Source organism: Dipodomys merriami, unplaced genomic scaffold (assembly GCF_024711535.1).
Source record: "Dipodomys merriami isolate MVZ:Mamm:240054 unplaced genomic scaffold, mDipMer1.0.p SCAF_153, whole genome shotgun sequence".
Classification (NCBI taxonomy): domain Eukaryota; kingdom Metazoa; phylum Chordata; class Mammalia; order Rodentia; family Heteromyidae; genus Dipodomys; species Dipodomys merriami.
The window spans coordinates 2,760,748-2,814,236 of NW_027202860.1; the positions used below are offsets into that span (position 1 = coordinate 2,760,748).

Genomic DNA, 53,489 nt, shown 5'->3' on the forward strand with positions numbered 1-53,489 from the left:
GGGGCCGGCTGGCGGCGTCCCGGGGGCCGGGCGCCGAGCAGGCCGGGAGCGGCCGAGGCAGCGGAGGTAGCGTAGCGGCGGCAGCGGAGGCCACACCCCGCGGCCCGGCGCTCCCCTCGGGGTGAATCACCGCCCGCCCGCACTCTGCCGCAGCGCCCCGGGCCCGGCCGCGCCCCAGCGCAGCGCCGCGCACCGGGTCTCCGCCGCCTCGCGTCTCCGCCCGCGCCCGGCCCGCACCATGGCCGGCATCGCAGCCAAGCTGGTGAAGGACCGCGAGGCGGCCGAGGGACTGGGGTCGCACGAGCGAGCCATCAAGTACCTCAACCAGGACTACGAGGCGCTGCGGAACGAGTGCCTGGAGGCCGGGGCGCTCTTCCAGGACCCCTCCTTCCCCGCCCTCCCGTCCTCCCTCGGCTTCAAGGAGTTGGGACCTTACTCGAGCAAAACTCGGGGCATCGAGTGGAAGCGCCCTACGGTAGGCGGCGGGGCGGCGGGTGCGGGGCGGGTGGGGTGCAGGCCCGAGGCGCGGGGCCGGGGTCGCCAGCCAGGACCATGCAGGCCCCAGGGCCCCCTCCAAGCTGGGTGACTCCCCCCACCCCCCCCCCCCGCATCCGCGCAACGCAGGTTCCCGGGGTGCAGCCTGCGGCCGGCCCGGAGGTCCCCTCCTCCACCCACTGCGCTTCACAAGGGACCCCAGGGGTTCACTGGGGCCCCACGCCCCTCCCATGTGCGGGCCAGGGCGGCTGCCTTCGGGCTTAGCCAAAACGTAGGCCGATTCGGGAGTCTGGGGTGGAAGTTTGGAAGAACTTTAGTCGGGGTGAGGGTGGGAGGTGACCAGATTCTTCTGGAAGGGGAGGGGGAGGCCACATCTCACTAGTGTGGGAGTCTAACTTGAATCCCTCTTTGCCAGGGACGGGAAGGTAAAGGGCTCCAGGGGCCCAGTGCTGTCTGAGAAAGGCTGGGCTGCAGCAGCCATCCTAGTTAGGTTTTCCCACTCGAGTTTCTTGTTCATCTTTGCAAAGGGCAACCAGCAAAAACCTCCCCTGATGTGTAGGCTGCTCTTCCAGCTGGTTCCCTCACTCCGCAGGCCCACCTAGGAACCCCAGCACTCCTCCGAAGCCTCAGGCTCCCCCCGCCCCCCATCCTCCCTGCCCTGGGACACCTTCTTTACCCGTCCACTAAGTCTTCAGGGAAGTGGAAACGTCCATAACTCACGCACTCTCTCCCCTCTGAGAAACTTCACCCTGCTTGTCCACAACACCCAGAGAAGTCTCCTGGGTAATCTCACTTCTAGATTTTTTGTTTAGGAGAGTAAGTCTTCTTGCCCGCTTTGGGTAGCCCTGAGCCTCCCAAAATGCAGCTGGTCAGAGCTGGACAAACACTGTATACTGGGAGGCTAAACACCTGGGTTTTCATCCTTGCGAATCTTCTATGTGTCCTTAGACCAATCACGTACCCCCTCTGTGGCTCATCTCTTCATTTAAGCTGTGGGGTCTGTTTTCTGACTTTTCTAGCTCGCCGGGCCCAGTTCTTTCCTGTTCAGGGCCTTTTCACCTGCCAGCCATGCACACTCAAATTCTTTGGGGCTTTGTCAGAAGGCTCCTCCCCTCCCCAAAAGAGCCTTTCCTGCCCATTCTCAGCAGCTGCCCCACCCCACCCCCACCCGGTGCTCTATCACTGCAGAGTTCACAGCATTCTTACCATGTAGAAACACAACTGCCTGTGTTTATTTGTCCTTCTGCGGAACTCCGGGGATCTTGGGTACATTATCTACCTATAGCTTAGCCCTGACAGGGACTCTCCAGAGCAGACATCGGTTCATTCATCAGTATTGAGTGCTTATTCTACATCAGGCCCTGTCCTACAGTGACTAGAAAGAATGAACTAATGAATTAAAATTGTAAGGAGCTTTGAATGAAATTCTGGTTGTGAAAAATGATATACAAGCAAGAGAAGGTGTATATTTGCATGACTCTCTGGAGTGTACCTAGTGAATTCACACACTCCTTCCCTTACACTTTCATTCAGTCAGTAAGCATTTATTGAACAACTACTATATTGTAGGTACACTATTATATTTGTCTTTTGTCTTTAGAGACCTTAGGGGAATAGGAGAGACAGAGTGTCCCCCATCTTACAGGTATAAATACCTGTGGGACTTGTGGGAGGAGAACTGGAGATCTAGAGCCAGTTGAGGGTCACTGCCTAAGGGCAGGAGGGCTGTGGCTTACACACCCAAAAAAAGAAGTGTGGTCATTACTCTACCCACTCAGTAGTTGAAGAAATTGAGGCTTGGGAAGGCCATTTGTCCAGAATGAAACAGGTATGCAGGGTGGAGTCAGAGCTAGGCATTAGCCTTTGTATGGTTAGATCCCTTACTTACTTTACCTGCTCAGAGTACTGAGCACCTGCTCAGTACTCTGGGAACAGACAAGGAGAATCAGCAGGTTTCCACTGGAGGTGGACATGAGCTGGTCAGAGTGACTGTAGCAGACCACTGCAGTAGAAAGTGGAGGGAGAAGCTAGATTGCTGCAGACTCCAGAACAAGAGAACAAGAAATGAAGAATGCGGGCTGGGAAGATGGCTCAGTGGTAGAGTGCTTGCCTTGCATGCCTGAGGCCCCTGTCCCAAAGACCTGCAGCCCTTGAATACACTTAACACTGTTAGAAAACTGAGCCATGACAGTAGTAAAGCAAAGAAAGAGCAGACAAACAATTCCAACAAACCAGATCAACCCCAATGGAGAGCTGAAATAGGATGCCATGGTGACTGGAGGAGAGCCAGGAGATGGGAGACAGGGGGATACAAGGCATGGCCTGATGGTGCCTGAGCTAGTTCAGACCTAAATAGGGTCAGGTCAGGGAGCAGGATCACAGGGGGCTTGAGAATTCATGACCCAAGACTGGCAGGTCCAGTAACCTTGTCCAAGTCCCCACCCCTGCCTCTAGGAATTCAGGCATGCCCATCACCTGGGAGGTGGGACTTCCCTGCCTCTGCCATGAAGACAAGATGGTACCAGTTAGACCCAATACGGTATCACTCACCATGTAGCCAAGATGATGTGGTTTAGATCCAGTATCATTATTTCATTGTCAACTTCATCTTCAGTAATAATAGTCAATGATTATGGGGTGTTTTGCAAGACACATTGGAAAGTTATCTCAGTTCACTTTCAGAACAATCTTCTGTGATAGGTATATTTGTTATCATCAAATCCATTTACAGATAAGGAAACTGAAAGATTCAAGAGCTTAAGTAACTTGTCCTGTATAATAAGCAGAGGGATGAGATTAACCCATACACTATCAGAATCCAAGGCACAAGTCCTTTTCTGCTGTTACGTTCATTATTATTTAGCTTTCTTCCCTTGCCCCTTCCTTCCCTGAGCCTTTGCACAGGATTCACTTTTCTGAATCCTCTCTAGACTCCAAAGTGTGAAGTTTGGCTTCTCTAGAGAGGCTGCCAATGACATGGGGCAGTTTCTAGAACATAATGGAAAAGCCCTTCTGGCATATGAGCCTGGTCCCTCAGGGTGCTCAGTATGATTCTCTGTGATAAAGAAGCTTCCAATACCAGCAGTTCTGTCTGCTGGATAAGAGCTTGGCTGGCAGGCTTCGTGCAAAGTTGGGTTTATTTTTCCTGGGCAGAGGAGCTTTCTCATTGTCCCTGCATTCCCCAGACACACTGAAGGGAGGTGTGAAAGGAAATGTGCCCTGCATGTAGGCGAGGTGTCAAGATGGGTCTCTGAGTCTGAGCCAGGATGACTTGAGGCTGAGCTAGGGTCACCTGGGAAAGATTTACACTTGACAGAGAGGGGTGCCAAGGGGTATGCAGTGAGGCTCACTCTAGCAGATGTGGCACTTCTACAAACCAACGCCACCTGAGCCAAGAGAAGCCCAGATTTGGGCCCTGACTTCTGTTGTGGTTTGGGGTGGAGCTTTTCACAACCAGACAGTGCCCTAGGAGAGGGCTGCTGGAGGGCAGGATTATTCAGACTAGCTGCAAGAAGGCTGCTGTGTAAGTTACCCCTGAGATTTTGATGCTAATCCATTAGAGGCAGCTCAGGTGTGGAGTGTTTGCTCTTGAGACCCACGAGTTCAAATCCCAGGGCTCCCTACGGCTGAGGCACTGTGCATCTTTGAGCACACCACTTTTCTTCTCTGAGATCTTCCTTTACCTGTGAGATGGGAATTTTACCCAGCTTGAGTTCCCAAGATGGCTACATGAGATAAAGCTCCAAGTGCCATGTCAGGTATAAAGCAGGTAACAGAATATGGGGATATTCCAAGTAGCATCCCTGTGAAAGAATTCTCAGGGGCAGATCCAGTCCCTGCCTTCAAACGTATGTGTTAGGATGATGAGAATACCCACAAGCGCCACCAGACTGTACCAAATTAAGTAACCAGTTGCAGTGCAAAGACCCTGGGGATAATACTTGAAGGAATGAAGGGGGATGGAATATGAAGGAGGACTTCATGGAAGAGGTGACTAGGACCTTCCAAATATCGCCCATTGTGGAAAACATGATGGAAAAAGGAGGAATTCCATGCAGACCAAAAAACTTGCATGCAGAAGAGTGAAAGAGGAGGGGTGTCATCATAGAGGGTAGAGGGGCTGTAGAGTGTAGAGGGTCTCAAGGCCTGATGGACCAAGGTCCTGGGAAACAGCATAGTGATGTAGGCTGTGGACTGTTGGAATGTGTGAGGTTCGAAGATATCTTGTCTCATCAGGGTAGGTCGCCGACCCTCAACCTCCTAACAGGATGTATTCAGCAAGGTCAGCAGGACCCCACTGTACAGGCTCTGACTCTGACTACAAAAGTTTCCCCAGAGGAAGGGGAAGGGGAGGAAGGGAAAAGCATTTGCAAAGCCCTCTGAGGCTTGCACTGCCTGGTAAGCTGACGGCACTCTGTGGGTCTTGTTCCCAGGAGATCTGCGCCGATCCCCAGTTTATTGTTGGAGGAGCTACCCGCACAGACATCTGCCAAGGAGCCCTGGGTAAGTGGTGGAACTGGGGCAAATCGTAGTGGGACATCCACACGCTTGTGGCCAGCAGGGGTGGGGGACACTGGGGTGGCTTCTTTCCAAGCTGTATGGTGATTTCTGTATGTATGGGGGCCTTTCTGGGGGCTTCAATATCTCAGCCCCATGCTCAGACATACAAATGGGGTCTTCTGCACTCCCTACTCTGGAAGAGACACTGAGGTTACAAAATTCTACCACTAAAGAAACCAAGGGGTTTCTGGACTTTGCCCCTTGGTCTCTGTACCTTTTTGAGGACCAGTATAACTAGTGATGGCAGGAAACTGGCTCTAGGCTGAGGGTGGACTAGAAACTCCCCTAAGCCAATGACAGTACTAAGCCTTCAGTCCTGTGAGATCAGGACATGATGGTGACTCAGTGTGAAGGAAGAGGAAACTCAGAAGCTAGTTGCTGGAGGAAGTAGAGGGGTTTGGTAGAATAGCTTGCTCTTCATGGTAGCACAGGAGACAATGCAGTGGTAAATATGCTGGAATGTTGGAGACTGTTCTGTCTGAACACGTTGTGATAGGCTTCTGGACATGTGTTTGTTCAAGACTGGACTCCTGAGATCCTCTAGCATTTCTGCCAGCTCTGGAGGCACTATAAAATCTCAGGAATGGGGTCTGGATCTATGATGTAAGATCCTCAGAGAATCTACCCTTAATTTTTTTTTCTTATCCATGATAAATGTGAGCCTGTAACTAATCAGAGCAGATGATTTACTCTGATAAGCCAAAAATCTGTTCCTTGTCATCAGCCTCAACCAGTCCCACTCAATGCAAGGTCTGAGTGAATCCTTAAGACACCTTAAGGTGTGGCCTCTGAGAAATGTCAGGTATGACCCAGGCCTGGAGGAATAAATGCAGGTTAATCTAATATTGACTCTGTGTGCAGATTCCTGAGATGCCGTAAGAGAGAGGACCAAGGGGCCTTGGGTCCATAAGTGCTACTCTATAGAAATCCATTGGTTAGAAAAAAATGAAATGATCAGGGCTGGAAGTCGATAGACTGACCATCCCCCGCTGGAAGTTGTCATACTGACCATCCCCGGGGCTTTGGAAAATCCAGAGACAAACACAGCAATAAATACCACTCCTAAGCTAAACATCTACTTCAAAAGTTTAACAGCATTGTAAGAACTAAACTTCAGGTAACAAGTACATGATTTTTAGTTCTATTTAAATTCTACCAGGTCATATGGGAGGGAACAGGCAAAGCTGAAAACCCTCAAAATATCTTCTGTATGCATAGAACTGAATAAACCAAGCTAAATGTAAACCTTTCAAAGCTGTCTCAGTAACTGACATAACTTCTCAGATTTTTTTTTGGGGGGGGGAAGGGTTATATTAGCCTTTCTTGTTTCTTGGCCTTTTATTTTAGAAGATCCTGGTTAGATTATAGGCAGTGAAATGTGGTTTACTGAACTCTCACCCTGATTATGGCATCTGGGTGCAGGGCAGCGAAGGGGTGGAGACATCACCAAGTCCCAACAGGCTCAAAAACAACGGAACAGGGGCTGTGGCAGCAATATGAGGCCCAACAATGACAGCATTTGGGGGGCTGGGGCCAAGTCATCATTGGAAACCTCAATCTCTCACAACTGTCAAGGGAAGGTATGTCAAGACCCTTATCAAGATGGCACTCAGCTATTACTTCTTGCTCCTGACTAGCTGATTCTTATTACTTGAGCAAGAAGCTTACAGTGTGCTGAAGGTATGATTCCAGAGGCCTGCCTTGCAAGCTTGAAGCTTGTATTCAGCACCACCGGTACAGCTTTGACTTCGTTGTGTTATCTCATGCATTCAACCCAAGTATGAAGTAAATATTTTCATCCCGACCATGCAGATAAGAGACTCAAGCACAAAGCAGGGAGATTATATGCAAAGCTGAACCCTAGTAACTGCTGGAGGAACAAGCCCTGATCTGATTTTAAAGCCTGTGTTCATACCCTGGTCCCATGTTGCCTCTGAATCACCGGGATGCTGAGCTGAGCAAAGATGTTTTGTTTTCTCTATGTGGGCTTTCTACTGTGCAAAGCACTCAGTTGGTGTACTGAGCTTAGCTGGATGACACTCTTAAAAGCTGGTATATCTCCCAGAGCTCTATTGCCTTTACTATGCTGCCCAGAAGTGGTTCCCCACTAACCCCTACCCTCTTTCCCAGAAGGCTCAGTTTCTAGGCCTCCCACATGATTCCAGCCATGTTTGCAGAGCTTTCTTGACAATGAGCCACCTGCAGTACACAACACAATTATGCCAGGAATGGAGTCAGCAAAGAAAAACAAGCCCTTCTGGAAAAAAGGCTGGAAATGCAGGCTAAGCCTCAGCCAGGCTGGACCTGCAGCCAGATGTGGCTCTGTAATTGTTAGTAGTGACTGACTGTACCCCCAGGGATGAATCTGAAGTGGCCAACTCTGTCACAGCTGTTGAAGCAGCACAGCCCGTGTTCTCTGGGCCCTTTAGAGGTGGCCCACCCCAACTCACCCTCAAGAACATCCACTGGGTACCCCTCCTGGCAATCTCCCTCCATCCTCATCAGAGAGACTAGGGGACCAGGTTAAAGGGGAAAACACTCAAAAGAGTGGAGTTTCAATATTTGTACTTGGCACTGCTGATGAGCTAGTAGAATTTTGGACAGGTTACTTGACCTTACTGAGGCCCAGTTTACTCTTCTGTAAAATTGCAATACATAAAGCCCTTAACTTACCTTGGTTTGATGTACAACTTTTCAACTTTACAATAGTATGCAAGGCAAGCAAAAATAAATAAATAAACACCATACTTTGAATTTTGATCTTTTCCCTTGCTAAGACTATGCAGTCTGATAGCCTCACAAATGTTGGGCAGCTACAGTGAGACACAGCTCCCAATCAAGTCCATCACCATGACGAGAAACAACTGAAACACCATTCTACAGGGTACTGTGCTGAACACCATAAAGAACATGAGATAATGCAACACTCTTATACAATAGGCTGTGTGTTCTGGGCTGTTACCCAACTGTATGCAAATATAAGTGTAGGCTTTACGTGTATGTTTATGGCAGGGTAGACTAAGCTGGGGTCTCTGGTAGGCTGGGTGCATCTTTGACTTTGGGTATGTTCAACTTACAATGTCTTCATTATGATGTGACCCCATAGAAAGTCAAGAAGCATTTATGATGGTAACAATTCCCTTCCTAGGGCTGGAGAAAAGTGAGATTATATAGTAGTAGTCAGGATGCTGTGGAATCCTGAATGAGTTGAAGTCCATTTGTATGAAAGTCCTGTCACCAAGTTACAGAAGAAAGAGAATGAGGAGGAAAAGAAAGTAAGTTGGGTAGGAAACCAGATCCTTGTCCTTTGAGAAGCTCTAAGGGTAAGGGTGTTAAAATGGGGAGGGGTGCCCTGAGCCTGTGCCCGACTAGCACACAGGAAGTACAACTCAGAAGATGGAATTTGCAGGTCTTTAAAGATAATACATGTAGTTTAAAAAGAAAATGATGATGAGAAGAAAATAGGCCTTAGCAGGTTTGGTAGAGAAAGTGAGTCTATTCATTTTTCTCTTCAAAAAAAAAAAAAAGAGATTGCTTTACTCCAGCCTCAGCCTCACCCCCAGCAGAGGCCCTTCCCAGAGTCAGAGTAGTTGCCAGAGTCAGTATTGCCTCTGCTTCCAGTGGAGTCTGTTACCAATGCTCTGCTCAGCCTTCCTCCCTTGGGGCTGCTGTCAGCACTCACAGAACTTCCCTGCTACTCTCCATCAGCTCGAGAAGCAGGCCAGGGGTGAACTGCTAACCAGAGGGCCCTGTGCTGGCCTGCTGACCCCAGGCTATCCCATCCACTCTTGGCTCTCAGACAGCAGGGTTCCAGCTTCAAGCAGCGCCTAAGGGAAAAGCTGCCCCTGGCTATAGAGTTAAGGTGGTGGGAACTTCCTCCAGAGCTCCTCTGCTCCCACAGGTACCTGGCGAATGGCAGGGGTACTACAAGGTCCCTACTTGCTACCTGCCAACTTGAGGGACAGGATGGGACTTTTCACTTATCTGTGCACTCCCTCAGCTTTACCACCAGTTTCCTGTGGCCATGAGCCATGCCACACCCTGTATGGCTCAGTGGTCTCATCTCTGAGATGAGAGGGTAGGGTCAGATTTTCCTACAGCCCACACTTCCGACATTCTCTCTGACTCAAAAATCTGTTCCCTTCCTCTACAACTCCTTAAAATTCCTTCAACCTTCAACTCTACTCATACTTCTGAGTAATGCCTTTGTGCCATTGCTTAGCATCAGTGCCCAGCAATATCAGCCACAGGTCTTTAGCAAGGGGTTAGAAATGAAGAATTGCTGCGTGCTGATGACTCATGCCTATAATCTTAACTAAGGATCAGAGTATTAAAGTCAGCCCTGGCTGGAAAGTCCAAGAGACTCATCTCTACGATTAACTACCAAAAAAGCTGGAAGTAGAGCTGTGGCTCAAGTGGTAGAGTGCTAGCTTTGAGCACAAAAACTCAGGGACAGTGCCCAGGCCCTGAGTTCAAACTCCAGGAAAAAAAAAACAATAGAAAGAGAGGGAGGGAGGGAGGGAAGGAAGGAAAGAGAAAGAGAGAAAGAAAGAAAAAGAAGGAAAGAAGGAAAGGAAGGAAAGAAGGAAGGAAGAAAGAAAGAAAGAAAGAAAGAAAGAAAGAAAGAAAGAAAGAAAGAAAGAAAGAAAGAAAAAGACAGAAAGAAAGAAAGAAAGTTTAATATTAGCACAAATTTTGATACCACATGGGGATGGGGATGGGGATGGGGAAGGGGGTAATGGAATGGGCAGGAAAGGAATTTTCTAGTCAGCAGACTCCAGAGTGAGAGTCAGGAATCGGTTCCAGCAAACTGGTCTCCCTCTCCATCCCCTTTTAGGGCCTTCCCTTCTGCATGTCTGGAGGGGGGCTGGAAGCCATGGGCAGGGGCAAGTTTGGATTTTTTGTCACTGGGTGCTCAAGACCTCCCTAGTAATAAGGAGGGGTCATGAATAAAACAGGGTTCTTTACCCTCTCCACTCTGTTCCTGATGGAAATGATAAGGGACTGTGCATGTGTGGGGAACCTCCGTTTGGCTTTGGGTATCCTTTTCTTGGCTGCTAGCCAGGCTGTGAAATGAGTAATGCAGAGAAAGCCCTGGGTGACTCATCAGTCACAGTGACAGGCCTAACACAGGGCTGGGTGTGTAGTTCCTGTGGAAAGCCACACCCAGCCCTCCAGTGGGGCCCTAGGAGCCTCCGACTTCCTCTCATCCTTCTAAGGCTGAGACCCACAGCTTTCTGAATGTGGGCCCTTCCTCCCCATAGAGCTGTGTCTCTTCCAGGTGTCAGGTCTGCTGGAGCCTTTAAATGCATTGTTTCAAGGTGGGCACCTGTGGCTCATGCTTATAATCCTACCTGTCCAGAAGGCTGAGATCTGAGGATTGCTGTTCATAGTCAGCTGAGGTAAGAAAGTTCCATGAGCACTTATCTCCAGTTAACTAGCAAAAATCTGGAAGTAGAGATAGCACTCAATTGGTAGAGAACCAGCCTTGAGTGAAAAAACCTAAGCACTCAGCACTCAGACCTTGAGTTCAAGGTATAGTACTAGCACAAAAAGAAGGACGAAGAGGAAGAAATAGAGCTGGGAAGAGCCTTCAGTGGCTTGGTCTCTTAGCATTTATCTATCTGTCCAGGGAAATCAAAAACAGAGCACACAGGACTTAGACATGGGACAGACAAGACTGGAACTAGAGCAGGACTTCTCCACTGTGGCCTTCTTCATACTTGGGACCTATAACCCTTCATTGTGGGGGTTGACATGTGCATTGTAGGAAGTTTGACAACATCCTTGGCCTCTGTCCACTAGATGCAAGTTGCACTCTCTTATTCCAGTGTAGTGATGATAACTGTCTCTGGGCATTGACAAATGTCCCCAGTGGACAGAGGATAGGAATGTCCTCAGATGCAACTACTGGTAGAGTGGAAATGAAGGGACAGCTAGGGATCTGTTATGTACCTTGGAGGTCCCTGAGCACCAGGGCACAGAATGCCATATTGGGAGCCTGGAGTGCTGGGGTTGCCAGGGAAGATGAACACATCCTGGGAGATGGGAAGAGTAGTAGCAGTCAGGTGTAAGTGCAGAAGACAAAAATCTGCCTACCAGCCAGCACGGCTACAACCTAGCCCAGACACGTTGTTATGAGTATATATCTGCAGGAAAGAATCTAGACAGCATGCAGAGAAGAACAGCATTGCTGGGATATTTGAGCTCACAGGGGAGAAGCACCAAGCTTCCACTCATCATGGAAGGAGCCTTAGCAAAAGAGGAGATAGGCAAGGATACTCCCTGCTTTTTGGTAGACCCTTGCTTTTTCTGCAAGTCTGTGGTCTCCAGCTTCCTGGCCCAGGCTTCTTTCCAAACCACACATCAAGAAAGTATGGAGCACATCCCAGGTCCAGGGTGCCCTGTGGCCTGCAGAACGGCTGGGTGTCCTGGGTAGTCTGACATTGGCATGTCTTTGGGATGTTGGATCCACTTTTTTTTCCCAGTACCTTCAGATGGGGGAGACTGGGTGAGCAAGTGCAATTTACCTTCCCTAGCAGGCACTGAGTTTCAGACTCTGAGGTACTGAGTTCAGGAAGGTCCCTGCATCGCTACAACCTGTACCTACTTATCATGAGATGGCTCACCCCAGAATGAATAGTTTGAAATGACAGCCATTTGATGGTTCTCTCTTATGGTTCTGAAGGATGACTACATGGAGCTAGTTGACTCTCAGGGTCCCTCAGGTCAGACAAGGCTGGGGTGGAGCCCCTTACCCACCTGTCTGGTGTGGGGACTGGAGATTGTAGTAGTTGGGACTTCAGAGCTCCCTCTCTCTCTCTCTCTCTCTCTCTCTCTCTCTCTCTCTCTCTCTCTCTCTCTCTCTCTTTTCTCCCTCCCTCTTCCCCCCCCCCCCCAGTCCTGGAGCTTGAACTCAGGACCTGGGTACTATCCCTAAACCTCTTTGTGCTCAAGGCTAACATTCTACCACTTGAGCCACAATACTACTTCCGGCTTTTTCTAAGTAGTTGGTTGGAGATAAGAGTCTCACGGACTTTTCTGCCGAGCTGGCTTTGAACCACAATCTTCAGATCTCAGCCTCTTGCGTAGCTGGGGTTGCAGGAATGAGCCACTGTCACCCAGCATCTTTTTCTGTTAAATTAACACAGAGTTTGAAATAAAGCTGAACACTTTACACCCTGGCACATGTCTCGAGAGAGTCTGGGAAGTAACATCTTCACAAAGAATCACTTCTGCTTTCTCCCATTCATAGTTTATCCAGATTCAAGGGGAGAGGACCTTCCTACATGTTGTTGAAGAGAAGGGTCTAAAAGAATATGTGAGGCCAGTACACTGTTGCTGCCATTTTAGAAGATACTACAGTTCTCCTCTTTGAATGGTGGCTTTCTTCCTTTACCAGGGGAGACCCAAGGCTGCTGAGACACTAGCCATTCATGGTTTTGAGAGATGTTTTGGGGGTCTTCTCCATATGTAGAGTAGTGGGGGACTCTGTGGTGGGGCTGACTGCCAGATCCTGGACTCCATTCATCCATTTCTGAGCTACCCAAGAGCCCTGAATACAGAGGCCTCTGTGCTTCCAGTCAGGGAGCCTTATCAAGTGTCTGCCTTAGGAAGAGCCCTGGGCTGGGGCCGAGGCCCATGAAATATGAAAACACAGTCCTTTCTCTACACAGAACTCTTGCCTCAGCCTCTCCTCCCCACATCCAACCAGACCATTCTGTGGTAAATTCTCCATTTATCACCCCAGCCTCCTTTTCCTCCTATTACCCCAATCCAATGACCTGTAGGACAAGCTTTAATTTTCAGTTGGATTCCTACTCTGGTGTGTGCCCATCTCTAATTCTCTTTGGACATTGCTTCCTCAGAGAGCCAATGGAAGTTGTGCAAGTAAACTACTAAATGAATTAAGTATGCTGTGATCATGCTCTGATCGAGGCCAGCTGGGATGTAGTGGTCCTTGCCATAAAGGAAGCAAACATTATGAACTTAAGAGGGGTCCCCCAAAGGATGAGTTCCCAAGGACGATTGAGGCTAGCCAGATGGAGAGAAGGTATAAAGTGTCTCCACTGAGGGAGCAGAATAGACACTTGGCTAGCAGTGAGTGCATGTGTACGCTTTACTGTGCCTGGAGGGTCTGGTGTCAAAGAAAAAAACAGAAGGAACTTGAGCTTGTTTCCTCAGGGGCCAGACACCAGTGGCACATGTAAGTCATCCTAGCTATTTAGGAGGCTGAGAGCTGAAAATTGTGCTATGAAGCCAGCCAGGGCAGGAAAGTCTATGAGATTCTTATATGCAATTAGCTAGAAAAAAAGCTGGAAGTGGAACTGTGGCTCAAGTAGTAGAGCTCCAGCCTTGAATGAAAAAGCAAAGGGACAGTGCCCTGGCCCTGAGTTCAACACCACCTGTCTGTCCTGGATTGTGCCCCATCCCCACACCCTGAGTGTTTCCACCTTGACCATCTTTCTCCCCTGAAAGTGCTCCCTCCCACTCATCTCACCCAGTCCCACCTCCTTTTCTAAGCCAACCCCTCACCTCTGTGCCAGTCTTCCTTGATCAGACGAATGCTCACTGCCATCCACCCTGTTTCCTTGTCTGTCTCCACTGCCCATCAGTGCTGGCTGTTTTTAGGCCTTGTGTGAACCTGCCACAGAAGAATGAATGAACAGCCCAGAAGCTTGAGGCTGGATTAGAGGAGGAAGGGATACCTGACTGCATTAGGAGAACAGAGGTTGCAGGGATTGGACCTGGGATGAGAGAAATAACAGAGAGGTGCAGAAGCAGAAGGTCTCCTGCGAGTGGCCTAGCTGACACCGGCCTTGGTGTCCCAAGATGAAGAAGCTCCCTAGCCTGCTAGAAGTGTATGGTTGGTGGTGTCTTCTGTGCCCAAGCACTGAGTTACTGGGGCTGTAACTCACTCCTCTCCACATCTGGGTGGGGCTGAAGCAGTTGGTGGCCAGTCACTCTCCCAGCCCTTACAGAACTTCCATCCTTCTGGGACTGTCAACAGGCCATGGCCTGTTGTCACACTAGAGAGTGTGACAAGCCAGGGCTGGGACCTTTGTCAGAAGTTCAGCACATCTTGCATTCCCTGGGGGGAGCAACGGGGGGGGGGGTGCTGCCCAAGTCTGCTTCGCTTTCCTGTTTATGAAGGAAAGATGGTGATTATTGAAAGACGAGAAAAACACACAACAAATATTATGTCTCCCCTTGGAAAGCCCTCCAGCAGCTGAAAACATGAGTAACCCAGCCACAGGCCGCTCCCTGCAGAGGTCCAGGTGGCTGTGGCCTGTGCCCAGAGCTGACCCTCAGGATTGCAGAAATGGGAAGCGTGGCTCTGGAAATTCACTGACATGGCCCTGAATGAATTTGCCTTTAGAAGAGGGCCTTAGAGCTTAAAGAAGTTATTCATAAGAACTGTCTGAGGGCTCCAGCTCCTCAGGGGGAGGATCTAGACATAGTCTGTGCTGCCAGGGTCCTGTGGGCATAGAAGACAGGCTGTGTATACCCGGTGCCCATGGCCGGGCCCTGGGAGAGCCCGCCCAGCTGCAGACAGCCAGACCAGTCTTTCCATCCAGGTAGCCTGAGAGAGTGGTAAGGGTGAGTCCACCATGCCTAGCAGCTAAAACTCCTGCTTCTGCCAAATAAATTGTGAAGGCTGAAGAAGTTTAGATTTGGAGGGCCCCTGGAGCCCATGTGCAACACTCTAAGTGATCTCAGGGGGCACTCCAGGGTGAGCCAGAGGGGGTATTTCTAAACAATTGTTGGACAAATGGATAAGTGAAGACTTATGCTGGTCTATCTCGGACAAGAAATCCACCCTGTGTAGTAAATCCAGACAACCCACAGCCAGGGCCTACAGGGGGGTGATGACCAAACTCAAGATTCCAGAGGAGGGAGGGAAAAAGAGGAGGGGTGGTTGCTAAAGGCCCCTCTTACCTAGTGGCCCCTCTTACCTAGTGATCCAGGAGGAGACAAAGCAGAGAAGGGATTACCAAGGGCCCAACAGTTCTCAGGCCAAGGTTTCAGCACCTCGAGGGATATGAAGGGGGATCTCAAGCTTCTGGGTTGGAGATTTGGTTGGGTGGAGGGAGGGGTGAGATCCTTCTCCCCCTCCCCCAGTGATCACTTGGCTTTAAGCAGATACATTTGTAGCCTGAATCTTATCAGAGCTCAGTTTTTACCTTTATTTCTTCATTTGGACATTTTCCCAACACATCATTGTTAGAGGCTAAGGAAATGCTAGAAATGTTAGAGGATAATGAAATGCACACTCAGCAGATCCAAAGGTGGCCAAAGTTTACACATTAAAAGAACTCTAATCAGTTAGGTTCATAGGATCAGGGCCAAATCTAGGAGTTCAAAAGACAATCGGGTATTCCCAACAGCTCTGGTCAGGCTTCCTAGGTGCAAGTCCAAGGTCTTTCCACTTGAGGAAAGGCTTGAGGGTCACCTGAAGGTCCAAGCTTGGCAATGGATGACTATGGAGCTAATTATCCTGTGCCTAGCAAAGGCACAGCTCACAAAGGTACAGGGAGCTGGCACATCAGCCCACTTTCTTGGGTTATTCTTCACCCAGACTGTCCAAGGTTTTCAGCCTATGGAGTCAGCCTGCCCATCTGGTTTTATGGCCTCTTGCTAGCACAGTGCAACAGAGAGGTGCCTGGGACAATGTAGATAGGGCAGGGACTCCGGGGAGGAAGGTACACAGGAAGGGAGATCCCAAGGGGCTGGGCCAAGGAACAGAGCCAGCCACAGTGGAGTGAGAGGGCAGCCAAGAGCCTCTTAGTGCCTCAGGAACCTCAAGAGGGTGGAGTTGGGGCAGATACCTCCTGACACCCTCAGGCGAACAGGTGTGTGGGAAAGCGCCAGATAGAATGCAAAGCAAGAGCTAGAACCAGCAAGGTCAGATCTTTGAGAGACCAGACATGAACTCAGCCTTAGCGGGCTCTTTCCAGATATCCTGGAGGTAGACCCCCAGTGGAGAAAGGCAGAAACTCTCAGCACCAACCAACCCAAGCAAAATATCAAAGGGCAAGTCTAGTTTTGAGACCCTTGACCACTTCCCCTGGATGTTTCCTTCCAAGTCAGCCTACGGACTTCTAGAAACTTGCCTTTCCCATCTCCAGTCCTCCTCCTGTCCCCAACTTGTTTTCAGACATTTTTGCATGAGAGCTTTGAAAGCCAAAGCTTGCTTTGCCGGGGATGTTTGCAGCCTATAACTGGAATCTCTACATAGGAGAGACAGGATTAGGAAGCAGGACTGGACAAAGCCGATGTCTGTGGTGGAAGCAGGCAGGAGGGCCCTGAAGTCTCATCTAGCGGCAGTCTCTGTACTAGGAGGCATGGGATTGGTGAAGCAGCAAGTGGGCCTCTTCCAGAGAGCTAACGAGATTGGAAGTTATTCCCCCTCCTTAGGCTGCACAGATGGAGTATCTTCTAGAAAAGAAGCTGTCTGTATAGAGTCCATTATCTAGACCTTCACTGGGTGGTCAGAAACCTCTGGGCTAAGAGTGGACATATCCAGCATATCAGCTAAAGGACATGTTACTGGCACTTAGGTCCCACCTCCAGGGACCCACAGTGTGTGTCCAGCAGGTGATAAATGCCTGCCATGACTCTACTTTGACCTTTGTCCGTGCACATGTCCAGAGCACTGGACAGATAGAGGCCAGTGTCCAGCTCCCAGGACAGAAAGACAGACAACAGATGGTGAGTCACAGCTATACAATAGCCAAGCTAGAATTTGCTATTTACCTGCACCTTGCCTCGTTCCCAGGGAACATAGGCTTAATTAAACCACACAAGGAAAACAACGCAGCCTGTAAAGGAAAGCAGCCAGTCCTAAAGAAAAGGAAAATTTCCAAATCGAGAGAGACTGAAGATCGAGGTCGTATAAGAAGCACTGAGTCTGTGGCAGTAGTTACCGCTACCTCCACCCCCACTGCTTCTCCAGGAAGCATTTTAGCTTCTTAGAGAACTTGCCAAGCTGAGTTTATAGCACAGCTGTAAATGTACCCCTCAGTAAGTAATATGGCTTGTCCCATGGGCTTCATGGGACATTGGCCACAAAAGTCATCAGTAAGAGAGTTCAGGGTCAAAGAAGTCTGAGATATCTGCATTTTATGCCCCCTCTTCTTCCCCCTGGGAAAATAAACATGTGAATTCCTTGAACAAAATCCTTGTGCCTAACCTGGTCAGTTTCACCTTTCCCAAACTTATCTAACTGTAAAACTTTCCCCTCCCCTAAGGAATATGTGTTCAGTTCTTGAGAAATTTTAGAGAACACACTGGGTCATCCCAATTCATTTGGTTGTTCCTTCAATGTAGATCAATTATTATGGTCTACATTTTCAAATGCCTGATTGAAGCTGGACATTAGCTGATTACTTCAGTCTACCGAGGGCTGGGATTACAGGTGTGTCCTACCATGCCTGGTCCCTTATTTATTTATTTATTTTTAATCTGGACTTCATATTTCATTTTTCTTATAAACTTGGTAATCTATTGGTATTTCTACCATGATCACATGTTTTACAGACTAAGAGGAAAAGGCATTTTTATGATAATGAGTCTTTGTAGGCAGGAAAATAGGTGAATTTTAAAGTAGGGTAGATGATTGTCTAAACCCTTGCAGGTAGACAGCCTGGGAGCTGTTAATAAAGGTCAACCACTGACCAGGGTTAGCCAACCAGTCAGAAGAGTCTAGAACACTGTTGGAAAGGAGCAGATTGTGCCTATAAGCTTCAGGAACCAAAGAAGGAAGCATAACTGAGCTCCTCCCACAAGAAGGTGTAGATCTGTGAGCTGGGGACAGGTGTCAGGATCCTAGAACCAAGAATACATCCTATACAACGCCATCTTGAGTTGCTATGCCCTGATGTCTAGGCGTAGAGAAGGAGGCGGAAAGACATGTCCTAGTCTGTCCTCCTTTGCTCTGGTCTCTAGGACTGCCATTGGCTAAACTCTACTAGCAGTCAGGACCCTTAGAACCCAGTGAGGTCCACTAAGAGAGCTTTTCAGCAGAAAGCTGGGTGGAGGGTATAGAGCAGCCGTAAAAGGGCAAACAGAAGGTATCAACTGAGCAATCAATTCCAACTGGCCAATATCCAGAACTCCGGCCTCTGAGGCCATTGTTTCAGAGATAAATGCAGTAATCAGAGGTTTTCCATGGTTTTATGAGAGGATCATGTAAGAAATATAGATACATATGTCTCTTTCTACAATGTCAGAATTTAGTAACAGTGAATTCACCTGTACAATTAATATTCATCAATAAAATTTTTAACAAATTCAAAATTACTTCAATGATGTTGGCTTAATTCTCCAAATACTACTGATTTTACTTGATAGCCAAAGCCACTGTTCCATACAATAGAGAATACCTTTGGAGCACAAATGGTCAACCAAACATAGCATAACCATTGGTGCTCACAGTTTCTTTTATTCCAATCCTAATAACTAATACTAAACTCTTAGCTCACACAAATACACTTCACATGATATATACATTACAGAATGGCTAAGAAAGAATAATGTAAAGGAATGTTAAGGATCAGCAAAAGCAGAGAACTGCTACAGATAAAAAAAAATAAGAAAAGCAAACAGTTACTGCTGATGGTTAGATAAGATATTAACATCAGGAGCCAGTCACACAGATGTTGTGACCCTGAGGTATCAAGGAGCAGAGCTGATTCAAAGTGCAGAGCTAGTTCCAAGCTTACTGGGTCTAAATGAGCCACATTTTAGTGGGCCACAATTCAAGTAAATCATGTCAAGAAGGAAGAATGTACTGGGCTGGAGCCCTGTGGTATGATGGGTGGGTGCCACTGAAGCCCAGTCAGGAGGTTACATTATGTTCAAATAAACTCCTGGGCCTAGTTTTTCTGTTACAGTTTTTTTAATAGACCAATGGGTCCATATGTTCCTGATTTAATTTGATAAAGTCAAAGATGATAATCGTTTATTTCCAAAAGGAAATTATTTATCATGGTTTATACTGGACAGAGGATAATTGGTACTTACAAGAACAAGAGGTAGAGTTACTCTGCCTTCAGCATTTGCACTCAAAATGAAACAAAAGGCTATGGAGAGTGTGTGTGTGTGTGTGTGTGTGTGTGTGTGTGTGTGTGTGTGTGCATACGCGCGCGTGTGTGCTGGTTTTGGGGCTTGAACTCAGGGCTTAGGCACTGTCCCTGAGCTGCTTTTCTCAACCCTAGTGCTCTACCACTTGAGCCACAGCTTCATTTCTGGCTTTTTGATGGTTAGTTGGAGAGAAGAGTCCCACGGACTTTCCTGCCCCTGCTGGCTTTGAACTTCAATACTCAGATCTCAGCCTCCTGAGTAGCTAGGATTATAGGTATGAGTCATAATCTGCGAAACTGCTGTTCTATAAAAGCAGACCACTCAAGGCAAGGCACTGCCTCAGTGCCTCGGATAACTTTGAAGCAGAGTACAGCCTGATCTTCACACAGGTAACCAAATATAACCAAACACAAACAAACATTGTACCTGTATGACCACTGGAAAACTCACCGGGAGAGGAAGGCAGGACTTTGGGTTGTGCTTAGAGCCACTCCCCTGTCCTTCCTGCCAGTTTCTTCCCATATAATTGGAGAATAAAGCCAATATAGATGTACAGAAGGGAGATAGCATTTGCTAAAGTCCAGAGTGCCTTGCCGATTCATAACATTAAAAATATACAGATCTTTCTTTTTCAAGCCCCAGTCATATGACAACATTCCACCAAGTCTCAGTCACCAAAAACGCCCTCTAGTGTTTTCTTGCTAAAGCCAGTCAGCACCACAAACTGTCATTTTGGAGTTGTTCTGGTTGACAGGCCCCTCCCAAACTAGTGGCTGGTTTTAGTCAGACCTGATTGCCACTGCCCCAAACAGGCTCCACTAGGACTTCAACTATGGCAACTGCCCTGTGGTATTGTCCAGAAGATAAATGATTCTATACATTTATTCTAGGAAAGGTAGATTCTGACCTTGGTGGGGAAATCAAGGAGTTGGCGGGGAAGGGTGGGACTGAAAAAGGCTACTACCGAGAGGTTGTCCAACAGATGTTGTGGGAAGAAACTCACTTGTAGAGATAGACATCTACTTGAAGCAAGGACTGTGCACATTCCCAGACATAATTGGATAAAGGACAGAAGTTCTACCATAGCATCATTGCAATCAGGTAAATTGATAATCAGCCTGTTTACAAAGCCAACCATGTAGGTTATACATTAAAAGCTACTAATGTACAAGCAGAAGTAATGGTCACTAGCAAGCTAGGGTCTTGGGGGCAAGCCACTTGACTTCTTAAACCTCTGTGCTCACCTATGAAATAGGATGATAGCCTGAACTGTTTCATGATATTGAAAAGAGCTAAAATTTTGAGTGTATGAAACATTTAGCATGGGGCCTGGACTGCAACAAGCCTTTGTAAATGTGAACTGTTTTAACTACCATGTCCGTGTTACCAGAAAACTTATAAAGAAATCAAGTTTGAAATAGGGTTTCAAATACTCCCATCTTAGTGGAAATCAAGATGTGTGTGTGTGTGTGTGTGTGTGTGTGTGTGTGTGTGTGTGTGTGTGTGTGTGTGTGTGTGTGTGTGTGTGTGTGTGTGTGTGTGTGTGTGTGTGTGTGTGTGTGTGCGCGCCTGTAGTTGTAGTGAGGCTTGAACTCAGGGCCTCCTGCTCTTGCTTAGTTTTTTCACTCAAGGCTTATGCTCTACCACTTAAACTATACCTTACTTCCAGCTTTCTGCTGGTTAATCGGAGATAAGGTCTCTTGGATTTGTCTGCCCAGGCTGCCTTTGAATCTTGATCTCAAATCTTAGTCTCCTAAGTAGCTAGGATTACAGGTGTGAGCTACTAGTGCCTATCTAAATGCTTTTCTTATAGCCTTTCTGAGTGCCTCATTCAGTTCCAGAATTTGGAAAATGGATAGGAATCTTTTTAAGTCTTTAACTATAAAATGCACATAACTTGAGCCAGACATGAGGGTGTACATCTGTAATCCTAGCACTAGGGAGTTTGAGGTCACCCTGGGCTATATAGTGAGATTCTATCATCTCAATAAAACAAAGCAAAAATGCATATAACTTGTTTTCTCTTGTCTTTACTATGGTCTTAGTGTCATTGTCTTCACTGTGCAGTGACACACCTGCCTGTTGTCTTGGTGACTTGCATTGCATTGAGTTGTTGCTGTGTTTTAATACTTCTTATGCTAACAGGTACTTGGTTATTAAAGGTGCCTGTAATCCAAGGCCTGTAATCCAAGCTATTCAAGAGGCTAAGATCTGAGTACCTTGGATTGAAGCCAGCTGGGGCAGAAAAGTCCCCATGAGATGTTTATCTCCACTTAACCACTCAAAAAGTAGTGCTGTGCCTCAAGTGGTAGAGTGCTAGCCTTGAACACAAAGAGGCTCAAAGGACAGAGCCCAGGCCCTGAGTTCAAGACCCACAACTGACAGAAAAAAAAGGATAAAATATAGGACATAAGGGAGTTACTAGTGAGTTCTTCTTTCATTTCAATTTTGAATTTCCCTACCAGGTGTCTCATTAATCATTATCAAGTTATAATGCTTAAATGAAACTAAGGACTTAGATTCAGAAGATTTGTTGTCAGATCTATAAATTATTTTCTCTATAGATTTCTTGGGCTTCAATTTCTTCATCCTGAAAAGGTGATAATAACAATGATCATCTCTTACAGACTTAGTGAAGGTCAAGTGAAATGTTCTTTGTCATATAAATGTCAGCAGCTTATTAGTTTTGTTTTGTTTTGTTTTTTGGTCAGTCATGGGGCTTGAACTCTGGGCCTGGGTGCTGTCCTTGCGCTCTTCAGCTCAGGGCAAGCGCTCTACTGCTTGAGACACAGCACCACTTCCGGTTTTCTAGTGGTTTATTGGAGATAAGAGTCTCACGGAGTTTCCTGCCCAGGCTGGCTTTGAACGGTGATCCTCAGATCTCAGCCTCCTGAATAGCTAGGATTACAGGCATGAGCCACCAGCACCCGGCTCGGCTTATTAGTTTTTTAAGTCCTGCTGGTAGAAAGAAGGTAAGGTAGAAGCCGAGAGATCCAGGCCCTGCCCCTTCCAAGGTATGTGACCTCAATGTGGTAACTTAGTCTAGAGGAGAGCATTTGAGAATTGTTTGTCCTTTCAGAGGAAGCAAATTAGCAAGGCATGAAGAAAGCGGGCCAGATGAGACCTGCCTTCTCTGCAAGGTAGGCAGGAGATGCACTTCAGAGACAAAGGGAGGAAAGCAGGAAGCCATGAAGCAGGACCACTGACTTCTGGGATATAGAAAGGACACCCAGGACTGGTGGTGAGCTGTAACTGGAGATAGATGCCTAGATCTAAGCTGAACATTGACGTACAAAAAGAAAAAATATAGAGCCACAACTAAAGCCAATGCTCATGCATTCAGTCAGAGTCACTGTCCCCTGAATAGCAGCATGATTGGCAGTGACCTCCAGGATTACCACAGCAATGGACAGGTCCCACAGATCATGTGCTTGTGTGCTGCTGTATACATGGCTGATATAAAAGCATGGATTTGGGGAACCAAGGGACCAAACAGGATCGGATAGATGTGGGCAGGATGCTCCAGGATTTGATGAGAGTTGGTATAGGAATGGAGGGAGAAACGGCCTCAAGACTCCTGTCACCAGAATCCCTATATTGAAATCACTGTAACCCAAAGGCTATGGGGTGGACAGACCCAAATCTAAGCAGTTTGTAGGATTCCAAGAAAATTTCAAAGAAAATATGTATCAGTGAAAATGAAGACTCACAGGCATTGCCAGATTCCCCAAAGAACTCACGTCATAAAAAATAAAGACCCAATGTGGATGAGGAATGCATTGCACAATAGGCTCGTGTGATCCCAGGAACAACTGATGCAGGGTGAACTGGGTCTCAGGATGGACGGCAGGATACAGTTGGAGGTGGAGGGGGCTGCTGCTCAGGAAAGGCAGGAAGGTTGTCTTTTTGATTATGAGGTCCATTAGAGGCATCATGTGGAAGTTAGATTTCTATATCCTTCAGACAGATTTCCATTCCTACCAATCAGAGACTGCAGCTTCCTCCCAAAACCAAAGCTAAACATGGCCACTGCTGAATTTCCCCTGTAATACTATGTCTTCAACATGTCAGAGGGCTTCTAGTTTGGTTTATCTAATGGTGTAACTAACCCAAGACATTACTTCTGTGATCTATGGCCAGTAAAATCCTACCTGTTAAGCTCCACCAGTAGCTGTTGGAGTGTTAGCAATGTCTACAAGTTCTCTAAACCTTGGTACGTTCAGCTTTCACATGGAGATAGTAATGGCACTGTGCTCACAGCGCTGTGGTGGGCAATACATGAAATAATGATCTAGAAGCCCCTTAGATAGATCAGTAGTGGGAACACAGGAAGTGCCCAGTCAGTTATGGCTTATATCTCTGTGTAGCCCTGCATAATGGGTAAAGAAACAAAGTTATCAGTTCATGTAACTGAGAAGTCCAAGGCAGATCTGGAGCTTCAGGTACAGCTTGATTCAGGGTCACAAGTGGTATTTCCAGGACTTGGTTTCTCTCTCTCCATCTCTCAGCAACCCTTCTCAGACAGACACCTCCAAAGAAGCAAGATCAGTTTAGCTCAACAGATTATGCATCTTTTATAGACTCCGTGCAGAAGAGGGCACCCACCCAATCTCCAAGAAGTCCCAGTTAAACTCATAGCACCTTATCAGCATAGATTACCCCATAAGTTACTGGAACAGGGGCAGAGTCAGACTGAGACTGCAGGGCCAGCCTCAGTGTTAGTAGGAGGGCAGTTTCAGGAGCAAAAGAATTGCACTTCCTGTGATTACCTACTGACTAATTAGGGAGAACTCAACTCCACCCACCACAGCTTCAAATAGCATATCCATACATCGAAGGGCTGTGTGCAGTCGCATCTGTATATAAACAGGATCATCTATTTTAGGAACTAGAGGACTCGGTGACCCTCAATATTTATTTCATCTTTTTTCCTTTCTCTTTCTTCTATTTTTTTCCTTTCTTCTTTCTCTTCCTGTGCCATTACGAGGACTTGAACTCAGGACCTGGGCACTGTCCCTGAGCTTGTTTTGCTCAAGACTAACACTCCACCACTTGAGCCACAGCTCCCTTTCCTCTTCTAGCATCCTTCACACTGACTTGTGGTTATTCCCTCTATAGTGCCCATACTCCTGCGGTCTCCTTTCCACTGCCCTCCTTCCCTTGTTTCTGAATCCTTCTCCCAGGCTGTGTCTGATTTTCCATCCTTCCCATCTTTCACTACATTGTTTTCTCCCCCCACACCACTTAAATTCCTCCTTAAGGAGCCTGTTTTCACAGAAGCTGCTTCTGCCAATTGGGTTTATTCCCTCCACAGACATGTGTGAGCCACAGAGCAGGGCTCTGAGGACACAGTTCAGTATGGATCTTTCAGAGAATGAACTTCCCCTCTCTACTCAGCCACCAGTTCAACATAATAACCTTCCTTCAGCATTTCCCTTCAAATATCTCCCACACCCCTCCAACCTAACCATCGGATGAGGACAGATGGAATAGAGGTGGAGAGGTAGCATGTCTGCCTCCAGGTACCCAGACCTGATCAGAGCTGTTGTACTGTGTTCTCAGGTGACTGCTGGCTGCTGGCAGCCATTGCCTCCCTCACTTTGAATGAAGAAATCCTGGCCCGAGTTGTCCCCTTAGACCAGAGTTTCCAGGAGAACTATGCTGGGATCTTCCGCTTCCAGGTAATGTAAGGGTTTTCTCAGACTTTTCAATGGGTCCCAGGGACTCGGCCCCGCACACTTGAGTAGGTCCCTTGGCCCTTGTTCTTCTGCTAAGGAAGCTCCCAAGCTTGCCAGGATGACCATGGAAGGCCTCTAGAGACTTGCAAGGAGGGAGGTAGAGCTGGGTGTTCAAGAAGTCATTCCCAGGTTTTTAAAAAGTTGATTCTTTGAGACTTGAGATCCAATGTTAAAAATGACCCCCATTTTGTGCTGGCAAATGAGAAATACTGTTTATTTATTTATCTATTTATTTTAATGCCAGTACTGAGACTTGAACTCAGGGCCTTGTGCTCTTGCTTATCTTTTTCTGCACAAGGTTTATATCCTACCACTTGAATCATACCTCTACTTCTGGCATTTTGGGGGCGGGGGAGGTGGAGGGGGTTAACTGGAAATAAGTGTCTTATGGACTTGTCTGCCCCGGCTGGCTTCAAACTACAAGTCTCAGATCTCAGCCTCCTGAGTAGCTAGGATTACAGGCATGAGTCACCTGTGCCTGGTGAAATACTGTTTTTTTAAAGAGACACAGACAAGAACCTCATGTGCATCGTGAGGACTTCCCTTATAAGAGACAAAGGAAAGTATCTCCTCCCAGGATAGGCTCATGGCCCCACAGCAAGGGGTCCAGCAGGAGGGAGCTAGGTGCCACTGAGGCTCAGGACGCTAGTGCATTCTCCTTGCATGCCCCTCCCTCCTTTTCCTGCAGTTCTGGCAGTATGGTGAGTGGGTGGAGGTGGTGGTGGATGACCGGCTGCCCACCAAAGACGGGGAGCTGCTCTTCGTGCATTCAGCCGAGGGGAGTGAATTCTGGAGTGCCCTGCTGGAGAAAGCCTATGCCAAGTAAGTGACCTCGCCCTCCCCCAAGGGCCATGGCTTGTCCCTGCTACCCTGGGCTCAAAACAACAGGAGCTATTCAAGGACTATTTTGAGCAGAAGCCTTGTTCTATAAAAGGACTACTTGGGCCCAAATTGGGCTCTGTCTCTGAGGAGCTGATGCAGGCCACAAGCCTGGCCATGTGATGTGCTGATCAATGATAGCCCACTGGCATTCTGAACCAGGTGCACAGGGAAGGGTTATGAGGTTGATTTTCTGTTGACCTTAAGAAGGAACTAGGCTTCCTTGGCAGGACTTATTATATTGCTAATCAATTAAAAGCAGCAGAATTTATGCCAATGGGCCAATGACCCATGTCAGAGATAAGAAAGTTGTGAAAGTGTTTGCCCAGGATATATGGCATGGCTGGTGGCAAATGTTTTTGTTTTTTGTTTTTTTCCCATACTTCCTCCCCACTGCTTCCCACAGTTTGCCCAGGCCCAACATGTCAGCCTGCTCCAGAAGGGCCTCAGCTGGCTGTGATGCATGGACTGCCTTCATGAAGACCCAGCTCTAAGGCAACTAGTGGATTTTTGCACCTTAAAGCCCCATGAGGGGCTGGGAAGGTGGCTCAGTAGTAGAGTGCTTGCCTTGCATGCATGAGGCCCTGGGTTCGATTCCTCAGCACCACATAAGCAAAAAGAAAAAAGCCAGAAGTGGCTCTGTGGCTCAAGTGGCAGAGAGCTAGCCTTGAGCTGAAGAGCTGAGGGACAGCACCCAGGCCCAGAGTTCAGGTCCCACGACCGGACCAAAAAAAAAAAAAAAAAAGCCCCATGATCACATCCCCAGTGGAGAGAGCCTGTGTGCAAAGCTCAAGTTGTGGAGTTAGAGAAGCCTCAAACCCCAGCATTGATAGCATGGAGTCAAATGCCCATGAGAACACATGGCTTGTTTCTCAGAAAAGCTGCTTTTATTATTGAATTGTTATCTTTGTTTTAAAGCTGTGACTGCCAAACTGCCTGTTAGCAAGTCTGCTTCTGTCAGGATGCAGAAAGAATCAATAGTGGAAGGTGGATCAACTCATCAATAAGGTCCTTCTAACTGAAAGGTTCTGTAGGCACTTCCCAAAGTTCCCAGAAAATAGTAACTGTAGAGATACAGGACTTTGCCTCTCCTGGGTATCCCAAGGAGAGACAAAACCAAAGAGAATGAGAGCAGAGCTGTCATGAGGTCAAGCAAACTAGAGTGGCTGTGGGGTGCTACGTGCAGGGCTGATGTCTCCCAGGCATTAGCAGCATCAGCGGTAGTAGCAGCACCTCTTCCTCTCTTGTAGGATCAATGGGTGCTATGAAGCCCTCTCAGGGGGCGCCACCACCGAGGGTTTCGAGGACTTCACAGGTGGTATTGCTGAGTGGTACGAGCTGAAGAACCCTCCTCCCAACCTATTCAAGATCATCCAGAAGGCACTGCAGAAAGGCTCTCTCCTTGGCTGCTCTATCGATGTAAGTCCACATTGCCCTCAGGAAATTCCTGTCTGCTCTAGCTGTCCTCAACAATGGATCTGCCCCAGGAAACAATGGCCCTGCCCCAGGAAACCTACTGCCCAGAAATAGCATTAACACACTCATTTAACACATTTCTCATTTGTTAGGAACTAGGGATTGCTAGGCAACAGCCACGCTGTCTGGGGTATAACTGATGGGGTGATGGGCCTCCAGCCTTTCCTTACCTCCCAGGCTCATTTCCTGTTCTGAATCACCCCTCTGTTCCTAGACCCAAGGTTCCCTGAGAAAGCCTGCCCTCTGCTGGACTCCCCATCTCCAGGGCTCCACCATGAGCTCAGCAGCCTTCCTCTTGGGTCCCAGGGTTGATGGATTTAGAGGAGGATTTCAGAGGAAATTGGAAGGAATTCCTTCCCTTAATGGCTATTCCAGGCAAAACTCACCAGGGGATGGGAGGTAGAAGGTGGGTTGTGTCCAGTCCCATACAAAAGTTACACTTAACAGACAGGAAAAGAGTGGCTTTGCGGAGTTTCTAATGCAGCCAATTCTGAACTCAGATGTTGCAAAAAAAAAAATCACCATTGCAAAAAATCACCATTGCATAAAACCATGCAGCTGTGCTGGGACAGACAAGGGTGCTTGGAGAAATCAGTCCATCTGGGTTATTGATGATGCCTGGCTGTCTGTCCTGCATCCTGAGGCCACCTGAGGACCCTCCCTCTAGGGTGCAACCCTGCACACTTACCCCAAGGAAGGTGAATACACTGTATGTTCCCTCTGTGTGTATCTTATGTCACCTTACCTGAGAATTAGCACTTAAAAGCAGGTAACAGAAAGCACAGCGCTGCAGCCCCCTCCTCCAGCTTGGCCTCTGTGTTGTTGCCTGCGGTCCCCTTGCAGTAGGACATGTGATGGGGTAAGCAACTGCTGACTTGCTGTATTTGCAGATCACCAGTGCTGCAGACTCGGAGGCTGTCACGTACCAGAAGCTGGTGAAGGGGCATGCATACTCGGTCACCGGAGCTGAGGAGGTAATGGGGGAGAGGGAGTTCTACTCCCCTAACTGGAATAACTCAAAATCCTTGTTCTCAACAGCCAAGCAGTCCTGGGGCTCAAGCCGGAGCCTAGGCTGAATCGATACTGCCCTTTGCTAGCCGCACAAGTGCCTTCAGGCATTCTTTAGTCTGGCTCAACTTTAAAAAAAACAAAAACCAAAAAAACAAAACAAAACAAAAACAGCACTTAGCAGCTGTACAGTGGGGCTTGTGGTGTTTTTTTGTTTGTTTGTTTGTGTCCTTTGTTTTTGTTTTGCCAGTCCTGGGGCTTGTGAACTCAGGGCCTGGGTGCTGTTGCTGAGCCTCTTTTACTCAAGGTTAGCACTCTTACCATTTGAGCCACAGTACCACTTCTGGCTTTTTCTATGTATCTGTGGTACTGAAGAATCGAACCCCGGGCTTCATGCATGCTGGGCAAGCACTCTACCACTGAGCCATATTCTCAGCCCAGCTGTACAGTGTTTTTCAGTTTTTAAAATCCCTCTACATTTGACCTCACAAAAACATTCATGGCTCTGCCTCTTGCTAGCAGTGTCACTTGAGAAATTTGCTTGGATTCTGTTCATTTGCTCATACTTAAAATGAAAATAACAATAGGTTCATAGTGAGGTGGTTGTTTTATGTGATGAGGGCCTACCGCACATCACATTGTAAGTAGTAGCTGGTGTTGCAATTGGGACAATTGTTAGTACAAACAGTATCAAGCAGCCCAGGTTCAGTGTTAATTGTCATCCTAGACCTGACCTCTTTCATTTAACTTTGGCTTTATTTTTCCTTATATTCTTTGTTATTATTATAATGGTAATATTTGGAAGGGTTACACAAAGAGTACATTTCTTTTTGGACAATGTCACCCCTTCCCTTGCTTTCTCCCAGTTTTTCCCTTCTACCCCTCTCCCCCCTCAAGTTGTATACTTCATTGTCAACATAGTGTCTAGTGAGTACTATTGCTGCATTTGTTCTCCCTTTGTTCCTCCATTTCTGTGCCTCCTGTTCTTTTTCTTTTGATTCCAGCCTGGGCAACACAAAGAGATTCTGTCTCAAAATGAAACAAAACTTTTGCATACTGCATCTGCTTGTTCTCATCCATGTTCTTTTAGCAAGTGGTAAGGCTTCCCTGAGAGCCTTCTAGTTAGTTAAATTGACATTTAGGGACAAACACACCAATCACAGACACCAGCACAAAGGTGGTTGAATCTCAAGCTAATCTCAGTCCTCTTAAGAGCCAAGTCCTAGGAGCTTAAATTCCCACTTTTCCAAGCAGGGCAGCAGTGAAGGGTCTAGACCCCTAGAGGTATCACAAACCCTTTACATCTATCATGTTTGTCTCTCATTTGTGGACTCAACACCTGGGTGGGAGTCCCTCCAGGCCTGGCAGGCCCTCAGCTTCTCAGCTCCTCCCTCCTCTTTATCATCTGATCCTTCAGGTTGAAAGTGGAGGGAGCCTGCAGAAACTGATCCGCATCCGAAATCCCTGGGGAGAAGTCGAGTGGACCGGGAAGTGGAATGACAAGTAAGGAGTGTGGAGGCTGGGGCTGGAGGAGGGAATAGTCCACAAAGAGGCCCTGATGAACCAAGCTTGGAAAATGCTCCCACACTGTAAAGCACCACACACTGTGCTTAGAAACAAGGCCCTGGCCCACACTGAGTGGCCCGTGGGGTGTGAGCTCAAAACACTACTCCGGCACTCTGGAAGATTGCTCCAGACTCAAGGATCTTGTGCCACACATTCCTTCCCTACCTGGTGATCCACCCTGCTATTCAAATCCACCCTGCTATTATTGGGCCTTCAGGGGGTGTGGGGGGGAATGTATTCCTCATCTCCTAACACCTCTATTTCAAGGACATGAACTTGGCACCAAAGCAGAGACATCTGTCTGTTGCTCTCCGGGGCTTCCTGGTAGCTGTTAGGCATTCTGCTGTTTGGGGTAAATGCTCAGTTGGGCCTCTCCCCCAGTGCCCATCCCCATACCTCCAGTTTTTGCACCTGTTTCTGGCCTGTCCCAAGTGGCCTCAGCCTTGGCAGAAGGATGCGTGTTGAGACTTCCTTCCAGGTGCGGTAATAGGGGCTTCATGTCAGGTGTTCAGTCGTTCCTAAAAGAGCTGCCAGACTGCTCTCAGTTTGAGCAAGTGGACCTCTTTCATTCTCACTCGTGGGCTGTGCTCATTTTTCCAGACACTCCCTTGCTGCCATCATCCAGGAGGAAGCATCCGCTCACCCTGCTGGCTTGTTTGCCCCTCCCTGGTGTTTTTCCTCTTTCAAATGCTTTGTGAGCAGTTTGTTGTGGCTCTGAGCCAACTGTGAGGCGATCCCTCCTTTGGGGAGGGGAGTCTGGGTCCTCAGAAGTAAGAATGGGTCCTGCTCCTAGACTTTGAGGAATCACCTGGACAAGTCACCCGCATACACTCACTCCTGAAGCCTCTCACATTGCTCTGCTTTGCAGCTGCCCAAACTGGAACACTGTTGACCCGGAGGTGAGGGAAAGGCTGACCCGGCGACATGAAGATGGAGAGTTCTGGTAAGAGGAGTGGAGCCCCCGGGAAATGATTTGTCTTCCCTGATGTCACTTACTGGAAAACTACTAACAAGAATGTGGGCCAGAAGGGCACAAGAGCATAAGTTCCTGGCTTTGTTGTTTTATTTTGTGTGTATGGGTCCTGAGGATTGAGCTAAGCACTATCCCTTAGCTTTCTTGGCTCAAGGCTAACACTCTTCCACTTGAACCACACCTCTACTTGAGCTTTTTGGTGGTTAAGTGGAGATGAGACTCTCATGGACTTCCCTGCCTTGTCTGGCTTTGAACAACAATCCTTAATTTCAGCCTCCTGAGTAACTCTTCAATGATTCCATTGCAACAGTTGAGTTAACCAGCTGAGAGAAAAATTCCTTCAGTAATGTCCAGACCCCAAGAGAAAACAGCGACGAATCCAAGCCTCCTAAGAAACCAGTTCCTTAGTGTGTGCACATGCGTCCCTCTGAGGATCATCCGCAGTTAGACACGGCTTGTAGCTTACCCAGATACTATTTGATATCCAAGATGCCCATTTTTGAAAACTCTGGGCTTCAGAGGCCCATTAATTTGATCAGAGTTACCCAGTTGGACAGTGGCATTGCCAGGACTAGAATCAGGAATTCAAATTCTAGACCTGTTATCCACCATTGGGCCACATTCTGCTGCTCTGCCTGGCCTTGACTGACCTCGTTGGAAGGTCAAGGCTCACTTTTACCTAGCGATTCCCTGTCTCTGCTTTTGCCAGGATGTCTTTTGGTGACTTCCTTCGACACTATTCCCGCCTGGAAATCTGCAACCTGACTCCTGACACCCTCACCAGTGACAGCTACAAGAAATGGAAGCTCACCAAGATGGATGGGAACTGGAGGCGAGGCTCCACTGCAGGGGGCTGCAGGAACTACCCCAGTAAGTGCTGTGGCCGCCAGAGGCCACGCCACCCTCACCTTACCCTGATGAACATGCCATACCCAGCTTGGCATCCCTGAAGAGGCGGTGGCTACTCACTGGGGCTCTTGCTGTCTTCCTTCTTCCAAACCTGTGTCTCAACACCTTTCTCCCTTAAAAATTGTCTTATTCTGATGACACCTGCCCATTATGGAACATATACTGGGCACGAGGAGCTGTCCTAAAATGCATATGTTATTTCCTCTCATCTTCACCAGAAAACATCTTGATTATCGTCTCCATCTTTAAGACAAAGGAAGAGAGGCAGGCCCAAGGTCACACAGCTTGCTGGGATTTGAACCCAAGTAGTCTGATGGGACCTGAGTGGCAGGCCACAGTCATATTTTGAGTCTCTGTTGCAGATAAGGAAACTGAGGCTCTAAGTATATTCCTGGCCCACAGAGCAAGAAAACAGACTGAGACTAGCTGAGTGGTCTCTGCAGCTCAAGTATTCAGACTCCCAGTGGAAGTTCTAGAGGCCACCCACAAATTACCCTTCTGGCACATTAGATCAGCGGTCAGCGTATTCCTTCTCATGAACTGTTCATAAATGCTTTTGGCCCGATGGGCCATCCAGTCTCTATAGTGTCTACTTAGCTCATGCAGAAATGAATGGCCATGGCTGTATGCCAATAAAACTTAATTTACAAAAGCAGCTGGCAGCCTGTGTGGCCATGCCAGCCAATCCCCACAGAAAATGGTATCTTTAATTCCACCATTAAGAGGATATCCCATTAGATATAGGAAGGCATTAGCATAATTACTTTCAAGCATGAGTAACTCTTAGATCCTTCCTGAAAATAGGTTTTGGAAGTGAAAGGTTAGACCCACCATGAATGTGGGTAAGGCCTGAGAGGATAAGAGGCACAGAATCCAAAATTGTACACATGGTGTCCCTGGCCTTTAAGTCTACTGGAGGGTTGAATACTAAGGAAAAGACCCCAGAGCCCTCTCAATCAGGCCATCTGGCCCATCTCTGTCCTGTGTGAAGATACCAGTAGATGGCGTCAAGACAAGTCAGCAAGAGAGTATTACAAAGGAAGTTCCTCAGTTATTGTCCTTTTGGGACTCAGACCACTCAAGGAGCCCATCGCCCTTCCCCTTCACATTCCAAGGGCTGGTGTGCTCTTAGGGGAGACCTCAGAAAGCACTCGAAGGAACACTTTCATCATAGCAAGTGCAGGCTACCTTGTCTCAAAAGCCCACCTCCATCAGTGTCCACCCTGCCTGCTCACCCTGGTTCTTTTGCTCCTTCCACCATCTCCTGCCATCTTCTCTCCTCTTCATCCCTGTCTTAGAGGCCTCCAGCCTCCAGACCAAGGCCCACCCCAGAGCTCTTCCCATGCATGGCTACTTAAGGCTGGGTCCCTCTGTCCCTCTCTACCACAGACACCTTCTGGATGAACCCTCAGTATGTGATCAAGCTGGAAGAGGAGGATGAGGACCAGGAGGATGGGGAGAGCGGCTGCACTTTCCTGGTGGGCCTCATCCAGAAGCACCGGCGGCGGCAGAGAAAGATGGGCGAGGACATGCACACCATTGGCTTTGGCATCTATGAGGTATGTACGGGCAGACCAGAGGTGGAGCTCCACCTCCCTTCCCTTCTCCTTTGGCCCAGCGTGGAGACAGATTCCAGAAGCAGAACTAGGGATGAAGTGGACAGGGAAGTTAGCCAGGCCAAAGCAAAGCCACTGTCTTGACCTGGCTTATTGCTGCTGTCACAGGGAAGTCCTTGCCACTGGTCTATATCTCCAGAACCTTCCCATGCCTTCCTCATTACCTCATGGCCAGCTTCTTGAGAGTTCCACATTTTCACATGGCCTCTGTGTCCTTTTTCATGTCCCCCATGCCTAGCATTCTAAAGAACAGAAGAGATGTGATCTAGAACACAATATTCTGGCCCACGCCAAGAAATACAGTGAGGGCTGGACTGAGCCACCAGCAGGTCAGAGCCCAGCAAAGTCATTGGCCTGGACTGTGGCAAGCTCCAGACAGGAGAACAAAGAGTTATTATGTTCCTCTCAAGGATCTGTTGGCTGGAGCCCTGCTCCCCCAGACACCCTGGCTTCTTACAGGTTCCTGCTTCTCATTCCATGCCAAGTTAAGGCAGAGTTCAGCTGAGTGGACACTAGAGGGCAGCCTTGTTATTGCTGCCTCCCCCTTTAGGCTGAGGGCCGGACTGGGGCCAGGAGACTTGTTCTAATGTATGAGGACCCTGTCCCTATCCTTCTCTATCCACATTACAGTGTTCTGTGGCCTTGGTTGGCAGTGAGAGGCCTGAGGTGCAAGGAAGATCTTATGCGAAGCTGACAGGGTGCATTTTGGTTGGATGGGTGGAACCCAGTGATGAACTGAAGCCAGGGCCTTGCTGCTCCATGCTCCTCAAGAACCTCGTTCAATGAAGTCACACAGGCAGCCTGGAAATGGCTACCCGTTGGGGAGACAGGATTATTTACACCATGGGAACTTGCATACACTGCCAGGCAGGTAGTTTATGATGCCTAGCACACTCTGATGCACCCAGACAAGGTGTCAGGGGAGAAAACTCCTTGGGTTTGCTCTCATTGGCCATGTGGTTGCCACCAGTGGATCATAGAACTTAGTCCAGTCCACTCACCTGAGCAATGGAGATGGATAAACACCATAAGTTGTTAAAAAAAATGAACATAGTCCATGACTCCTCACAGTCTCTGAAATAGGAGCCAAGGACTTTGGGACAAAATACAAACTGAACTGTGTTGCTTCATGCACTTGAAATTCCAGTCATGGACTTTCAGAGTTAGGAGGGACTTTGGTGAGAAACTGAGCTAAAAAGCAGAAATGGCTTGCTGAAAGAAATACAGACTGGATGTGAGTAAGCGAGCCCTCGCCCTGCTTGTTGCTTCCCTCAACTGAGCAGGCCCTGCTTTGCCCACCTGGGAGGTGGGATGTGCCTTTGCCATAGCTGGCTAGTAACTGTAGGCAAGTCCTTATCTAGCCCCACTTCTCCATTTCAAGATGGTGGTGGTACCATCTATGACATCACTGGGGTTTGCTTTCCAATATGGTAGACGTACCATATTAAGTTCCTTAGGCACCATTTATTATGGTGATTTAGTCATAGTGCTAAAACTGCAGAGAAAAGAGGCAGCAGATGAGTTGGTGGTGGTGCTGTTGTTTTCATACCCTGTCTGCTTCCCAAAATCTGAATTGGGTTTCCTTTATTTTGCAGGTTCCAGAGGAGGTACGTTGGACCAGTCCTTGTCCGTGGGGGCTTGGGTCACCAACACTTGTGAAGCTTAAACTGCCAGAGCTTGGAAAGGACTGATGGTTATGAGGGATACATCTTGCCCCATCTTGGATCCTTTTGAGCTCACTCTGGTCCTGGATCCTATTGGCCTAAGCTCCTGGGAAATCCCTGTGGGGTCAGGTGCCTCTCTCAGACCAGAAGAGCCTGTGCAGGGTTGGGTTCTGAGCTGGAAACCCATAGTCCTTAAACTGCATGAGGCCTGGCCCAGAGTCTGGTGTGACTCTGAGAACAAGCAGGAAGGGGGAGATCTCAAACCTTTGGACTGGACCAGAAGACAAGGTGTGAGCCTAGACAAGGAGACCAAAGCTCTGCTCCCAGACTGTGACCTTCAACAAGTGACATCCTTTCTGTACTTCAGTTTCTTTTCTAGCCAAGTGGTTAGCCATCCACCTCACTGGTGTGTTGTGAACATGAATTAAATTGTGCCAAAGCATCGAGAAGGCCACAGGAAGTACTACCTGATAGGATGACAGCAGCTGAGTAATTCTCAAAGCCATTTGTTTAAGTAGACACAGAGGACACCATGACCCACCCACAGCATGCTTCTTTCACAGGAAGTCAGTGCAGTCCATGGTGTCAGGCTTCCTTGAATGCTATGTGTGGAGTTGTAGCTTCAGACATAGAATACATCCAGTTTAGCAGCTGATCCCCTTCTGCACCCGTGTGTGTGTGTGTGTGTGTGTGTGTGTGTGTGTGTGTGTGTGCATGCACACACATATGCATATGTGCATGTGTATGCATGTGATCCTGGAGTTTGAATTCAGGGCTTCATTCATGTTGCTAAGCAAGTGCTCTACCACTTGAGCCACATCGCTGGCTTTTTCATTTTGTTTATGAAACATCTCTTACTAATTTTACCCAGACTAGCCTTGGATCGTGAGCCTCCTTTCTACCTGTCCCAAGTAGCAGGAGTGAGCCAACATACCTGGTATTGCCTTTGTGTGTCATACATCACATAGAACTTCCAGATTCCTGCCATGGGGACTCTAGCCCTGTTGACAGTCACTTAAGGGAAGAATGCAGGGGGAAAGATGGCATCTCTATAGAGGCCGAAGACAAGGGCTTTTGTTTCTCATGCCTCTGAGTTCTCCCGTGGCCATTGGTTACTTTTGGTAGAAAGTTTACTTTTTTCTGAAAATGATCCAGACATCCTTATTGTAATTCCTTTATTTTGGAGAGAACAAAAGTGATACTTATTTGGAGCTCCTTCCCTCATTTCTCTGCTTATTCATCAGCTGATTGGACAGACCAACATCCACCTGGGCAAAAACTTTTTCCTCACCACTCGAGCGAGGGAGCGGTCTGACACATTCATCAACCTCCGAGAGGTTCTCAATCGCTTCAAGCTGCCCCCAGGAGAGTACATCCTCGTGCCTTCTACCTTTGAGCCCCACAAAGACGGGGACTTCTGCATCCGTGTCTTCTCAGAGAAGAAGGCTGACTACCAGTAAGTGCTTAGTCCCTCTCTATACTCCCCACCCTCTCCCCAGATGCTGGTCTGTTCTTCACGCCTGAATACCACTCTCTTTCTCTGAAATACCTGTCTCCCTTGGGGGGGTCAGTGGGAGACTGGTGTATTAGATGAAGAATTGTTCATGTTCTGCTCAGGGAAACAAAGACAAAGCCACCCAAGAGACTTGGGAGTGAAAGAGGGAATGGAGAATGACCTGAAGAATCCCATTTCACAGTTGTATCTTTGAACCTGCATTTGAATGACTTACCCTAGACAGTCTATACGCTGTGTAGGGTAGCTGTCTAGGAAGAATGCTGGCCAGTACTGGTATAAGCCTTGTTTCCCCAGGCCATGCCACTAAGGATCTCCAGGAAGAAACTGTGATAACTTCGGTGGTCCCAGAACCTCCCCCTGTTGCAGTCATGGAGGCTCCAGTCCCTTCCCCACTATGCCCTTTAGGTCCCAGCTATTTAAGAACAGTCTTGATTGATCCCACACTTTCCTGCCACTGTCCATGTAGCCTCAATTCACTGTGGCCGCTGCCACTTTGGTCATTTGTACATTAGGTTGGAGGACACTTGATTGGCAGAGGCAAAATCAGCCTTGGCAATGTAAGCAGAAGGATGTTCACTGGAAGGCCATGAGGACTCCTGCTGGAGTCCTCCTCCAGAGGGAGGCAGGGCACAGACAGGAAGAGCAGGAGGAAGGCTGTGCTGGATCTTGTGTTGATATTCCAAAGATCCCCCCTTAAAGCATGTCCAGTGGGCCAGCTTCATGTCCATCCTTGGCCTGTCAGCTCCTGCAGTAAGTGGGAAGAGAGGACTAAGAGGGACCAGGTCTCCTATTTCCAAGAGTGTACATGACAGAGAAATCATTTCAATTCCAGGCAGCTGCAGGCCAGTGAATACCATTAGAGCATCACTGGAGCCAGCCCCTGCCACCGTCAGGCTCCTCTTCTTTTTTTTTGGTTGGTCGTTGGGCCTGAACTCAGGGCCTGGGCGCTGTCCCTCAGCTCTTCAGCTCAAGGCTAGCGCTCTACCACTTGAGCCACGGCACCACTTCCAGCTTTTTCTGCTTATGTGGTGCTAAGGAATCAAACCCAGGGCCTCAGGCATGCAAGGCAAGCACTCTACCATTGGGCCACCTTCCCAGCCCCAGGCTCTCTTCTTTTGCTGATGCTTGGCATGGGGCAGGAGCCTTTCCTCTAAGCTCCCTGGAGGACTGTTCCCAGCTTGGTTTCCCCTGACCAGGAAATGGAGACATGATCCAATATCATTGGAATGACACTGTTGTCAACCCCTGTCCTGCCCTGCTAACCACAAACCACTGTCCCAGGAAAGCTCAGTCCCTTCAGCTCTCTCCAGGGTGAGCTCTTAAACCTCAAAGCTGTCTGACTTCCCCGTCACAGGATATTAATCATGTGCCAGATTCCAGTCCCGAGCACCAGGAAGTCTTATTGCTCCTTGTGTGATGCACCAGGAAGTCTTCTTATTCCTCCTCCTGTGGTGCATCAGCCCCACAGACAGGACTTGTAGTAGCCTAGTTTAAGATCCTAAGCGCCCAAGGAAGATCTCTTACTCTCAGTGTGGAGCTGAAGAAATCTATCCTAGGACAAGGGACTATATACATGATCAACTAGCCACTGCCTGAGTGCAGCTGAAATTACACACTGCCCCTCTCCAACCTGAAGCAGTACAAGTAGGTAATGGACAGGTCTCACCATGAAGGCTTTACAATGACAGAGTGTATTTTAAATGTAATTTCAAAGTTGTTCCTAGGACCAGGAGCTAAATGAGTTACCTAGAGTTCCAGCTCCACCCTACATAGAAAGACTATGAAACTTGATAAGGACCCCAAACTGACAGACCATTTCAGCCTCAATTTCTGCTTGCTGAGGGGGGATACCTAACCACAAATCTGGGATTGGCAAGATCCTCGCTGCTAACCTCCTGCTGGGTTTCAACACAGCCCTTCTGTTTTTATCCACATTGCTGATTTACCCTTCCCTGCCTTCTAGTAAATCGTATTTCCTTTCTGTTTCCAGAGCTGTTGATGATGAAATTGAGGCCAACGTTGAAGAGGTACTTGTAACTCCTTAACTCCACTCACTCTGCCCTGGATACCTAGAGAGCCGAGGAGCTGCAAAGGCCCACAAGGACTTGGGAGGCCCCCTGGGACTTCCTGGCCCCAGACTGAAACAGAGCATACAACCCAAACTGGGAATCTGAGAGTCTGTTTCTTATGCTGGAGCCAAGGCTTGTTAATCAGTTTACCCATGTGTTTGTGGAGAACCAGAGAACACCAGTGCTACATTAAGCAGGGCCAGCTTCTCGTCATTCCTCCTAGCAGATCTCAATTTTCTCATCTATAAAATGGAAACACAGTAGGACAGGATTTCTCATAGAGTTCTAAGAATGTGATTCCGTGGTAAATCCTGAAAGGTGTTTAGGGATTTCAAACAAGGCTCTATCTCAGCAAATCTAAGTAGATTTCCCCAAGCAGGGACAGGGGTCCAGGGCTCGCCTGCCTCTCCCCAGGAGCCTGAGGTGACTCCACAATAGACTCATCAGTTGCTGAAGCTTGGTGCGTGTCTTATGTCCCCAGTGGGAGATTGCACAATCTCTAAGGGCCTCACTGGCCACTGCTGAAATCTCTCCAGAATGTTCTACTGAGCCCTTACACTTCCAAGTCCCTGTGAGAGTAGATCACAAAAGTCCATCGGGATGGCTGTTAAAGGCATCTTGTGTATGACAAATGAAAATGTAACTCCTTCCCACGTAGTTTACATTCCCTCTCATGTACACCTTCTACTAGTTCTTCACATGGTCCTTTATTCCAAGCCCAATACCCTTAGAATTCGGCCCAAGGAATTGGACAGTTTGCTGTGTCCCAGTAGTGGACACAGGAAATTCTGAAGGAAGAAGGAAGGCTGCCTCAGACTGGAGGGTGGCACCTTGCTGATTCATTGTTTCCTGTTTCTGCACCTTCCAGATTGATGTCAACGAGGAGGACATTGATGATGGCTTCAGGAGGCTGTTCGCTCAGCTGGCAGGGGAGGTAGGTGTTCCTCACACTCAGTGCTGACATAAAGGAAAGACAGCATTTGTCCTAGAGGAGACTGGTTTAAGGGAAGTAGGAAACCAACTGAGTAAGAGCAAAGAGGAACGACAGACATAGCTCCAATCTCAGCTTGCTCCTCCGTGCCTGATCCTCTCAGCCCTCTGCATGCTGCCAGGGCCTCCAAGCTCCGGCTCAGCTCTAGCTCGGTTCTTCCTTCCTCACGATTCTTAGGCTCACTTTGAGGCTATTTTTGTTCCTTTTGTTCCATGACAACTGAGGCACAAAATTCGACCCCCTCTCTTTGATTCCCACAAAAATACTCAGGGAAGAGGGAAGGGTTTCAAGACTTTAAAAATACAAGTGACTTACAACAGGTTATTGAGATCTTTTGTTCTTAAAATCATCCTTCAGACCTAAAAGGATGATGATGAGAATAATAGGACATGAATGTAAAAGAGAGATAATAGGAGGGATAAGAGGATCAGGAGAAAAAGGAAGGGATACTGAAGATTTCAAATTATGTTTCGTGTGTGTGTGTGTGTGTGTGTGTGTGTGTGTGTGTGTGTGTGTGTGTGTGTGTGTGTGTGTGTGTGTGTGTGTGTGTGTGTGTGTGTGTGTGTGTGTGTGTGTGTATCATAATAAAACTCCATCAGGCACTTTGAAAAGGGGGATGAGAGATTAACATGGGAATAACATGGGGGTAAATTGTTCACAGTCAATCATCTACAGAAACATCACAGTGAAACCCCCTTATGTGATTAATGTATGCTAATGCAGAAATAAAATGAAAAGATCATAATGATAATCCATCAGCTGTCTAGGCCCACTACAAACTTATTTAGCACTCTTTCTTCCCAAAACGTCAAAAGAAAAGTCATCCTTCACTATGTGGAGAAATTCAGCTCTCTCCAGCATTTCCACCAAGCTCATTTTTGTGCTTAGCCAAAGACTCATATCAAAGGGGCTTTTTTTGGTTTTGGTTTTGTTTTTTGTCGGTCATGGGACTTGAACTCTGGGCCTGAACACTGTCCCTCAGCTGTTCAGCTCAAGGTGAGCACTCTATCACTTGAGCCACTATGCCACTTCTGGTTTTCTAAGTGGTTTATTGGAGATAAGAGTTTCACAGCCTTTCCTGCCCAAGATAGCTTTCAAACACGATCCTTAGATCTCAGCCTCCCGAGTAGCTAGGATTACAGGTGTGAGCCACTGGCACCCAGCTTCTATCAAAGTTTTAAAGGAAGTGCCAGCTGACCCATTTCCCTCCCTGCCGCTATCCTCCCAATTTACCAAGGGTAGGGGCCTTAGAGAAACATAGTTTCCACTGAGTCACACACTCTACCCCAGGAAGACAAGGATGAAGACAAAGCAACCTTGCTTTTAAACCCTGGGACTTGTTCCTCACTTACACAAATATGCCTGAGTAAACCACTTCTGGAACCCCCTGGCATAATGGCCATAGAGAAGGATTGGGCAAGCTTGGAGACACCTATGTTTTTTGTTTTTTGTGTTTTTTTGGGGGGGAGGGTGGCTGTTGGGTTTTGTTGGGGCTTTGAACTCAGGAACTCATGATGGCTAGGCTGGCACTCTACCACTGAGCCTCACCTCTAGCCTTTTTTCAGCACTGCTTATTTTCAGCACTGCTTTCTTCGGATCTCAGGGCATGTATCTGTTTCACAATCCACCTATTTAACCCTTCCCATGAAGTTAAGATGACAGGCACACACCAGTTATTGGTCCTGGAGTCTCACCAACTTTTTCTTTCTGAGGATGGTCTTGAATCTGAGGTCCTTTCCACTTCAGCCTCCTAAGTAGCTAGGCTTATAAACATGAGCTACCAGTACCCAGCAGAGATACCTAGTTTTAAGCAGTGTTAAAGGATGCCTGGGATCTGAATTATAAAAGATTAGGAAGGCATCCCACATAGGAGGACAGGTCTGAGTGTATTAGGTCCAGAAAGATCATGAACAGCAGAGATATGGTGATTGAATCAGTATAGATTGCTGTACATAGAAACACTCTCTGAAGTGTGAGCCAGGACAGAGCTACCCAGAGTGGGCTGGGAGCAACAGCACCCACCTTACCTGGAGAATGAGAAATACAAATAAGACTCATCTTGGGTATCTACTACATGTTAGTTGTGCTGAGCTTTACTCGGCTCCCATAGGAACTAAGACTGACGCTCTGATCATATGTCCACAGGATGCAGAGATCTCTGCCTTTGAGCTGCAGACCATCCTTAGAAGAGTTCTAGCAAAGCGTAAGTGTCCCTTCCTTGCAAATCCCCCCTTCTGCTCCTTTCCTTGTGGACAAGGGAACATGGGAATCCTTTCATGTATTGGCTAAACCATTAGTCTCTACTCTTGTATAGAGCACTGTCAGGTGCCACTCCCCACTCCCTACTACCAGATTACAATGTTATCCTTCCATTGTGTATTTAAATGAGCTTCATGTAACCATTTGTTTCCTGGGAGAAAGATCATTTCACTTGAACCAATGGGCCAAGCCAATGATTTCAAGACTGGAAATGTCTGCTCTCAGTCCAGGCTGGAAGGTCCCATAAAATATGGGTGAAACTGGATCAAGTCTTAGAGCTGTGACTCTCACAAATCTTTTCTCCTTCTTTCCTTCCTTTTTTTTTTTTTTTTTTTGGACAGGGTCCATTATATAGCCTGAGCTAGCCTCGACCTCATGATCATCCTCTCAGCCTCCTGAGTACTAGTAGAATTACAGACATGTGCAACTATGCCTGGCTTGTAACTATTTCTTTTCCCCCCTTTCTGTTTATTAGTTTACATAGGGAAGATTCCATTGGTACTTTTTTTTAAATGCCAGACTGGGGCTTGAACTTGAAGCCTCATGCTCTCACTTTTTCTCATCCAAGGCTGATACTCTTCCACTTGAGCCATGCTTCCAGTCCAGCTTTTTTGCTGGTCAGTTGGAGATAGAATCTCAGATTTTTCTTCTTCTTCTTCTGAGACTGGTTTTAAACATGATCCTCAGATCTTAGCCTCCTCAATAGTTAGAATTATAGAATTATAGGCATGAGCCACCAGTACCTGACTATAACTATTTCTTAAGCTAAAATATCAACAAATTGATTGTTCAGTACCCTACTGTTGTTCACCACTAGGAAGTTCACCTTCAAGTTATTACAAGTCATTCTACTTTCGTTAAGATATTATAAGATCAGGGGGCTAGGAAGGTGGCATAGTGGTAGAGCACTTGCCTTGCATGCATGAGGCCACGGGTTCGATTCCTCAGCACCACATAAGCAAAAAGAAAAAAGCCAGAAGTGGCACTGTGGCTCAAGTGGTAGAGCGCTAGCCTTGAGCTGAAGAGCTGAGGGACAGCGCCCAGGCCCAGAGTTCAGGCCCCATGAACTGACACCCCCCCAAAAAAAAAGATATTATAAGATCAGAGGTTATAAATCTGGGTCTGAAACAAATCCCATGGACTTCAAGGGTTACCATGGTCTCTAACAATGGACCACATGGCCTCTCACATAAGCCTTCAATAAAAAAGCAATTCCTCCTTTGAGAGCCAACAAAGAGTCCAGGGCCAGCTGGGCCCTCCATCCTAGTGTGTGTATGTGAACCTCATAGAGGGCAGAGACAGCTGCTCTCTACCTGGTGGCCCCTGAACAAATGGCTATAGTACAGCCTCTGTGATTCACAGAGCACGCAACGAGGAGAAGCAGGATGGTCAGATGCAGCCCATCCAATTAGTCCACTGCAAAGCTCCCTCCTCCAGCTTTGGAGGACAAGAAGATGGTATTTACCCTTGTCCACGAGTGAGGTCATGGGGTTCTTCAGATGTGTGGCTGTCATGTGCCCAGGAGACTGAGGGCTCATTGTCTCACACAGCTGGAGGGTAGGAATAAATCAAGCCATGCTTGGTTCAGCCTGCTCCTTCCTGCTCTGGGGGGTAGAGAGGAGGAGAAAGTGTTTGTTTCACATGGACCTTTGAGCTCAGGCCTCTCCACTGCTTGTCTGGCGACTCCAGCCTTCTGCCCAAGAGCTAAGCTCACAGCCTCAGGTTCTGCACCCAAGAAGGGGTTAGTACCAAAAAGCATAGCTCAGTGATAGGTTAGGTTCTAACCTTTTACAAGAACATCACAGAGGGCTGGGAAGGTGGCTCAGTGGTAAAGTGCTTGTCTTGCATGCATGAGGCCCTGGGTTTGATTCCTCAGCACCACATAGCAGAAAAAGCTGGAAGTGGCACTGTGGCTCAAGTAGTAGAGTGCTAGCCTTGAGCTGAAGAGCTGAGGGACAGTGCCCAGCCCCAGAGTTCAGGCCCCACAACTGGCAAAAAAAAAAAAAAGAACATCACAGAAAGGATTCCTCCTCTTGAGTCTAGTGAAGCACCAGATTCCCATGTGTGACAAACATCTTACCCCCAGCAAGTTGGGGGCACAGACAGGACACATAGGCCTGCAGGTAGACAGCTGGAGCAGTTTTCTTCCTCTCATGGGTTTCAGCCTACAGCAAACACAGGTCATCTGGATTTCCCCCCTCTTCCCAGCAACCACAGGCAACTTTACACCCAATAAGCATTTACCTGTAATTCTATCCCCAGGGAGGCTGAAACTGGAAGACCACAAATTTGAGACCAATATGGGATGTACAGCAAGATTTGTGTACAAGAAAAAAAATGTCCTTAGCAAATTCACGGAGAACACATCTTTTCTGCCATACCAATATTGGACACCTGTAGCTGTTTAAGGAAATTTAAGCCTTGATTTTAAACCTATTGTAATTTAAACCTTAATTTAAATGTGACTGTTGTAGTGGAGGACACAGAGAAAGGACATCTTTGTGGAAAGTTCCACCTTTCTGGAAAATCCTACTGGACAGCCCTGCTTGGGAAGATTTTTCTGTCATGCTTATTTTGTCTTTTAGGCCAAGATATCAAGTCAGATGGCTTCAGTATTGAGACCTGCAAAATCATGGTGGACATGCTAGATGTATCCTTTTATGTGCTATGGAGAACAGCCACCGAGGAGTTTAGAAACTCACTCTAGAAAGTTCTAGTACATTGCCTTTTCGCTCTTTAGAATGGCCAGTTGCGCTTGACTTGCCCTCCACATGACCTTCCTTCCTAAGGAAATAGAAAACCCCAGATAAAGGAAAGCATGCTGCCACATCCCCACCCACCTGCATAGGCTCAGTGTGAGGGGCAGCCAGCCCGTGCCAGCCTGTGCACAAAATCCCTGATATTATACCCATAGTCCCTGCCCAAATCAGCCTGGGTTGTTCCCTGAGCGGTAGTGTTTCCATTACTTCTAGGAAACTTTTTCTGGTGTGAATCTTTCTCTGGTTAGGATTTTACTCTACATCTGTAGATAAGGGCCTACCTCCATGGGCATTCTTCCTTCTCTGGTTCTAATTACTTTGAGAGCCACTTACCTGCCCTGAAAGCAATGTAGTTTTGGTCTCCTCTTGTTTCTGATGCTCAGTGAGAAAGGATGGGAAGGGACAGTTGGGGGACCCATCAGTGGAGCTCCATCACACATGTTCTTAGAAATACTCTAAATAATACTGAATATAAGTGGTAGGGGCTCAGCTATTAGCTAGCTCATTTGGATCAGGATCTAGGGGCTCCATGGCACCCCACAGTAATCAGGGTTAGCAGGAAGGAAGCTTACCTTTTATCCAATTCTTTATAGAGGAGGTATGGCAACGAAAAGGAGAAGGATCCTTTTGCCAGACTTCCTTGTAAACAGGGTGTGATGACCAAGAGACCCTCTGAGAGGACAAACTGGCTGACGTTATAATTGAATGACTGTGGATTCCAGGAGTTTTCCTTGATTGAAGGCAGGAGGATGGGAGTGGCAAGCTGGGGCTGAAAGAGTTCTACATTCTCTGGACAAAGATTCAGAAATACCAAGTAAGATCTCAGGATGGCTTGGCAGGGCGGTGGGCTGAATAATCTGTGTCTGGGTATATTCTAGGCATGTAGTTTAAGATGCAACAGGGTGGATGAACATTTTCAAGAGGATTGAGACTTGACCCATGATGGAGCTCAGAACGAGCAAAGACCTGACTGGGCAAATGCAAAATTAAACAAAACAAAGACTTTGAGAAATAAGTCACTTATTGTCTGCCTTCACCTGATTGGTGACTAGAAAAAGAGCCGCCATTAAGGATTTCCTTAAAAGGCTGGGTGGCTCCATGGAGCCGTGAATTTGTAATTCAAGTATATAAATTACAAAGGATGATCACATAGGCCCATGGCAGTTGGCTCAAGCCTGTAATCCTAGCTACTTGGTGTGTGGAGATCAGAGAGTCATTTTCTAAGGCCAGCCTGGGCAGAAAATTTCATGGGACTTCATCTTCACCAATGTCCTGGGAGTAGTGATTCATGCCTGTCATCCCTGCTACAGGGGAAATAACAATGGTTGGGTGCATTGACTGACAAGTATGTGGCCTATGCCTGTCATTCCTAGGGCTGGGAAGGTCCAAGTTGGAGGATCACAATATAAACTGAGCAGAAAGGGAGAATTCCTCAATCTCCAAAATAACTAGGCAAAAAGGGGCTGGATGTGTGGCTCAAGCTGTAGAACACCTGTCCAGCAACTGTAGGCCCCTGAGTTCAATTCCCAGTACTCCCAAAGGGGAAAAAATGACAAAATATCATTAGCCATTTAAGGTTTAAAAAAAAAAAATAGGTGATTCTGGTAAAGCCAAATGGCACAGAGCTGGAAAAACTTTACCTCCACGCAACACAGAGGTAACTTGCCACTTGTTTTTCTTAGGGTCATGGTTTTTAATAACAACTTTTCATGTTCTAGAAAATTTACCGGGATATCGACGTTGACAGGTCTGGCACCATGAATTCCTATGAGATGAGGAAAGCATTAGAAGAAGCAGGTAAGACTTCAAAGCTTTTCTCCTCTCCTTTGCTTCCTCCAGTTGTATAACACCTGTTCTAGTTGATACAACACACTGCTTGTTGTGTCATATATAGCAGGTAGTGATCTAATAAAACTTGCCCTTCTGCTCCTGTTAAACATTAACTAGTCAAATGAAATGCAGTGCCAGAAGCTCTGCCCTCACAACCCACGTGCTCCCAGGTTTCATCTGGAACAGCCTGAAAGAACACACAGGCAAAGCCACCTCTCAGCAGCCCTCTTTCCCCCACCCCTCCTTTCTATTGCAGAAGGCAGTAGACACAAAATATCTCAGACCAACCCTCCTTTATCATAGGACACAGGCTTGGGGAAGACTGACTGAATGAGAGACAGTGGTGCTTGTGGACAAATATGCCAACATGAGGTTGTTCATTCAGTTAGTTGGGATATAATGCCACAGCAGAGACCCTCCCTCCCCCAAATAATAGTTGTTTAAATGAGATACATCTTTCTCACAAATAATCCAGTCTGGCATGGGACTACTGTCAGCTTTCCAAAGCTATGGCGTTGCATTACCCCTGAGGGGCCTGGGGACAACTTGCCATCACAATCACAATATTGCCAACAGGTTGACAGGAAAAGGACTCCTTTCTTTTTAAGAGAATACAACTTCTGGGTTCTGGTAGCACACACCTGTAGTCCTACCTACTCAGGAGGCTGAGATCAGAAGATTGAGGTTTGAAGCCAGCTTGGGCAGGAAAGTCTATGAAACTCTAATCTCTAATTAACCAGTAAAAAGCTGGAAGCTGAGCTGTGGCTCAAGTGGTAGAGCATTGGCCTTGAGTAAAAAAAGCTAAGGGACAGTGCCCTGGCCCTGAATTCAAGCCCCAGTATGGAAAAGGAAAAAACAAAACAAGCAAAGCATACCCATCACTCCTGCTCACACATCTTATTGGCCAGAATCTGGTCACTGGGTTTCGGATGACTGCAAGGGAAGCTGGGAAATGTAGTCTTTATGCTAGAGAGCCTCTGGCTCATTAAAAATACCTTTACTGTATACAAGGGGAGAATTAATAGTAGTTTATCACACACAGTTTCTGTTGCCTATATCCAGGAATAAACTGGTTTCCAAGATGATTCAGCACTAACTACACAAAACCTAGAAGCATGGTTAACAATTTAAGGAGACATGACCATGGACACAGAGCAGACAAGAAGTGGTGGGTGTTAGGACACAGAGAGGATATCTGTAGGATGACAGTTTGGAAACAAAAGAAATAGCTGGAGGTACTGGCTTTACAAAGTGAAATCAGTCAAGCAGCCGAGGAACAAAAGCAATTACAACTGTAACGTAAAATGAATGTCACATCAGCTGTATAACTGGTGAGTGGAGCTAACTAGTGCATAACTGGTGAGTGGAGCTAACTAGTGCATTCTGATCCTTAGCCCTCAATTCATGTGTTCACTTACCTCCAGGTTTCAAGCTGCCTTGTCAGCTCCACCAAGTCATTGTGGCTCGCTTTGCAGATGACCAGCTCATCATTGATTTTGATAATTTTGTTCGGTGTTTGGTTCGACTGGAAATACTATTCAGTAAGTGGGTATTTGGGGAAGGCCCATTTCTGTTTTCTTTGTATTGAAGCAGCCCATCTTAAGCCAACATCAGTTGTTTATGTCCATAATCCTAGTACTCAGCAGGTTGAGATCTGAGGGGCTCTATTTGAAGCCATGCTGAACAGGAAAGTCTGTGAGAGTCTTATCTCTAATGAGCCACCAAATAGCTGGAAGTAGAGCTGTGGCTCAAGTGGTATAGTGCCAGCCTTATATGAAAAAGCTAAGGTACACATTCAAACCCTCAGTTCAAGCCAGAGTTCCTGCGCATGCGCGCGCGCACACACACACACACACACACACACACACACACACACACACACGCTCAAACCCTCAGTTCAAGCCAGAGTTCCTGCGCACGCGCACACACACACACACACACACACACACACGCTCAAACCCTCAGTTCAAGCCAGAGTTCCTGCGCACGCGCGCGCACACACACACACACACACACACACGCTCAAACCCTCAGTTCAAGCCAGAGTTCCTGTGCACGCGCGCGCGCGCACACACACACACACACTCAAACCCTCAGTTCAAGCCAGAGTTCCTGTGCACGCGCGCGCGCGCACACACACACACACACTCAAACCCTCAGTTCAAGCCAGAGTTCCTGTGCACGCGCGCACACACACACACACACACATACACACGCACGCGCGCGCACACACACACACACACACACAGTGTAGCCTGTGTTTCACCACCGAGTGGTCACCTGGCCAGAGACATGTCTGTTGAAGAGCTGAAAATGAAATTCCCTCCTTAGTAATTTGGAGCAAAAGGGAAGAAATAACATCTCATGACATTCAATAGTTAGTGACTCAAATGAGGGAGAGACAATGTATTCTCTGTTTCAGCTCACTCACTTACAACATCCCCCTTTTTCTTCCTCCACAGAGATATTTAAGCAGCTGGATCCTGAGGACACAGGAACAATAGAGCTCGACCTTATCTCTGTAAGTCAGCTCATACCAGCCTCCTCTCTCCAAGGGGATTTAGGGAAAGATGGGGCTGAATGGGCTGTTACTTGGCTGACCTGCTCTTTCAAGTTCTGAATATTTCCTAGTCTTTTGGGGACAAGCCTGTATATAAAATCCCACAATCTTGCCATCGCTCCCCAACTATCTACTGAATCTCAAGTCCAAGAAAGTCAGGTATGCTTTGACTTGAGCATAAAACAAGGCTAAAGTTAGAAGATTAGGTGAATAAGAATCATTTAGGAGACTGCTAATCAGTATGCACAAGTATGCTTCTTATATAAACACTTGGAAAGCTGGGCATCAGTGGCTCTGGTAGCCCCTGTAATCCTAGCTGCTCAGGAGGCTGAGATCTGAGGATTACAGTCTGAAGTCAGCCAGGGAAGGAAAGTCTATGAGACTCTTTATCTCCAATTACCCACAAAAAAAGCTGGAAGTGGAGCTGTAGCCCAAGCACAAAAGCTCAAGGACAGTGCCCAGGCCCTGAGTTCAAGCCCAAGAACAACACACACACACACACACACACACACACACACACACACACACACACACACACACACACACACACACACACACACACACACACACACACACACACACACACACACACACACACACACACACACACACACACACACGTTGGGTTTTTGGAATACCCATTAATATTTTGGCCCAGGCCCTGAGTTCAAGCCCAAGAACAAACACACACACACACACACACACACACACACACACACACACACACACACACACACACACACACACACACACACACGTTGGGTTTTTGGAATACCCATTAATATTTTGGCAGAACTCAAAACACCTTCAAAGAAAATTACTTTTCTCTATTTCTTTTTTGGGTCCAGTCGTGGGGCCTGAACTCTGGGCCTGGGCGCTGTCCCTTAGCTCTTCAGCTCAAGGCTAGCACTCTACCACTTGAGCCACAGCGCCACTTCCGGCTTTTTTCTTTTTTGCTTATGTGATGCTGAGGAATCAAACCCAGGGCCTCATGCATGCAAGGCAAGCGCTCTACTACTGAGCCACCTTCCCAGCCCAACTTTTCTCTATTTCCTACACATGCACACCTTCAAAATTCTAAACAAGTTTGTCATTTTACCCACTTGTGAAATTATCACTATCCAAATCACATTGATAGGCCAGTTTCATTAAAAACAAAATGTAGTATGTCCTCTTGTCATTCTGATGACAAAGAGCTGTCTCACTGGAAGATGCAGAACAGGCAGACTGCACATCTCTCATCACCTGGCTCCAGTAGGAAATAGAGCCTGGCACAGCACCGGCCACAGAGGGGTGTGGCGACATTCCCAGTGCTGGCTGGGAATGACCGTCACCAGTTCTATCCCCTGTAACACACAGAAGAGCAAATGTGAAAAGGAGGACAGGCCAAAGGACCAGCAACTCTTTTCTTTGAATTTTGAACTCTAAAGGAAGCTGGTGATAAACCAGCTTTGTGATTCTACTGTTATGCATTATAAAGTGCCTTTATCCAACTACAGATCGTTTTGTTGGTTACAGATAACACTAAACTTGTTTTAAAATTCTTAGGCAATCTAACCAAGTCAATACAATGTGATCTTAAACATGGGTTCTGGAAACTCTAGTCTCCATCATTCCTGCTGGGGATCCTATTCCCCATTTCCCCAGCTCCCACCCACCCACACTGGCCCACCCTCACAGCCCACTCCCTGCCTGTTACATCTGAGAAACATCTTACCAATGATTCCCACTGGCCTTACATAAGCTTCAGTGTGTGGTGACTTTACAGCCCTGCCTGTGGAATAAGCACACCTGGGACTTGCACAAATCCAGATAGGTTCAGTCCAAATCCGATTTAAAGTTCCCATAGCATATTGGGTGCAGGTGGCTCACACCTGTAATCAATCCTAACTTACATCGTAGGAGGCTGAGATCTCAGGAACTTGGTTAGAAACCAGCCTGGGCAGGTAAACATGAAACTCATCTCTAACCAGCAAAAAAGCCAGAAGTGGCATTGTGGTTTAAGTAGTAGAGTAAGGGACAATACACAGGCCTTGAATTAAAACCCCAGTACTGGCCCAAGCAAACAAAAAAGTTCCCATACCATACCAATATAGAGCCAAAGCCAATATAGACCCCCAAACACCGGCGATCTTTTGATAGCCACAACCCAAACTAACTTCTGCTGTGACACTCTGAGGCAAAATGTAAAAATGCTGGTTTATGTGTGGTTTGAATTTCACCCTTCATGAGTTCAGTTAATCCAGCAGTGACAATCTGATGCCAGCCACATAGACCACCAATCTGGAAAATGTGAGGCTCTAGAAGTTCGGTAGAAAAATGTACATGCACTAGTATCTTAGCGCTTGGTAAGCTTTCAGAATAATCCAAAGGTGCTTGAATAAAACTTTCAGTGGCCCCCTGAAATGACTTTCTTTTTTCTTTCCCACAGTGGCTCTGTTTTTCAGTACTTTGAAGTTGTAATTAATCTGCCAGAAAACTTCTTGTGAAAGAAAATTGGCCACGGACTAAACAACACTTTGTATCCGGACCTTGAAGTTATGGGAACATTCACCTAAACCTGATTATTATAGCTGAAAATAATACTATTTGAGATAGCAAGACTTTCACATATCAAAGTAAAGGAGTTGCCTATTATTATACTAAACATAAATGAAATGTATAACCCTGGTAAGCTCAAAGAAAGCTTTAAGTCTGTAAATAGTATACACTTTCTACTTTTACACACTTTCCTGTTCATAGCAATATTAAACCAGGATGAAATGCAGGGAAGTATTTAACAGCTGAGCAGGAATTAAGTCAGTCTTAAAGACCACAAGGTCCTTTCTGGGAATATTTAAAGCAATTTTAACTTTAAAAATGTACTGTGCCACCTACCACACAGAAATCCAGGGACTGCCATTTCCCTTGAGCAAACTGGGAAATAGGATCCACTGTGTAGTAGTCTTATCAAGACATTTTCAGAGTCCAGGAACTAGAATGGTGGTGTACACACACCTGTAATCCCAGAACCCAGTAAGGTAAGACAGGAGGAGTATGAGTTCAAGTTCAGCCTCGGCTATCTAGCCAATTCAGTGGCAGCCTGGACTACCTAGGAAGATCCTGTCTGACAAAGAAAGGAAGAGGAATTAGAGGTGGCTCAAGTGGGAGAACACCAACTGGAGTGAAAAAGCCAAGTTCAAACCCCAGTACCCTTCCCCACAAACGCAAAGAAAATTTGCTAGGTACCAGTGGCTTAGACCCTGTAATCCTAGCTCTTCAGAAGGCTGAGATCTGAGGATGGCAATTTGAAGCCAGCCTAGGTAGTAAAGTTCATGAGACTTATCTCCAACTAATCACAAAAAAAACAGAAGTGGAGCAGAAGAGTGCCAACTTTGAGTGAAAAAGCCAAGTGAGAGTACAAAGCCCTATGTTCAAACCCTAGTACTGGCACGCGCACACACAATATATATGAAAGAAAAAGAATCCAGATAGAAGACAAGTCTCTGTCATTTGGATTTAACACTTGATAGGTTTTATACAGTTGATAGTAGTAAATCCTTAAACTCAAGTTCTTAAACATATCTGGCCTTAAACATTTAGTCTTATTAAATACAGAAGGGATGCTACTTGTCATCAACTGAAGCAGTATGCACCAACCAGGCATCCAATTTGCAAACAGATCATAATGGACAAAACATGGTGTCAGCTGCCTCAAAAATCTATGCACTTCAGAACCTCCACCAGTATTTGTGCAGTTAGCTAGAAATTCTCTTGAAATGACATGAGCCGGCTTCCTGACTTGACCTTGGGAACATGCTAGCAACATTATGAAAATCCTGCCTTGTTGCCTTATCTCCTTCCAATGTACTGTTCAATAAAGTCGCCCCATGCAATCACACCATTCTGCATTTGTCTTCCTGGATGATGGCTCCAGTGCCATCATTTATGAGCACATAGTACTACAGCCGACTTGAACTTACATGAAGGATGTTGCCTCTATAATATTGAGAAAACATATTACCTCTCATTTAGATGGGGAACTAGCCAATTTGAAACTGATTATTTGACCCCCAAAAAGGGAGGGGAGCAGCTATAATTTCTACTACCTGTTGATCTCTTTTAAGGAGGTATAAGAGACTTGTGTACCTCTCCAGAAGTTTCCTGCATTCCCTGCCAGCTTAATGGCACTCTGGTCAGCTCTTACTACTAGAAAAATTTCAAAACAAAACAAAAAACAGCAAGAGAGCTGAGAAAACACAGATTGAATCACTGGTATGCTGCTGGTGATCAGCAAGGTATCGTACAAAACTGGAAAGATGAAGGTAACTTGATAGACGAATTCTATGTATTATTTCCTAAAAAGATTTTAAGGTAGACTTCCTGAACACAAGTAGGATGAGCCTGAATTCCTACTTCTTCAGTGGGCTTTGTGGGCATAGAGAAGGTGTGAATAGAAAGCAGTTTGAATTCGCTGGAGCGATGTGGGGAGGGGTAGTGCTGGAACAGTGGGAGTTGGGGTGATTGGGTCTGCAAGTGAGCAAGGGATGAGGACCA

The 53,489-nt window shown here is 47.2% G+C and overlaps 1 protein-coding gene across 1 annotated transcript; it reads left to right on the top strand.

The window, feature by feature from the left end:
• The first annotated feature begins 223 nt into the window (after nucleotides 1-223).
• On the top strand, nucleotides 224-52,833 carry LOC138827295 (calpain-2 catalytic subunit). The gene is made up of 21 exons (XM_070022799.1): nucleotides 224-475; nucleotides 4,929-4,998; nucleotides 24,703-24,821; nucleotides 25,567-25,700; nucleotides 27,008-27,176; nucleotides 28,124-28,207; nucleotides 29,659-29,744; nucleotides 30,676-30,750; nucleotides 31,490-31,650; nucleotides 33,079-33,248; nucleotides 34,901-34,912; nucleotides 36,214-36,425; nucleotides 38,476-38,512; nucleotides 39,423-39,488; nucleotides 41,691-41,748; nucleotides 44,390-44,454; nucleotides 45,309-45,377; nucleotides 46,282-46,360; nucleotides 47,818-47,934; nucleotides 48,856-48,914; nucleotides 51,385-52,833. Exons 1-21 carry the CDS (start codon nucleotides 239-241, stop codon nucleotides 51,406-51,408), a joined length of 2,103 nt encoding a protein of 700 aa, XP_069878900.1. The 5' UTR covers nucleotides 224-238; the 3' UTR covers nucleotides 51,409-52,833.
• The last annotated feature ends 656 nt before the right edge of the window (nucleotides 52,834-53,489 follow it).

Bases quoted from the DNA above. Each gene is read 5' to 3' on its own strand.
- LOC138827295 (XM_070022799.1), top strand. From the start codon at position 239: ATGGCCGGCATCGCAGCCAAGCTGGTGAAGGACCGCGAGGCGGCCGAG. The intron at 28,208-29,658 runs GTAATGGGGGAG...CTGATCCTTCAG, and splicing joins CGGTCACCGGAGCTGAGGAG to GTTGAAAGTGGAGGGAGCCT. The intron at 38,513-39,422 runs GTACTTGTAACT...TGCACCTTCCAG, and splicing joins TTGAGGCCAACGTTGAAGAG to ATTGATGTCAACGAGGAGGA.